We start from the raw sequence: 66,501 nt of genomic DNA on the forward strand, positions 1-66,501 counted from the left end.
GCTTTCGCTGAGTCTTCCGCTCCTAACTTGCTGAGGATTATGTGCAGCGCAAGATCACCCACTGCCTCCAAATTCATCTCTCAGATTCAGCTCTTACTCTCGCTTTCTCTTTCAGCCTTTCAGGTGCCTTCTACCGCGATGGCCCGGACGCGTTTATATACGCTGCCTAAACTCACCGTCGAATGTTCTACAGCGATATAGAGAAAAGAGGCACACATACATTTTACTTTTCAGACATCTCTTCATAATTTCTATCGGTTGATCTTCTTCAATTCAATTCATCCGATTCAAAAGTCAAAAATTAAAAAGGTATATGAAAAGTAAAATAAGTGCGTGGATATCACACCCTAGAAAAAATTGGGGCAATAGTATTAATAATATTATTACACTTAGATATGAAGGTTTTAGGTTCGAATCTAATGGATGGTAAATTTAATACCAAATTAGGTTGTTCATTATGTGACTTAACCGAACTTCATTTCTTCTTAGTGTAAAAATATCAATGTATTCAAGGAAAAAAAAAAGAAGTTCTGGGTTGACTTATAAATACATGAGTATTTGTAAGAGATTTATAAAAAATAGTAAAATACTTATGAATTTTCATTTCAGGAACTAAAATTCTAATTGAGTTAAGATTTAAGAAATATCGCCCCAATTATCCCAACATATGATGTCCTTCCAAAAAATTTTATGTGTTTCCCCTCAAAAAAAAAAAATTATGTGCTAGAGTATATGCTATTCTACGATTTTAACCTTTTAATGTTTGACTTTTTAAATTATTAATCTTGATTTCTATGTATTTTTAATGAATAAACTATTCAGAGCATTTGATACTTAAACCGTCATAAAGAAGTCTCATGTCCTAACTTCTAAGTAAAGCACCATCAAATTTTAAAAGTATCATGTTCTGAGTATTAATGGTAGCAAGTCACTTAGTTATACCGTTTAGTAATATTTTCATTCATTTATAAATCGAAAATTTTTAATTTTGAATTTTGTGAATGATTTGATACTAATTTACTCTTCCATTTTTTTTTTTGTAAATACCATTGTATGGAAAGAAACTACAACCATCTCTAATACCAAGGTAGTAAATTCCAGCTGTGTGGCTCACTAAAATACATTTTGGTACGCTCTTCTTCTTTTTTTCAATTCGAACACCCTGGTATTATACCAATTAATATTATGATTTAATGATATTTTTTTTCTTCTTATAAACGAAAAATCTCATATTTAACTCACATAGATGACGAGTTCAATACAAATGTATTTCTCCACCATGTAATTATATGGCGGTAAATACCACCAATTGGTCATGACAATCACTACTGTTACATTACTTCTTGGATGAATTTGATTTAACCTTATTCTGCATGCCAATTTTTTGAAACTCTTCAATTAGGTGAAGCTAGAATTTTGTGGCTCCAAAACCTAGAGCCAAGTTAAGACAATAGGTCCCAATATTTCAACAAATAAAAGAAAGTCTCAATTTCAATCGACAATATGATCTTATTATGTCATTATGTTGACCTTAAAAAATATCAAGCCTACGTGGTGTGCAGGCCGAGTAACTAATAAGCTAACTATGTCATTCAATTATGTGTGGGGCATGCTAACTCGTTAGCCGAACTCAGCCGGGGAGTAGAATGTGTTGATATCGCGTTAGACGCGCTGCTGACTTCTCAATATTGTGGCTGCAGCCGAGGAAGGAACACATTTCGACCTTTGGGTTCTAAAGCTTGAAGACAAGGCTGCTAGTTCTACGAAGTTCACAAATCGTCGGCGCCAGGTTCGGTCACAGTGATTATATTCGTGAAAATATAAGCACACCAAACTATATGGACACAAGTACTCAAAAGAGATATACGTCTTGATTGTAAATGTGGTTCGAGCGTCGGAATGTCGAACTCTAAAAAATACTTGTGAATATCCAATCATAAAACAAAACTCGGCTTTCAATGTGCCGAGCCTAGTAACTTGTAACACCTCACTTTGCCGAGAAGGCTAATGAGATGACCTCTACCAACAGGGATCCGAAAATCCTTGTCGACCGAGTCTTGGATAAATAACCAATCGGCCTCAAAGCAATGCTATTTATCTAAACTGAAGGTGCTCCTCGATCAACTAATTCTACGACTCCAGTGCTGTTTATCCAAACTAAAGATATGTTAGTGGGAAGAAAAAGGGAGATGAGAAAATCTCAGGGTTGTAGAGAAATTTTGCGCATGGCAATTTGAGTATTGAATTGGAGATGCCTTGAATGATGCACTTCATTCTCTATTTATAGTAGTGAATCCCCTCATGGCCGAACTAGAAATGGACTAGGACTATAACTCCTAAACCCAATCCGATCAGGTTTCGCCCAATCCTAATTCCTATAGGACTTTGAACTAAGCTTCTTAACAAACCAGATTCATCCTCTAATTCTCAGCATCCTTAGCCTTAAGAATCTTTGTTGCACTAGGATTCAACCAACTCACCCTTATCCAAACCAAACCTCTTTGTAATAGGATTCAGCCGACCTTAACTGGACGGCCCATAACACGATTCTAGATGAATGCCACCGGGCCGAGAATGATTCTAAGCTCGGCCCAAAATAATATTTTGGGCCCAAACACATCCGTACTAGAATTTAGTAGTATTCATCTTATTTATAAATTGAAAGTCTTATGTTCTGACTCTTATGTGCAAAGGTTTATCATTGAAACGTGATCTAGTTTCTTCTTTTGTGAAAACAGGATTTCGTTCCAATTATTTTTTTAATAGTAAATTCTTTCAAGTATTACCAGCTTTTGCTCTTGACAAGCAAACTGCAGCTGAAGCAACATTCCACCAGTTGCTTAAAGATAGTTGTCTTCTTGTTATTAACAGCTTTTGCTTCTCTCAGCCCATTTTTGCTTATTTCAGAACCAAAACTGAGAGGTTAGAGTTTGAGAGTGATTTGTTTAAGCTAAGGAACTCAACTGTTAGATTTCAAGCTTAGTGTATCTGTAAGCTACTTTATTATTGAGCTATCATTCGATTTTCAATTGTTTAGGGTCTGTTTGGTACTTTACTTGGATTCAATTTTTTAAACTCAAAAACAATTTTCAAGTTTTAACCTTTAAAAACTTGTTTGATAAGATTATTTTCAAAAACTGAACTCAAAACTTTTTAAACTTAAACTCACTCATTTCTTTTCTCTCACTCTTCCCCTCTCACTCCAAATCTCTCTTTTTTTTCTTCTTTCTCTCTCCTCTTTTTTTTTTTTTACCGTTTTCGTCTCTCCTCCAATCCGCTATCTTAATTCTCTCGGTTCTTTCTCTCACTCCTCTTCCTCTCTATCTCGTCTGATCATCTCTCTTCTTTCTTTTTCCTTCAATCATCTCTTACTTTCTTTCCTCCTCTCTTCTCTTTCTCCCTCTCATGTAACCCCATCTTTTTAGATCTCTTCGTCTAGTTTAATTCGTAAGATTTAAAAATTTTAAATTGCAAACCAATCAAGTTTTTGAGTTTTAAAGAAAATTGTTTTTAAGAAATGTTCTTAAGAAATGTTTTGAGAAATGTTTAAAATTTTCAAATAAGATACCAAACAGGCCCTTAGATTACTTATTGAACTTTGTAGCTCACTCTTTTTCCCTTCCCTTTCAAATCAGCTTGGGTGAGAAGTTGACATGTTATTTGAAGATTTTCCTTCTTTTTGGAAGACCTTAGATAGCTGTTTCGACAACACTGTGTACACTAATGTTTTGTACCTTTGTTATGAATTTTGGAAGATTTGTATTTCATTTTGAGGTCTATTGTAAGAAATGGTAATGAATTGTTTATGTTCAGTTTTGGAGACTCGGAAGTAGTTACCTTTTGCTTTACAAGTAACGTGAAGTGTCGCCTGCTCAAATTTAGCTTGGACCGAATACCGGACGTGACATATGCACCATTTAACCAGTCATAAGTCGTTAGAATATTTTCTTTTAATCTTTATTTTACACACAGCGATAACTAAACTGCAAAAAAAAAAAAGGGTTCGAATTTGGGTGCATAAGAGGTGGCACATCTGCTATAGTCAATGTCCCCCTTAAAAGCCAAAACGAGAGAGAGAGGGAGATATACAACAAGCGCTCAATTAAAAGAGATACGAAGGTTGATGCTAACAATCTGAGAAGCTACACTCTAGGAAAAGAAAAACAAAAAAAACTAGGGCAACATCATTGTATTTGTATGTGCTTCAAAAACTGAAACAACAAATTAACAAAATAGGCGTGTCGACCTTTCGAAACAAAAGCCAAACGTACTTTTAAGCATGTACAAAACATCTCCTGGTTTTCGAGTTCCTCGGAAGGACCCTTTTCTCTTTTCACGATTGCAAAACGAACGTCCATAACGCGAAAATCCGTTCTACTCCGAACACCTTGTAAACACGAACCTACAAGTCCGAATAGACAGCGAAACGCTGGTTCAAACCCTGAAATAAACGCGTAAAGATAAACGGTCCTTGAGTATGTAAATGACAAAAACATCTACTATTTGGTTCCTAATTTCGTATTAGTTGCTGTGATTAGTGGTCGAACCAACTCGTATATCAAGTAATGAGACATTTATTTAACAGATTAGCGAACCCAACGGAAGATAATGATGCTCATCAGTATGGAAGCAAAACATTTGAATTTGCTTGACCGTTCAGGGAAATCATATCTACTTCTACTCAAGTTTTGTTCACAAGATAGACAGGGCAAAGTCGTTTCATTCAAAATTCGGATTCGAATCTCCTCGGCCTCTCTGACATCTACCAGAAAACAAAAAATTAACTTGACGACGCTCATCGGAAATGAAAAGAATAGACGAGACTGGATGGCCATGCCGACGGGAGTAAATGTTTCGGTTGGAAACTGCTGCAGGAAAACATAAAGTTTGGGGACATTTGTGCTTTTAGGAACGCTACAAAATCGCAAATGTTGATCGCACTGAGAAGCTTGTGAGGTTCGAGAGAGAGTAATCCAAGCCACCATAGTACAAAGAATTGGTGACTACTTTACAGCCTACATGAATTACACGACACAAAAAGCGCTAACGTATGACATAAAAAGGTTGAATGCGCAGACGGGAAGGGAGGTGGATTGTCTGCCCTCCCATTTCCATACTCTTCCAATCCCCTCATGTTTTGTGTGGTCACGGTTAAACCACGTCAACATTTTATATTCCTATTACTTTAATGTTGACGTAGCTTAACCGTGACCACACAAACAGAAGGGGATGAGAAGAGTATGGAAATGGGAGGGCAGACAATCCACCTCCGACGGGAAGATCCCTCAGCAAACCAAAAAGGAACCAAATTGTTCAATCTTCGTGGGACGGAAAGTATGAACTCAAAAATGCCAGAAACAATATGATTTTCGACAATTCGCGCTAGGTGAACTTCAAATAGAAATCGATACATAAACAGGCAGTGACATCCAGAATGAACACTTTTCTATCTGTTTCTTATGCATATCGTCGAATTACTAAAGAAACCATAAATCCTCGATTCCCTACCTCGCTTGCAGGTTAGTCTACAAAGGTTCAGCTACCAATCAAATGTTTGCACCAACGGAGAATATTTGATGTTCAACACTGTCGGTACACTATCATCTATTATTTTCACTCAAACCAAAATCAAAACAAACAAGGAAAAACGAAAATATGTGTGATCTCCGAGATACTGGGTAAAACGAACACAACTGATTCGCATATTTGATATAACATGTTTTTTGGTAGTGTTAAAACATTTATCTGTGCAAAGAAGGCCTACTGACGCTCCAGTTCGAAGATGTGACTACGGGACAAAGGTTTCAGGGCCGAAGGGGTAAAGGAAGACATAGGAAAACTTTGGAAGAGACCCTAAGAAAAGACCTAAAAGTACTTGGATCTAACGGATAACATGACACAGAACCAAGCGCAATGACGTTCTAGGATTCATATAGCCGACTCCACTTAGAGGGAAAAGGCTTTGTCGTTGTTGTTGTTAAAACATTTATCTGTTTTGTTTCTTATTACCTACCACTTAAAATCTTTTCTAGAGAACCAGAGAGAGTTTTTTCATAGGTTCCTATACATGCCAAAATTAGCACCAACAATGGGAGAGGTAAACTTAGGTTCAACCAAATTAACAAGACACAGCATAGAATCGAATCAGATGGATGGGAGCTGAAAGCTCGGCCTAGTACCGTTTCAAGAACACGGCAATTATCTTTTTCCCTGAATTTACGAGGCCATCAAATTATCACAAGGGAAACCAAAAGGATTCAGAGTTCATAGAACCAGCTGAACTTCAACCTGTCACAGGAGGCAAGTCTTAAGATGAACCTCTAACTTTCCACGGGTGACTATTATGCGTTTTTCTTTACTGCACTAACCTATTCTCAACTTTTTCATCATGAAATAGCTTTTAACATGAACCTATTGGGCCAATTTTGTATCCTTATAATTCGGTTTGTTAAGTTTACTTGTTTACAGAGTTTGGACACTTGTTACATGTTTGAAACCTCTCACAAACGCAAATCCGTAAAAAGGAGAGACTAAACAATTTTGGAAGCCAAACAAATCTCTATCCAAAATTACATACTAGCCTTTATGTCCTGCCGTTTTAGGATGTAAATTATACCAAGTCATTTGTTTGAGAGGACACTATCATCTAAAATAGCAGATAGCTGACCATACTGACGCCTATATCGAACGGAAATTGATAAGGGGAACGACCTGAATGCCATTTAAAAGTTTACCATGTTATGTTAGCAGGAGAATATGCAACTCTAAGGAGATATTCATCAACCAAGAATTGCATTTGTTACTAAAATATCTGAACAACTCTTACAGAACATAATTACATACGATAGTTACAATTTGACAGGGTTGAAAAGGACACCCTAAGGTCAGATAATAGTCGGACAAGACCATTGCCTCGATATGACAGAAGAAAGTAAGCTATAAAGAATGAGTTTAACCTACAGATATAAAATTAACGCCAACTGCATGGTAGAAGCATACTGATGGGGAAAAGGGAAGATAAAATACTCCAATACAGTGTTCTTTTTCATAAAATTACAAACTGCTATAACTGAAAAACATGCCATCTGATATGAAGAACAATGCACTCAAACGGGAAGACAACAAACTACTGAGATGATTACCGCAAAAGAACAGCAGTTTCAAACAGAAAAATAAAATAAAAAGATGCAGATAAAGTATTAAAAATACACGGGAATAATACAAAAAGTACAAGAAAATTGTCAATATATATCAACAAGTGTAACATACACTACTAACACAACTGACTGGACCAAATATGCAAACATGTATTCTTAAAGAGAAAAAAACTAAGGAAAACATGTACTAAAAAAGATCTAGAAATGACAATGGCAGCGGCACCAAAATAGGAGGAAGAAAATACTTTCCCTTAGGAAACACATTTGAGTACTAGACCAGCAAAACTGTCCAAACTTACATGGAAACCATGAATATATATATATATATATATGGTCAGGATCAGGGAACACACATGTTGACACACTTTCTAGGGCCCACTAACTTTTTTCAACGATCCGAACCATCTATCTTTTAGGTCTTACTTCAAAGATCATGTCTACCAAAATCTGAAACCATATGACCGTTGGATTAAATGGTAGTCATTTTAGTGTTTCTTTGCTGGACTGTATTCGTTCATTTTCTTCACTACAAATGAATGTCTTAATGGTTTTGGATTTGTCTAATTTTTTGCAAGGATGATCTATGAATGATGATTTGAAAAATAGACAATTCGAATCATTGAAAAAAAATTATGGAGTGAGCCCTACGAAAGTTTGTCAAAAAAGTGTCCCCAAATCCTGACCCTATATGTATATATATATATTTTGGGTAAAGAGAAAACATGAATCTATTAAACACGAAAAATCTTGATATAAAAAGTCTATCCTTAACTGGATACAACAATTCAATCTTACAACCCACCACAAACAGAACTCCTGTGCTATGAAACATAGTTATTATCTGCTTTGCACGCTTGCGATCAAACAATCCAGTTTACAAGAAACCATTCTTTGCTCATGATTGCAACAGATAGCTAAATATTATAATTCCATTGATTATATTAGTCCAATGGAAAAGCTCCAAAGTCAATTTCAAGGTGCCAAAGCTGCATAACTCTCCCTAAACTTTGCTGACACCAATACCCAGAGAGAAGCCCAAAAAAGGAGCCACTCTCCAGCTCTTCAGCCCTCACATCCTCAAATATCTGTATATTCTATGAAAACAATCCTAGTAATAGACACCACTGAAAAACATCTTCCCCACCAAAATCGCCACAATATCTATATAAATAAAGAAAAATATCTAGACATACATGAACATTCTCGAGCCAACTACAATATTGAAAACGTTGCCGATGAAACCAGAACCATGATCAACAAACAAATCACTGAATACAAATATGCCTGCAGCAAGCCTATCCAACCAGAAATGTCACACCATAAAAAGTTCTGCAATTCTACTTCCTAGGAAAGCTGTGATAAAACCTAAGGATTTAATTACACAAAAATACCACCACATCAGTTACACCATATGAAAAGAAAAGAAAGCAAGCAAATAGATTTTCCAACTAAAAGCATTTTCAAAATGCATGTTTCTCTAGAAAAACACATTCATTCAAAAGCACAAGTCACTAACACCAGTGGCGGAGCTAGACAACTTTGGTAGCAGGGGCCATATAAGGGGCATAAAAAATACTATCTAGACAAGAGAAAATCATTATTCTCAAACCATATCACACAAGTAAGACAATTCAAGGTTAAAATCATATACCTAATGAAATATACAAGACAAGAAAAATCAAAACTACGTGATTGAAGAATGTAACACAAAAAATTGATGTGGTAAATTTTTTTTCTGGATGAAATATATTGTAGTTGAAGTTTGCATGTTGATATCTTATGTCAGATAAGCATATTGATAACAAATTACACATTAACATGTGTATATATAATTATATATATATATATATATTATTAAAAAAAATTATTTTCGGCAGAGGGGTGATAAAAACAAAGGTTATATTATAATACTATTTGGTGTTATTAAAAATTAAAAAATACCTATTTGGTGTAAAACATTTGGGAAGAGAACCTAGACAGTTATAGCTTAATTTGGAGGGGCCACGTTGCAGGATTTAGTTGAAAGGCTTCATATGATTATACCTTCTATTGAAACATTTACAAAAATTGTAGGGGCCATGGCCAATGTTGGTCTCTTGCATGCTCCGCCGCTGACTGACATAAACAAATAACTGAACGTGGATGCCTATACAGCCAGGAACTACACTATAGTTCGATATCCAGAAGAATGATTCGCTAAATCTATCCCGTGAAGTAAGAGAAAACAAATACTAGCACACAAGTTTCACCATATGCAAAGAAAAGAAACAAACACATGAATTGACCGACTAATACTTCCAAAAGATGTGTTTTTCTCTAGGAGCACACTGATTCAAAGAAAAGTCATACGCAAACAAGTCACTGGACATAGAGCAAGCCTATCCGGTAAAAAATAGACACATCACATATTGTTCAATCGCCCAAGGAAATATGTGCTAAACCTATGGCATTAATTAATATAAAACACATACTAGCACATAAAATTTAATCATATGCAAAGAAAAAAAACTAACCATAAGCCAGAGACAGAAAAATACCTATACGGGGATATAATTATCATTGTTGACTTCCAGACCCTCGCCCCGCTTGACTACCCATTTGCTGCTGCTGCTGTTGTTGCTGCTGTAATTGAAGGAGGAGGTTAGCCGCAAATTGGAGCGTCGACTGATACCGATGATTTTTGTCTGCCTCACCATCTGGGGCGCTCGGACCAGCCCCAGCCCCAAGTGAAGGCTGAAGCTGCTGCATTTGATTTGGGTATTCTGGGTTCACCTTTTCAGCCGCTACTGGCAGAAAGGTCTGAGACTGCGAATTAGCACCATAAGTCTGACCAGAAAAGGCCATAGAATTATTGTGTTGCTGAGAAACAGGTGGATTGTACAACACAGAAGTATCTGTTCCATGTGCTGAAAAGCCTTTCTGAGTACCAAGAGGAGCTTCGGCCAGATAGTGCTGGTTGAGATGAGAGGGTCCAAAAGTTTGTCCGCCTTGAGAAGGGATAGTAAAATTATTCAAAGGCCTAGATGAATTTGCAGACTGCGAGGGCTGACTGGTAGAAGAGTCTGGGATTTGGTTGATACCAGGGGCTAGTGGGGTAGAGTGGTTGGATGAGTTTGGAACAGATGGATAAGGTTGGTACTGCGAATGATTCTGTTCGTGTGGATTAAACTGATTACCTAATTGTTGTAATGCATGACCGGTATGATCAGAAATTTGTTGATCTTGTTTCCATCCAGGAGAAGATACTTCACTAGGTGCAAAAGCAGGAAATGAATGCCTAGCTGCTGAGGATACTGGTACCCTAGCACCTTCTGGACCAGACGGCTGTGCATTTCCAGGCAGTAAAGTTGCCAGAGTGGCAATAAGTTCAGGAGTTAAAGCAACTCCAGCTTGTGATACTGCAGTACTATTACTAGAAGCATAGTCTTGCAGTTGCCCTCTAGAGGACTCGCTAGTAGGTGGAAACAGTGGTTTTGCAGAAAGCTTTGAGTCCTCATACAAAACCCTGTTATAATCCATATGCAAAATATGATCCTCCTTCGGTGGGATTACACTATACTCAACTTGTGAAGAAGGAATCTGCTGTCTATCTATAAACTGTGAAGGTGGCATGGGCTGCATCTGTTCGTGCATAGAAGCAGTACTAGGAACTGGTGGAAACTTGAGAACCACACCATACAGACGTTCAGGGCCTGCAACTTTTAAAACATTCTTCAAGAAATCTGAAGGAGGCACCAAAAATAAGGTCATCCCATCATCAAACTTTGCAACACCAGCACGGTTTTTTGCACCTAGATAACGTAGGAATTCAGTGTAGGAAGCAAAATCATCTTCACTATCTGGCAAGAAGAAAACGATATCAAATCCAATGGCCTCAGCATAGTGTTTTGTGAGCATATCCAGTCCAGTTCTAGCCGAACAATTAACAACTTCAGGACTGCAAAACAGAAAACAATTACATTAAATACAAACAAGAGAATTCTCTCTACACGCACCAAAAACAACCCATGCTGATATAAGATAAGAGGGGCAACTAAGTTTAGTTTTGAAGATTATCCAGAAAAAGAACGAAAGAATCATAATTAATATTTTTTGAAGTCCAAAATCATTGAGTGTAAACAATTTGAAAATAAAGAGAGATACTAGCAAATCTGAACCCACTTTAGTGCTTTTAGTAATCATAATAAGGATTTAACAACGTTATTAACCAAGTTGTTTGGTTCCAATCAAAAAACAAAGAAAAAACATTGTTTGGTTTATACATTATCTACCTGCATACTGAAATACACATGGAATGTATGATTATGAGTTAACTCAAATATCATTTCTATAGGGTGAAGGATAGGGTAAGAAGTATTAGTTTGAAACTGTAAACTTGCAAAACCATAAAGAAGAAAAGTTTAAAGCATTGGGATAGATAGCACCGGAAGGCAAGATCATAATAAATAAATAAATAATAATGTCAATGTTTCGCATTAATAATAAGATGACTGTAGTATTTTCTATGCTAATAGTCTTATTAAGTTCAAAAGGGAAGTGCTTCAGGGGCTTCTGGAATAAAGTAGACAAACTGCTAATAGTAATGTCTTCATCTATCCATACTTAAAATATAATGAATAAATAAAAAAAGGGTGTCATAGAACATGCATTAGAAAGAAAAAAAAGCCTAGACACTAAACAATGTTAAGTATGAAGTAAGTCGTTTGATCAAGCTCACCTAGACCCTCTTTCAAGACACATCATTTGGCACATCAGTTGAAACAATAATTTAGTTTCCAAAATACTTTTTTTTTTTGAAAAGAAACGAAAGAATTTTATAAAACGAAAGAATTACAAAAGAGAAACAACAACCACAAGCAAAAGAAAACCACCCCGAGCTAAAAGAAAACAAGCAGGGGCCCCTAAAGAACACTAAAAGAACAGAGGAAAAGCTAGACCAAGTCAAATAACGGTAGTTTCCAAAATACTGAGAATGTAAAACTGGATGAATAAGAAACGGTTGCCAATATAATCATGAGAAAGCTGATATTGCATGGATAAATATGAACATTTGTGAAATACTAAGGTTTCATAGTCTTGGTAACTTGATAATATACTTTTATCCGAATACCATAGCGCAGTGGAATCCATGTATATGTTCTAAGTAGAACAAAGAAAGTATGCCATACGAGTCCCCAAAGAAAATGATAAAAAACAGAAGATGAAAGGAAAATTGTACTCACAGCTCATTTCGTATTCCTTTTCCTATAGGGACACAGCGAGCATGGCAAACAGGTGTTCCACCCTTGGCAATAGTTCCACGCCATATAAAATCATTTTCAGGAGGCCCTCCAACTGAGACCCTTACACCAGCTGGACTAAGGCGATTCTTCCCTTGGACATTCATAGATGGTCCGGAAGCACCTCCATCAATTACCGGACCAAGTCCGTAAGACGAGTCGAACCCTAATCCATGGTCATCAACGTTTCTAAACTGATATGGAGGGTCGTCCATGGACAAAGGACTATCTATTCTTGATCGTTTAGCATCCTTTTGAAATTGGTTAGCATCTAACACATCCCATGCACTAGATGCAGGTCTCGTGGGTGGCCTAATACCAGGCACAGGAGAAGACACGGCCCTAGGTGTGGGAGGAGACAGCTGCCTCCAGTTGGGACCCATCAGGTTCTTGGAATTTCCGTCTTGATAATTATGAAGCGATGCCAAATCATTAAGTTCTGGACCTGAAAGCAGAGGGTCAAACCTACCTTGAGGACCTAAAGGCCTCATTGGAGCATTTGGTCCAAGAATGCCATTTTGTGGTAGAGCTCCAGGATAATTATTAGACATCATTGGACGGTTATGACCAAACATGTCCATTGGTAAAGACTGAAAAGGATGTTCATTGAATAACATATCTGACCTAGGTCCTTGGCCTCCAGGATAAGGGCCAGGGTATTCTTTCCCAGGTGCCAGCCCACTGCTTGAGAACATAATTGTAATCCGAGGATCATTGAAAAGCCTGCCTTGCAAGCCCTCCTTGGCCCGCCGAGCTTCATCCACACTCCTGAATTCGACAAAGGAGTAGTGTCTTGAAGGAAAACTTTTAATTCTCTCAATCTCACCAAACAAAATCATGGCATTGTGGAGCATTTGTTCATCAATCTGCACAGAAGGAGGATAGCCCACCCACAGAACATTACTGGGTTGACTGTCACCTTTTCGTCCCCCGGAAGATTGAGAATACTGCAACATGACACAAAAGTTAAGAGAAAATAATCACAACAGAGAAGTTTACTCCCATTTGGAATTCACATAAGGATTTCCATTTTCTATCTAACCCACAAAAAGCATAAATCAGACCCTAGGGACCAAAGGTAAGTCTACAACTCTGAGTTATTTATTGGAGGTAAGATGCACCTTGTGTGACATAACCAGCTGACAAATAGTTATTATGAAGCAACAAATATACACACAATCAACATTGTAAGAATTTACCATTTCTGGTTGAAACACTATATGCAACTTATTCCTCACCTGTTGTCTTTTATGTGAATCAGCAGGCCCCATGTTTCTGGCCAGAAACTGTCCATCTCTGTAGTCAGGCTGTTCCTGTTCAAAAGACCAAAGGAAACCAGAAACTCTTTACATATGAAAAGAAAACAAAATTTAACTATTGTTCATTTTCACTAAGCGTTTTAATAAGTAACTGAAGCCGGACATTTTACAGTGAACATGCAAATGCATTAATCAAAAAACACTGATCAATAAATGATTGTTAATAGATGCTTCTCCTGATTGTTTGATTCAAATTCTTGTTGATAATATGACTGGAGTTTCCACGCCTAGGTTAATTGTTTCTTAGTTATTCTTTTTTTTTTTTTCCATTTAAACAAAAAAAATGATTATAGGTTTATGAAATTTAAGTAATTATGGCGAATTCCTTCCATCCATTTAATAAGTGTAATATATATTTGGCATTGTTACTCAGGTGGGAGTGTCATGTCCTTAAGACACCCACATAGAACTAGAAAGAATCTTTCAAAACAAAGTGTCAGCACCAGACAACACTGAATTTGCCACGCAGAGAGCATATAACTGCTCTCTAATGAATTTTCACTTGCAATATTTCTGCTAACCCACAAAGTCCTGGAACCGCAATAATATACCCATGGAAATACCATTGAAGTTATGAATAATAAACTTACCCTTCTCGAGTATTGTGATCGAAGATAATCAACGCGTATCTGGTCACCACCCAATCTCTTCCCGTTCATGTTTCTCATTGCTTGGGAAGCATCCTCCAATTTAAAATATTCAACGAATGCAGTATTACGGTCTCTAAGGAACTTGAAGTCCTCCATTTTTCCAAACTTACAAAACTCTTCTTCTAATTCTTCCTTTGAGACAGATGGGCTAATTCCACCTACCCATAGATTCTTGCAAGGTTTTGCCTGTAAATACAAGTGCATAAGAACCACAAACTTCAGGTCCCCAAGAATGTAAAAGGTGCACAAATTTATTTCAAGGCAAGGATAAACAAACAAAGAGTGAAACAAAGTGATCTCAGGTTTAAAAACACTTTGTACAACAGTTGCTAAGCAGAGGAAGAAAATCACAAAGATTACTATGCTAGACATAACAATGGCAAGATGAATGCATCAAAACTTGGAAGTAAGCCATATCCGGACAGACTGGCTAATGCATGCATAGTTAAGAACATATTCAGTAGAACCATGCATCAAAACATTCAGGGGGCTAATGCATGCATAGTTAAGGCCATAGGCTTGATTTCATACTAAGAAAAGCTAAAGACATACTAACACAAAATAAATGGGGAAAAAACAAATCAACATGATAAACATATTCCATCTCTATTCCTCCTTTTGATAAGGCAATAGAAGCAACTAGGTCACTTGCTTCTTTTCCTATTTGCAAAAAATAAAATGGCGTGTTTTACACTACAACGTATGCCCCTTGCCTTAACCTAAATATGATACCATATGATTGTCCTTCTATAACTTCATATTTGCAAATATCTACCGACCTTGGGTTTCACCCTTCCTCCATCCCCATAAGTGACAGGATGGAGATTTAAAGGTTACTGATAGGTGAGGGGTAAGAACTAAAGTGTGACCAAGACTAGAGCGCAATACAAGTACATAGGAGAGATATCTACATCTGTTTCACAATGTTGCTATCCCTACCATTGTTTAAATTTCTCCTTGTCAATTTTGTTATGGGACTACCATTTTGTTGCAAGACAAAAAACTTGAGAGAGATGCACAGTGCTTCATCTGATCCAATTAATACAAATTATACAATCATTTTGTAACTTTCTTTCCACAACACTTGTTCTCACAAGACTTTGTTCTCCTATTAACTCGTTTATTAAAACACATATAAGCTCAACTTATAAAAATCAATGGATTGCAAATGTACGATATATGGGTGGTAAAAGAAGACAGTGAAGCTTAGTTCCTAGTAAATTGCCATCAAACTAGAATTGTTAGATCCGGTCTGCTCCATCCTCAAAGGTTGATTAGCTATCTTTTGAGATTTTTGTGTACACAAACACCTAACACTTTGGTGTTAACTTGAAACAGAAACACGCCTTTGTGCGCTTACTGGCATTGGTAAACGTTTGAGTTGTTTGTCGAGGTATTAAGTTTTGGGTACAGTCAATGAGGGTAAAATAAGATTTCAAATCATTACATAGGAATTATAACTGATCTTCCGCAGGCTGTAATGTTTGTTTCACAGTTTGATTCACAGGAGATAGTGTTTGTTTCGCAGTTTGGGAGCTTGGAAATGGTTATAGAATCCTTTCTGTTGTGTTTGCACCTCAAACATTGAAACTAAAGCAAAACTAAGATTGGTGTGGGTGCACATATATTAATTTTGGTGCTCAAGTTGAATTTGAAACATGCCTATTTTGGTACTAAAAATTATTATGAAACTGAAACACAACTTTTGCACTCAATGACGTCGGTTCATAATGTTGTATTGCGCTTTAGGTTGAAATGAATCACCTATCTGGACAAAGGGATTTCAATTAATCACCTATCATGTTACTGGAGTCGTATTTGATCATTCGCAGAGACCAACAAACACTCAGGTTGTGCACTGTTTCGCGGTTTTGGAGCTTGGACATGTTTATGGGATTCCTTTCAATGGTTTTTGAACCTCAAAATCTTCATAACTGATCCTTTGAGATTGGTGTGTGCACAAATATTGAGTTTGGTGCTTCAGTATTGGTTAAAACCCCCCTTTGTGCACTAACTAACATCGATTCAAAATTTTGGGAAAAAAAGAAGAACATTTAAAGTAAAAAAGCGAATCTACTACTAAGTTCTTATGCAGAGACCTAACCGCAGATGTAAAATCTGATTCGCAGTTTTGAGGCTTAAATTGGTTATGTAACCAATTGGTCACACTAACACATATCTTGGTAATTGTTAAACTTTTACACCGAATCAGATTCCATGAAATAAAGGGAAAAATCTTAGCAATGGATGTATGATTAATTAAAAATATCCTTCATATCCTCAAAATTATCCACGCTGGAATGGAAATTATCGATGCTAAGCACTCTAGAATGGGATGCCTAAGAACATAGGGTGTCGCAAAACAAGGGCAACTTAAATCATAACTGTGAATATATTCTGAGAAATTAAGGAAGCTGAACATCATCAGCATCCATATACTTCTCAGTTTCCCCATTGAAGATTATGGTTTTTCATGCCTAAAATGTTATTGTTTAAGCCCAATTCAACAATTTGAGGCTTTTAGATTCGTAAGCGAAACTTTCCCAAATCCGAAGAGAGAGGGAAAGAAGGGCAATGAAACAGGCGCAAATTTCCTTAGCTTCTAATCAAATAAGCGCATCACTCATACTCTTCGTCTTTAAAATCGGGAGCATAGATGATGATGATGATGATAGGATGATGATGATAAGCACAATTTGATTGAAATCGAATAAACACGAATTTCTTGTTCGAAAATCAAAGCAATCAATAAAAATCATACAAAAACAACCAAATAAACCTAACGATGCACAAAGATCAATACGAACCGGTCGGGCAAACTCAATCTTAACAGGGTTTCCGCGCAGAAGGGCACCTTGCAATGCCTCCTTGGCCGCCGCAGCGTCCTCCACGCGCTTGAAGAACACGAAGGCGTAGCTCCGTGACGAGTAGGAGGTGACGCTATCCAAAGCACCGAATTGGGCAAACAGGTCCATGAGATCGGCGTCGGTGACGTCGCTCGCTAAATTTCCAACCCAGAGATTGTTCGACGGCGTCTCGGAATCGTCTGTGCCTTGCTTGTTCGGTTTGGCCGCAGGCGCCATTGCGATTGAATTGAGTTGAATGGAATTGAGGCTGAATTGAAACCCTAGCAGTGTACAGACTGAAGATTGGGCGAAACTACTTGATTTTCTGGATACGTTTAGGGTTAGGGTTTTGGGAATTAGGGATCGAATAATTAGAAAGGAGATATGCCAGATCTGCCGGGAAAGCCATTTATATACACAAGGCAGAGATAGGCTTTCTTCCCTCACCCGTTATACAATACTGAAATGACAAATATACCCCTAAGCTTTTGTGATGGACCGTCCGATTTCCGGCAAGCTTTCAAACCCGCGGCTTTCTTGCCACGGGTGCATGATATCTGGTGCACCCAACATATCCTCTCCGGTTTTTTCGATGATGATCCTAAGGATTCGTGAATCGTATCCGTTCATCGTATATTATGTAATTAATTTTTGTCAAGTACTATTTGTGTATAATTTTAAACAATAAATTTAAAATGATTTTTTATCGTAAGATATACGATAAATGAACACGATTCACGGATTTTCAAAATCCTCGTAAAGAGAATCTGCCGAGGATCCGGATTCCTGGTGCACTGTGTTACATAAATCTAACTTAGCAGCCTTCTTTCCTTTTCACACGGGTGGGCTCCGTGAACAACGGTAGCCCGAGCATCTTCTTTCAGGATTTTCATTTAGCCCACAAGATATGTGTATTTGCAAGAAGTGGATTATATTGAGCCCTTTGGCATTCCATTGGAGATAGCACAGGTTCCGTTCACTTGGATATGATTTTAATACTGTCTGTTTGGAAATACTTATAAAATAATTTGAAAAGCATTTTAACAAACAAAATCACTTGTGATTATATTTAGCAACAAAACGTACAAGCCCTTTTTTGTTACACGCCAAGAAGCATTTTGATTTTCAATAAACTTTTATAAAGCTCTTACAATTGGAAGTGCTTCTTACAAAGTTAGTCGTCTTTTTATTATGGATGGCTGATTTACTTAGGCCAAAATCTCCATTCTAAAATTTCACCATGAATATCGTCGTCGCCGCCACTACTACCTTACCATAGCCATTACTACCACCACTCCTCCCCACCACCACCACTCCATGCCCACCACCACCATTACCTTTACTGACACCACCTTACCATGGACAATTACTACCACTGCAACATTACCGCAGCCAACCCCACTGCCACCACCCATCATTGTTGCGACCACCTCACTGCCATCACCGTCCACCAACACCTATATTTTCACCACATTTCCATGCCCATCATTATCACCCCCACATTGCCGCCACCAACTTCAGTTCCATCATCACCACCACCATCGTCGTTGCCGCCACCTCACTGCTACCACCACCTACACAATCACCACTCACTGTAACCGCCACTATCACCACTACCAGGGCCGTCTCTGAGATTTCAGGGGCCCTGTGCGAAATTTATAAAAGGGGCCTCTTATAAGACATCTTAAAAAAATTGAACAATGTATTGATGCTAAAAAGCAATTTGGAAATAAACAAAACTTAAAAAAGTCTAGAACTGAAGCTTCACTTAAAGATGGCTCTTCGTGCATTCTTTGCTGCAAAATCATCAATTAAATCTTCATAATCAATTTTGTCTAAAAAATCACTCTCAATCGATATCAAAGCAAGTCCATTTAACCTTTCTTGCAACATGGTTGACCGCAAGTATGATTTTAATAACTTTAACTTCGAGAAACTCCTTTATGCAGATGCAACGGTAACAGGTACAGTCAACAAAATTCTGTATGCAATGCTTGCAGTCGGGAAACAACGCATCATTTTTAAGTAATTCAATATGTCAATGGATGTCTTTATTTCTTTCGGCAAACACTCTCGTAAAAGCTTCAACTATACTAATAATGCATCCCCATCAACATCAAAAAGCTCATCTTTCTTGAGAAAATTTTGAAGCCGATCACAATAATCTTTCAATTTATCATTGTCTATCGAATTCAACCGTTCTGAAGTGAACAAAAACCCAAATATATCATCATACGTTTGATATTCTTCAAACCTACTCTTCAGTGAACCAATAGCTTGATCTATTATATACAAGAAGTAATGAACCCTAAAAGATTCCTCTGTTGATTGTTCAGTTGATTGGGATGATTCACTTTCATTCTCATCAAAATGTCTTTTTCTACGAATTTGACGCTTTTCTGGAAACATGGGATTTCAAAATAAATGATCAATCTTTGTACTTGTTCTATAGCAACATCAATAAACATGTCTTTAGATTGCAAATCTTTGCTAACCTCATTAACAGCATCCAATATTTCATACCAAATAGTCATGCCCAATAAAAACTCAAAATTCCCAATGTCGTATGTTGCCAAATATTTAGTTGCACTTCTTGTTACTAAGTCATTATCACTTTCTGCTAATTGGAGTAAAGCTTTTTTTATTTATAGAGGTTGGGATTGAATTGCTTTAACACTCGCAACACGGCTTTTCTATCGTGTGGCCGACGATGATTTGAGAGTCGGTCCTTTTATATTTTCTTTCAAAATCAGCCATCGTTTTGTAGAATTTGCAAACAAGCTGTAAATACGTTGTACTGTTCCAAATAAGTCTTTCGTTTTACCACAAGAGTTTGCCATATCACAAAGCGTTAAGTTAAGACTATGGCAACCACATGGAGTGTACATTGCCCTAGGATTTATATCCAAAAGCCTCTTTTGTACACCTTAGTGTCTTTCTCTCATATTTGATCCATTATCATAACTTTGCCCTCTTACATCTTCAATATCAAGATCAAGAACTTTTAATACATTCTGCAACCCTTCAAACAGTTATTCTCCTGATGTTATTCACAATCAAATATTGCAAAAAATATTCTTCTACTTTTACTGGAGTACTGTTCATATCCACACATCTTATGATCAAGGTCATCTGTTCTTGGTGACTAAAATCAGAAGTACAATCAAGTATCACAATAAAATATTTAGCTTATTTGACTTTTTGAATGATTGCAGCTTTGATTTCACAAGATATCAACAATATCAACTCATTCTGGATGGTATGACTAAGATAATGATAACGAATCTCATTATTTTAGAAGCATTGAAGATGATTTTTTTATCAATGGATCAGATTCAGCCATCATTTGAACTAGGCCCATAAATTTTCCATTACTTCCTTGATAAAGAGTATCATTATTTCCACGAAAAACCAGTGTGTGTTTAGCTAAATATTTCACAATGGAAATCAACCTTCGTAGTAACTCCCTCCAATGCTCTTTTTCTTTCTTGATTTGGTCGTGCACAACTTTGTCAATTGTTTCGTTTTTCTGCAATCTAAGACGCAAATCAATCCAAGTGGTCATATTCGAGATGTGATCAAAATTGTTTTCATGCTCTTTAAGCCTCACATTAAGATGTGTCCAATCTTTGTAGCCCTCATTTGCTAATTGACATTTGTGAGGTCCTTTCTTGAACAATTTACAACAAAAGCAGAACACTTTATCAACATCATTTGAATAGACTAGCCAATCTCTAACATGTTTCTCTCAATTGGATAAGTATTGAGTGTAAAAGGCTGCATTAAAATGCGTATTAAACTGATCTTTAGGACCTTTCTCAATTGATAGATCTCTTGCAGGACCTTTTTCTGCCAACAAATCAATCCATTTAGGATCAAAACTATCTCAAATTTGAGGATCATAAATGTTTGAGGGAATGGACTCACTCGGTTGATCAGTGACAATAGGAGCATCCTCATGATTATCATTCTCATCAAGGTCATCAACAATTTCATCATTGCCCAAATCATCAACTAATTTCTCATTGTCATCCTGTTGTTCCGTAATTAAATCATCCACTGAACTTTGTGGTTCTTTTTCTTTCAAAAAGAACCTATCAATAGCTCCTTTTTTTTAGACTGAATCAATTGTTCAACTTTTCTCTTTGATGCTTTAAGTAGCCAAATGGATATTTTCTAGTAGGTGCTATCTTTTATATCTCAAACAAGATCACAAAAAAATTATAATAAGTATGAACAATGAAACCTGATAATCCGTAATACGTGTGCGTCTAATGATTTTTTGTGACTGCTCTTCTCTTGATTTTGCCCTGAAAAGTACAAAAATAAAAATAAAAATCATTATAGATGAGAAATATACTTAAATTAGTAAATATCTTACTTTAATCGAAGTCTACATCACTCTGATAATTTGAAAGTTTCTCTTTAATTTCATAAATTTATAAATTAGGGTTTAATAATTTGTGGGAAATCTAACAGTGGAACGAAGAGAGAAGAGTCCGGGACATTGGCAGTCATAGCGTTTGAGATTTTGACTTTGGTGCTCTGGTACTCTGGTGTGAAAAGAAGAAAAGTGGAGCGCAGTTACGCAGCGTTAGGATTTGGCGTGAGAGAGTGTATCTGAATTTTGCCTCGGTCAGTGGGTTTTCCACTTTAATTGATTAACTTTGCCGATTTGCCTTTTATTAATTATTATTTTATATATTTTCGTATAGGTTGTAGCCGTAGGTAGTAGTCTAAGTCTGATGGGCCATGGGTGATGGCTTAGTAGTCTAAGTCTGATGGGTGATGGCTTTTAGCTTTAGGTAGTAGTCTGACATGGCTTTTAAATAGTAGTCTTGGCCCATTGGATTTTTATACGTATATATTTTGATTTGATTAGTATTTATATATATTATTTTTATATAATATTATTATATTCAATAAAAAATATTTTTGGGGGACCCCCAAAATTTTGGGACCCTATGCCATAGAACCGATCACACTCCCCCAAAGCCAGCTCTGACCACTACCACCACCACGACCTTGCTATGGCACCACCTGCACCCCACCACTATAACCACCACCTCAACCCAAGTGATTTAATGTGTGTTGAGTTAAAAATTCTCACTTATGTCGAACCTCAAACTTATTTCCCTAATCCAAATGCAGTGATGAAGATTTACTCGAGGGGCCTCAAGTACTAATCTATGTTACCAATCTTTCCCACTCAAAGCAAAGCTTGATTCCTTCACCCAAAATGAAAGAAAAGGAGAAAAACAAAGCTTGATTCGAACCACCTCACCGGATTTGTAACAATAAAAACATCAAACTCACAACACAGACATGCCGAAAAGGCATCGATTTCTACAGCCTAACATTTTTGCTCTCTCTGTTGTTGGGCTTGCCCCAAAATCTGTATGTTCATACAAATCTAACCTAGTTAGCAGACCATTGGATTGGATTTATACAGTTAGAAAAACTTCTGTGAAAAGGCTATCGAGGTCGCAGTGGCAGCTATTTCTGATGCTTTACTGTTGCTGCTCCTTTGTCGTGATGCAAGATTCCACGTTTTTGAAGATATTGTTGCACAGAAGCGGGTACATTTGTTCTCAACGACCCAGAAACTGACATGAACCTGTTGAACAGTAGCTTTGCCAATCCATCTATTTCCGATTCATATTGTTCACAAACAAAAAATAGCGTGAAAGCCAACACCAGCGCTGCAAAATATGTCCAACAAGATCAACACAAAGTTTAAACAAATAAGCGATTAACTGACTCCGGCATGGTGAAACTGGCATTCTCTTACCTACACCTAACGACACAGTCGAGGCATGAGACAAAATCAACTTGAGGAAAAAGAAGGAAGCTGCAAACTGTAGAGATGGCCACAAGAGAATAATTGCTGTCAATGAAAACTCACCCATTCATATAAAAGTTGCATTTGGAAATGTTAGAATTTATGTATCAGAAAGAGATATTTGTAAATAGAATAATTGAGGTTTAAACGGTTATTTTAGAAAAGAAAGAAAAGATGCTGAAGTTCATACTCTGCATGGATCAAATTGACGCAAACATTTCCAACAAGTATAATAAGCAAGGGATACAATAGTATTGGTAAGTAGCGTTCAAATACCGCCGGTCAATTCCAATGTAAATCATTCAAATGGTCATATTAATTCTTGAGAATCTGGCCAAGACGAATAAATGAATTTAGGTCCAAATTTTCCTAACATACACAAATTTTGACAGCTAAAACTGGCAATACCTGTGCTCACGAAAAGGTTTCGCGGTTAAAAGTTACATAAAACGTGAAATTGGACATTTTCCAGGAGTCATGCACTTCAATAAAGGGAATAAATTATTAGTGCACACCTTGAAGAAAATATACCACCCATCTCCCTGGGCCAGTAGTCTCAAATAACAAACCCCTCTGTTCCACAGATATGCTATCATTGCAATCTTCTCTTTCACTACCATTTCAGGGATCTCAAAACAAGATAAAGATAGTGTCTTAAAGGTAAAACCCAACCTGTTCGAAAGACATTATGGTCAGTATATGTAAATTAACTAAAGCACAAAAGAATTCTCCAAGCACTTACAAGTTTAATCAAGCAAAAGCTTTGTAAACACAAATACTTACATCTTGGGTGGTAGAATCCCATATCCATAGAGGCCAAATGAAACTAACAGCAGAAGCTTGGACAAAGACGAGGCAAAAGTTCTTCCGGAAAGGAAAAACCAGTAATACAACATACTCAAAGCAAGGAAATATGTAAAAGTCTTCTTCTCATCACGCCACAGCAGAATGTCTGCAACTGCAGTGACAGTCAATGTCATTCTACAATCCAAATAAAAAGCTTTCATGAAAGTTCTAGTATGCATATTTTTCATTTATCAAAGCAAGAAACTTTCGATGAAAAGAAAAAGTACAAAAACAGAGGACAAAGTGTCGTCTGGCCTGAGTGAATGCATATGAACGACGATCACGTTTAATCCAAAGATGTTTTCTGAAATGCAAATACTGTCTAAGTTGGTGTGTTCCATTTATTTTAAACTCTGTTCATCAGTTGAAGTAAAGCTGTGGACCAAATTGCGTATTACCATGGGACCATGCAAGAACAAATTAACATATGTAGATGAACCCCAAAACCAGGCACAAAGTTCTGATTCAATCCCAGCCCTACCCAGTTATAAATTTTGTTACTAGGAGTCAAACACACTCGGATAAATACTGGGAAATCTGATTTGCAGGTTTGAGGATAAGTGAAAGCAAAACTTCATCCCAGATAAAAGAAAAAGGAGCGCAGAGTAAAAACAATATAATTAAAAATGAAAAAACGACTTCAGGCTTACAATGTGTAGCTGATATCAAAATTGAGCAGAAAATAAAATGGTACTACGGAAAACAACCTTCTCCACTGCCTAGCAGCTTCTCCACTTTTGATTCCTCATTAAAGTTTCTGAAAGTTGGGATAGATGAGTTCCTGGCTATATTAGAGAATGACTCGACGGTTAATTTCACACCTTCCTGTACACAGACAAAGAAGAATGTTAAACATGGAATTGTTATGCTCTATAGTAAGCCATAGGAGAATATGACAATATACACCACTTTAAATGCAACAAAAACTGTAGGAATTTGTTTTCCAAAACGAAAGGATCAGGGAGCAGTCTTCATTAATTTTCTGCTATGTACTATATATATATACTAGAGCAATCAAATACTGCTCAGGATCCAGCATATAAGATGTGGCACGACAATGAACATGTCAGGGCCTAACTAGCCAGACAGTTTGTAAAGGTCATAAGCTTCAATCGGATATCTATAGAAGGATGTAAAACCGCCAAGAATATTCCAATGCTGCAACTTTGCAAAATATATTTGAACATGGAGAAAAACACATCACAATATTCTCTTTTATAGGGCAAGGCAAGAGTAAAGTTGCAACTAAATGACATGAAGGACTAACAATAATAAATGAATGAAAAACTTACTTCCAGCGAGACAACTGGTGAATACCCAATCTGGTTTTGAGCCGCAGTGCAGTTGAACGTTCTACTACGTGAAGCTAATTGAATGTAATGCGCTGACATCAAATCGTTGTATTTTATCCTTCCATAATTTTCGGATACCCGTTTGATGAACAAAAGAATATACCAAGCCATCTTAGCAGGAACTTTCAGTAACGGTCTGCAATGAGAAAAAAATGGTAAAAAATGACTTCTGAGGCACAACATGAAAAGATTCCAAAGAAACCTCAACAGATCCTAAAGAAACATAAAATAATAAAAACCCAGAGTTGTTTTTAACACTTTGGACTACATAGTACATGCGTAAAAGCACGTAAAAGATGCCAATACAGAAGATCACATATCAGAATAAAAAAAAGGTGAAGATAAAATGAAAAATATACTGCTCAATTTAGGGTTTGAAAATAAGCTTATGTTTCAAGGGTGATGATATACATACACCCCTTTTTAACTTCCACACACACCTTAAATTTCAGCCATCAGATCAAATGAATTGAAGAAGATTAAAGGACAGAAACTAACAGGAGGTGTGTGGGAAGTAAAAAGAGGTGCGTGGATAGCACCAACCTTCTTCAATATTTTCATTTATATAACTGTTCCATACAATAAGTAAGATGAAGCGTTTACTGAAATTTCTGAAATGGGTGTGCCCATGTAGACAGGTGATATTAAGCATTTTCTTCTTTTATATGTCAATTATAACCTTAAATCAAGCACAATAATGCATGAGAAATAAAAATTGCGCTACACAATTAAATGAATCAATTAACAAATCAGCAATTTCCATATCTGTGAAAGCTAGGGTGGTTAAAATTCGTTTTTCCTTCAATAGCAATAAGGTGGAAAACAATTCATTTTCTTAACTCTACTAAGAAATTACACTCTTTTCTCTCCCACTCCCAAGGTGGGGCCACACTTCTCTGTTCCTACAGCCTATTGCCGAAATTTAGCAACAAATACACAGACAAAATTGGCCATGATGACAACTTAGTATGACTTGAACCATGGATAAATTTTTGTAAAGGTGGTAATCTTATCTTATACATAAGAATGTCCGGGGAGCAGCAAATATACTGATACCAGAGTCAAAGTTCAAACTATAATACAAGTATACCCAAGTACCAAGCATGACAGGGTCAAGAGCCTTTGTGCCTTTCACTGATCTTGTAAGATATGCAATTTGCTCATTTATAGTAAGTTCAGTTTATCTCTTGGATTCCTAGAATAAAACCTAACGTTTTCTAATTTGCCTATTGGAGTGATTCCAATAAACCTTTGGGGGCAATGCTAAAGGCCAGAGTTAGTATGGATCTCTCATCTCTTTATTTCTCTTACTATTTTCCTATATTAATAATGCATGCAAATATATGCATCTATCCCCTGCTTATGCAACAACACAACAAACAAAGAATGTAAAGTCTCTCACAGAAAAATATAGGAATGTTTGCTTTACCTTTGACATCCCAGGCATTCCAAGATTAGTAATACAAATACCCAAAAATTTGCAGGCTCGAGATTTGTGATGAAAAAGGCCTACATATTGATCACAAGTACCTTCTTAACCATGGACCTAGAAGAAACGGAAAAATAAAGTGCTGTGCACTCAAGAGACTTAAAATTGTAAGTACCTTTCCAGCAGCAGAGACCATCCGAAATTCTAAAGCTTCTTCTGCACAGATATGAGCATGAGTAACATTCTCAACGTATGTGAAATCTGACATGTTTTCACCACTCCCTATAATAAACTGAAATGAGAATCTCTGTTACTTCAAAAAATACTGAAAATAACTTGTGTACGAGGAATTATAAGATATTAAACCACATAATGACCAAGATACCAGAGATAGGGCGAGGGAGGCGATATCATAATTGGTGGTATGCAAACATCAATTATGTGTGATTATTAAATAAGGCTCCAAGTTAACAAAGTGTATGTGAAACAGTACATAGGATGAAATGAACGGATAGTTAAAAAAACCTTTCCCCAGCCAGATTTTGCCAAGTTCACAAAAAATGGCACAAGATGTGTGTCTCCAGGTCCAAATACATTGCTAGGACGAAGCACACATGTTAAAAGACCATCAATGTCATTAGAATGCAGGATAAGTGATTCTGCTTGAGCCTTGAGGTCACTCAACATATCATCAAACTGTATAAAGCATAATAAAACTAAGTTAGAAAGAAATTTTAGCAGATCGAAAAATAGGCAGTGCTCCACTATAAACATGAAGAAAGTCCCTTGCCAGTGACATACTTTCCAAGGGTATGCCAAAGATTCATCTCCATTTAATATATCTTTCGATCCATCAAAAACTACATCAGCAGAACTATTGTATATTAACCGCCTAACTTTGCAGTCTCGACAAGCACTGATAACATTTTTTGCACCTGCACAAGAATTTGAGATGACAGTAACCATCTTTTCCTCCAAAATACGCATTGCAAAAAATCTGATTTGTTTCTTCATTAATAGGGATTTACCTTGAACAACAATCATATAGCACTGGCAGAAATCATGTGTGGGTAAATCATCCCCATCCAAATAGAACACTACAGATGAACCTTCAATGGCTGCAAGAGATGCAGGTCATAATATGGCAATTAATTTCTGAACTCAGAGCTTTGATATAATAGGAAAATACCACAAGTGCCTGAACATGGAAACCGGGAAGCAGTGCAACAGATATCTAAGGAGAATCATTACGCAACTAGCTAAGACAAATGTTATAAACTAAACCTGCTCTTATTACACCCATCGAATTTCATAACACCTATTTTACCCTAATTTCACAAATTGGAGCAAAAACATCAAATGTGAAACACTTTCAATCTCTAGCAACCAAACACTAGATGAGTAACCTTGGAGTTGAATTCCAATCACACGTTTTGATCAATAAGACATTCGTAATTAAGTTTACGCCTCTTCCTCCCATTCCTTCAGTTCGGTTTCTGAATCCTCTAGAGGTTTTTTTTTATAATTATTTTCAATGTTTTCAAGAATATTGCACCAGTAAATACTTATAATCTGGGAGAAATCCTAAAATTTTCCACCTCTGATCAACTTTTCTTGTTAAAATTGTGCAATTTCTCAGCAATCCTTTTAACGAAAACGAAGTAACAAATCAAAACCTAGCATTTCATGCTTAGAACCACTCCACTCAATCAACAAAATGCATCACTTCAGTCTCAAGCCAGCCTACCTTTTGATTTCATCAAATATTTTCTCTCTCGCATTTTCTCATACAGCAACCAAACAAGAACACACGAAACGGAAAATAAACGAACAAAACAAATTTCGAAAAAAGATTTATTTTTATTTTACCAGCGATGATTTGAGACGTGTCGCGGACATCGACGCCGTGTAAGGAAGCGCGGCCGGAGGAGAGAGCTTGCGAGAGGAGGGAGTCGCGCTCGGAGGGATCGAGCTGGAGGGACTGAGTCGAATCGGCAACGCGAACGATCCACTTTCCGATATTCAAGAGCCGGACGACGAGCGATCGCCCGAGGAAGCCTCGGCCGCCTAAGACGACGCAGGTTCTGGGCTTTGGGTTGAGCTCCGCCAGCCGATCGTCCATCGCCATTTTCTCCGACAGAGGGCGAGGGGGTGATGTGTTTGGCGCGTAAATTAGTGTGCTTATGCGAGAAAATGAGAATGGTCAGTGGTGGGTGAGTCACTGGTTAGAGAGAGAGTGAGAGAGAGTTGTTTGTTCCTTACGCTTTTGAGGTGGAGTGGGGCCCAAATAGTGCGGCTTTAGCGCTTTCGGGTGTACTGAAACTCGATTGCGATTTTCGACCATAAAAAGATTCGAGTGCGATAGATAGTCCCAGTGGTTGGCCGGCTCGTTTTTTAATTAGTATTTTGTTGAGGTTTTTTTTTTCTTAATTAAGTTACTTAACCATTGTTTAATGGGTTCAATTTTTATACTCCGTATCGTTAAATGATATGACTACTAATATCGTTAGATTGAAGTTAGACCGTCATCTATCCATATCATTTATAGATACAGAGTATGGAAGGAAAGTCCTGATTTCACAAAGATAATTGAAATTATTTTGGTTCTTTTTCTGATAATTATTATAATTCTTTTTGTCTATGCGTTTATGCAAGCGCTAACTATAAAAAGTATGTAACATACAAAATTTAGCATCAAATATCTGAAAAATCAATAATCATATCAATTGTGGAAGTTAGTTGAACGCATACATCATTCTTTTTTATTTTTTCTTGATTTATGATTTTTCTTATTCCAAATAAGTAATTATTTTAGGTAGAGAACATTTCAGGTTTGACTCGTATGAATGCAAGGACAAATAGTTCGAAAGAGGGTCCACTACAATAGCTTGCTACTGGGATCCTCATGTTCCACCCATGTCTTGCACAACTACTCCGACTAGCGCACCCCAACCATAAAAAAATTGCTAGGACAAGTGGGCTAGTCGTGCCGTGTCTACATGCTTGTCGTGAAAACAACCACACATGATGGTAATTCATGTTAATAGGTCGTTTTTGTGTTGTGCTATTTTTTATGTTAAAAACTAGTCGATCAAAATAGCATCTCTGACGAGCTTGCAATTGCCCTTGGGCCCAACAATGATGCTCCACCAGTGGAAAAAAGTGGGAGGCAGTTGGGCAAAAGGCAGCGGCCCTTGCATTGCCCCTTCAACAGTTGCAAGGGCTCGCGCACCCGTGAAACATAGCAGACAAGGGGGCCTTGTGAAGTCCAGCAGACCCTCTAATTTTGCAGCGTGACTACATGGCTCTTGGTGAGCCTCTGAATTCGTCCAATTCAACAACTAAAACGAATCCAATTCTAAAAAGGTAATTATTATTAGCATTCCAAAAATTTCATTCTACACTCTAAACTTTCTATATTTGGAAAGAAAAATACACTTGTGATGAGTGCATAATGAGATTTTTAGAGTGCCAATAACACTTCCCTTCTAAAAATACAATAAAATCATAAAAATTATTTAAAATTTTCAAAAAACTTACAAAGTTCACACTTAAAAAATTATTGCAAAGTTCAAACACACTTACAAATTAAACAAAAATATATAGCAATAATAAGGACATGTGGGGATAAGACGAAAAAAACATTAAAAAAATATGTTTGTGAATAGTAATCGTCATTGCCCTTCCTCCTTCCAAATGAAGAATTTGCACAAAAACAATTAATGTTTAGAGTGAATAGTCATTGCTCTTACACTTCAATTGCCATTGCTGATGAAGATGCTCTATGCTCATCCATTTTCATTTGATTTCATAAAGTTCTCTAAACCTTAAACCCTTTTAGTTATTCTAGGATCCATTTAATTTTGGATAAGATTTTCCCTTTCAATTCAATACTACTTTTTCGTATTGTTTTTGTTAGATTGATGTTGGAGTGTAGTTCGGAGGTGGCTCTGGAGGGATTTCAGATTTTTTTTCAGTACCTTGGATAGTAAATCTAACAAATTTAAGTTGTTGAGACGAATTTTGAATGACTTACAAATTATTGGACTATCAATTAGGTATTGATTATCCGGCAAGATCAGTATATATCATTTTTATTATAACACTTCACAAGTTGTTGTGCGTTGACACTAATACATATACATAAGAGCTTAATAGAAATTGAGATAAGCGAATGCGATCAAATAAGAACTGAATTTTCATAGTCTTACTTCACTTTCTCTCTCCCACTTCCTACTTTTCTCCTTTTTATTTTAATTTCCATTCAATTAAAACTTTAATTCCAATTTTTTAAATTGTCATATATTTAAACACACACATAGTGTGAGACTTTTATCCAATATATATGAGTTAAGATTCAGTGACACATTTTGACACACCCAATATATATGAGTTAAGATCCAGTGACACATTTTGACACACGTTTTGTGACTTCCATTTCATAACTTTTAAAAAAAAACCCGAACCATCTTATATTTCAATTCATCATTCATCTTTGTAAAAAATTAGACAAATCACAAACCATTAAGACAATCATTTGTAGTATAAAAAAAAAATTGGCGAATACAGTTATACCGAGAAAACACTACATTTAATGGACGGTCATATGAATTTGAAATTGATTGATCTTTGGTAAAGATGATTTTTGAGGAAAAACATGCATTTTGATACACAGATGTTGAAATACATTACAAAGTGAGCCTCATAAAAACATGCGTCAAAGTGTGTCAAAAAAGTGTCCTTAGAATTCAAGTCCTAACATACATACATGAGTGATGCTATAAGAGATCAAATTTTTAAATCATATTTTATATATCACGTAATGCGACGATTGATGATCAGAGTCCTTTAAATCATTAAAAAATAGTCCAACCATCAACCCCACATGGTTTACAAAAGATGAACTTGGTCTCCCAAGCATTTTCCTAATATATACTAGCATTTGCCTACATACTTTGTGCGTAAAAACACATTTTTTTAGAAAATGAGAAGGAGAGGGGGAGAGAGAGAGAGAGAGAACGTGAGGGGAGTTGGAGGTTTTTGTTTTTGGTTTTTCTATTTTTTTTTAATATTAAAGATATTTTAACATCACCTGTAAATGACGCTTTAATAAAAAAAAGTAAAATTTGAACATGTGAAATTACATTATTGCCCATCATTTTTTTGTGTGATAGAAGACTAAGTTATCTTTTCACCCTCTTTTGGTTCACAAAGAGGGTTTTATTAATTAGTAGATATATATATTTGGTGAGACGTAGTGGGAAGGGAGGTTTGGTTTTGGTGAACCAATTCCCCCGACTGCACATCCCATGCAGTTTCCAAAGAGACCGAGAACTCTTGATGTATGGACAAATGCATATATCTTAGCTGTACTTAATTTCACAAAATGCTTGGGTTATCTCAATCTTAATATACAAACAAAACTTGTTCCCAAAAAAACAATCATGACAAGCATCAAAACGCATCCTTTGCTTGGCGTATGACACCCAAGGCTTCCGCATCATTCGCCGTGTCTGGAATATTCAACGACTGTCGAATCTCTCGACTTGATGTGCGAAGAAAAGGATTGCATTCCTTTTCCAGTTTTAATCTGGTTGGAACCTGTTATGTACACCACAAAAGAGTTTGAGGTCACTTGGACAGTAATTTAATGAAAATTGCCAGTGAACGTAGGATAAACAAAGAAAATTTTCATGCTCGCTATGAATTCTAGACATATTTACTGCATGTGGTGCAATAGCCATAGACGATGAACAGAATGGCATGCACATGCTCGCTGCCTGATTAGGAACTGACATGCGTATTGGTGAGTTACATTGTTGTTTTATTCCTGAATAGCTAAGGCTTTTCTAACCCGATTCAAAGTCACAATTCACAAATTTCTCTCAAAAGATTATACTCGTTCAAAGAAAAGAAGACCTTAAGTTTCGGGCCTTAAGCAACTGGTAACCAAAAAAAGGGAAAAAGGAAGTCCTTGAGTTTACCGTAGGCATGCCCTTGTTGCGAAGATGGATGACATGAGCTGCATAGGACTGAAGTGCCTCATTCTCAGGTTCTATAGACAAGGCAAACTTTGAGTTACTCTGTCCAAAAAAAAAAGGGTTCTCTTCCTGTCAGGGCCTTCTTGTTCGCAGCGTTAAAAAATTATGTAGGCCACAAAAAGAAACTGAAAGGGTAGTATGACTAACCAAGGTATATTCATGACCACAGTATATATCTGTGTCATCTGGCAAAGACGTGATCTTTGTAAGGGAAGAATGCATCTGTCACAAAGAAAAATCAACTGTTTGAGTACTGTAACCACGAAACAAGGACATAACAAAAAATGTATGCCAAACTCACCTGCTCAGGTGTTCCTTCAAACAACTTTCCACATGATAAGCTGAAGAGAGTATCGCCTGTAAAAATTGCCCCCGATTGAGGAAAGTAGAAGCCAATGTGACCTGCTTCCAATGAATACCGCAAGAAAATATTAGGAAAAAAAAAAAAAGGGAGGGTGGATCATCTGTAATGTAATGACATTTGGAACTGCACCTAAGAAGCTACTTTGAAATGGATGGACTACAATTTTTGGTCACAAATTTTACTTAGATACTAAAGGTTGAAAAAGGCCTAGAAAGGGGCCAGTGGGGGTACTAACCACGATCCTAGACTCTAGATTTGAGATTATGCTTAGAAATTATTTTACAACTATTAGCATGAAACTTTAATATAAAGCGCCAACAGGATGCTGCTCATATACAGAAGAAACATACAAATCTGACGTGTAATGAAACAATAAAATCTAAAGCAAAAAAAGCATATTTCATGGTATGCAGTCATTGTGCTTGAGGAAGATAAACTGGCAGGTAAACTGCATTACAAATGAAAGAAACTTGACAGTTTCTTTGAGGAAGAATATCATAAAGTAGGAAGGGTGTAACATGCACTTAACGAGTCAGTCATTCAGAAAATTAATTAAACACCAACAATAATCAGAAAATTAATTAACACACAAAATAACAAATCAAGAAACTATATTATTCAGCGATGAGTGTCCAAATGCAGCACATATAGTCATACTCGAGTAGAATTTTTGGATGAAAAAGGGATGTTGATTAGGAAACCTCAAGGGATTTTTAGAATGTAATTAATGAATTATGACCTCTAGTATGACCAGGAGTCTCCATAACCTGCACCTCGTGCCCTGCAAACATCCACTTGTCTCCATCATTCAACGCAATATCAATGCCAGGAATTCTATCCCTGTCTATTCCTGAACCAATCACCTACAAGCAACAAAGGGATGAATAAACATGCAGAAAAAAAAAATTCTGAGCCTAAACCACTTTGTAGAAGAAAAAACTATTCCATAAAGCTAAATGCAACAACAATCAAACAGAACTAAAAAACAAAACGGCAGTTCTAAATTGTTGCCGGACCAAAAGATCGAAGTTAATGTTACCGTACCTTTGCACCGTACCTTGCTTTTAACTCGGCATTACCACCAGTGTGATCGTGATGATGGTGTGTGTTCAGTATGTATGTCAGATTTCTGTTTTTCCGACTCAAAGCATCTATAACAGGTACAGCTTCAGAAGGATCAACAACACCAACTGTTCCAGTATCCTCATCATGTAAAAGATATGCATAGTTATCTCTAAGACATGGTACCTGAAAATTACAAGATGTGCAACTTTAACAACAAATGTATCGATAATGTTTTTCAAATCACTCTATATTGCTTAATGATCCTTAAAATGCTCAGGTGATTAAGGAAAACATTTATCAACACACACACACCCCAATCCATTACAAGTCCCAACAGCAAATATCAGGTTACATCAAAATTAAACAAACAAGTTTTTTGAATATCTGCGGACAAACCATAATTTCCATTTTCCAAAGCCACCACTCTTTCTGCTATCTTTGTAACATTTGCAGATGTTCCCATAGATATTATATTTTCACCAACACTTCCATAATCAACCACCAATATTTCGATCAGTTATCGGAGATGTATCCTTAAAACTGGTTGTGGCCCCAGAAATACAGATATGAAGATATGAATGTAGGGAATCCCCGAGTCATAGACGGTTTAAATGCAAAAGGATAGAGAGATCTACTCACCAATTCAATATGTAACGAGGGGGACATATTAACAACACTGCAAAATTTAGCAACTTTAAGCGATCGACTAGCTCCTCCACGCAGAGTTTTTAACGGTGTAGACAATAGGTGCATGAATCCATACAGAAGGCCCTTTCCAAGGCAAAGCTGTCTCATGCCCGGCCATATGCAGAACCCATTCCTCCCCTAACATACGAAAGAAAGGTTTTCAAGTTCAAATAAAACAAAAATTACATCTACAGACACAGCAACAACAAGCCACTTCCTGCCCTTCTCACAATAACAAAAAAAGCAATTTTGAAGCTTTGCATCCCATATATATATACCGATCTAACCGAAATCTCAAAAGAAATGGAAAAACAGCAAAAAACCCATTTGCCTAGATGAAGCATAAAATTGTAAAATGGTACCAAATTTGGCATTGACATCAGCCAAAGTCCTTAAGTTTCTCATCCTTACTCTAAAACCAAACATTCATATCAGTTTACTAAAAGCGGCAGCCTCTAACCCTTAAAACCCAATTTGCAAATAATCCCAAAAAGATTTAGCAAAAAAGCATCAAACAAAAACGCATTTGCCTATAAATTTGCAACAATCGCAACCTATACAATTAAATTGCATAAATACAGTGATACACAAGAAAACATGAGTATTAATATCGAAAATTTGGACAAGAAGGAGCGGAATTTAGCAGAGAAATGAGAAATCGAATCAGAAAAATTGGGGAAAAGGAAATGAAAGTAGTAAAAAGCAGAAGGAGAGAGAGAGAGAGAGGGACGAACCCTAGTGCAAGGGAGGGAGGCCATGGCGCAAGAGGCCTTGGATACCATCTGCATCTCTCTCTCAAACTCACTCTCCCTTACTCTTCTTGTTCAGGAGAGAGAGGGAGGAGAGAGAAATGTGTAATTGCTTGGGTTTGTGGGTGTGGGTTGGCACTTGGTGGTTGAGCACTCAATTGTCAATTCTCTCTCTTATTTTTTTCTTTTTCCGTTATTTTTGCTGTGAATTAGTTTTAGTTTTTTTTTTTGCTTTGTTTTATTTGTTTTATTGTTACTGGATCTCTTCATTCTAATTCTTCAAATTAGTGAATTTGTGTTATTGAAATTTGATCCAACAGTTACAAATAGGAGCTCATTTTAAAAATTATAATAACTTCAGCCATTGGATTAAATTTCAGTGACATGAATCCACTGATTTGGTGAATTAAAAGGAAGATATATTCCTTTCCGTTCATCCCCACCACTCTTACCAAAGGTACTACCACCCATAGGGCTAATTTAGTGTTGTGCTTTGGAAAATAAATTATTTTTATTATATTATGAGAATAAGCAATGACGAAATAAAATCGAGCTTGTTTGAAAGTGTTTTTAAAATAAATAAAAATGATTTTAGAGAAAATATTTTTGGGTTTTAAAAGTACTCGAAGTACTTCTACAAGAAACACCAGTTATGTGATTCTTGCAGGAAGCAATTCAAGTGTTTTTTTGGGATTCATTTACATTTTAACTAAGTATTTGTTTCAAAAATATTTTCAACAAAAAACATTCAGCTATTTTAAAAATCATTCTAAACAAGTTCGAAGTAAAGTATTTGTAAACTATAATTGTAAAAGTACTTTTAAAAAACAAGAAAGTTATAATATTTGGTAAATTTTTATGTAAACAAGTTTGATTCATTGATTGTGTAAAATAATAAAAATAAACATAAAATTTTTGGCTTTTCTTCATCTTACCTTTTTTTTACCTTTCTTTCTTTTTCTTTCTGTCAGGAAATTTCTTGACATTTCTTCCTTTTTTGTCATTTTCTTCCTTTTTCTTTTTGTCATAAAGTTTCTGAGTTTATGGGCCTCTTTTTTTCTTTCCAATTTGGGCTTATTGGAGTTGGCCTGGCCCAATAAATTACTTTCTTCCAGAAGCATCCAAATGCGGGTTATGTTATGTTAGTGGAGCTTTACCCAAAATAGCTGACCTAAGCAACTGCAAGTCGAACTTCGGCCGGCGATGGTTTCCAGCAGAAAAATGAGAGAGCCAAAGATGAAGCTTCTTCTTCGAGCTCTGCAGCTTCTGCTTCCACTTCTAATCCTCCACTTCCGTTCCGCCACCTCTGAAATCTTCTTCGAAGAGCGATTCGAAGGTAAAATCTTTTTCTTAGAATCCAAACAGTGTGTAGAAAGTGGAAACTTGCTGCGTTTCAGATCCAAGTCTTTAAAGTTTGATTGCTTAGATTAGTAGCCAAAGCAATGATCTGGAGAGCTTCTAGTTGTCTTCTGAAATGCTTGAGTTGTTACACCTTGTTTGTCATGTGAGAAAATGGAAGGAGATTAAAGATCATAAATTATATGTTTATTGGGCTTGTTAAGAAACTGTCAACTTTGTGTACCTCAATCAGTTAAGTATGGTAAAAAAACACCTGAAAAATGCTCGGGTTTTCGGGTTATTATTTCTTGCCTTTTTTTTGTTTTGGCTCTGAATTGTTTCCGCGGTTTTTTTCCTCTCTTGCTTTTGGATTTGATGAAATGTTTCTGTTAACCGGAAAAAAAATTAGTGGAGTATGAGATATTGTGTCTGTATAAGTGTTATTGGAAAACTATTTGATTAGTTGAGCAATAGGGTTTATAATTTGTTTAGATTTTTGAACTTTCTGATGTTTGTAATCGTTGTTGCGGAAAAAAGATGGGTGGAAAAGCCGCTGGGTCTTATCAGACTGGAAAAGGGCAGAAGGAAAAGCAGGAACGTTCAAGTACACTGCAGGGAAATGGCCGGGGGATCCTGATGATAAAGGTATCCCTGCAACTTTTTTGCTTATTAGCTCTATTTCAGAATACATTTCATTGATTTTTCATTAAACCGGAATCGAGGAAATGCAACTTTGCTTGATTGATCATCTGTTTCAAATTTGATATGATCTTTAAAATTTTCGGTTATTAGTTCGAAAGAAAATCTGAACTGGTACTAGATTCGGCACTCTATAATTTATGGGTGGTGCTGTCCACGCACCCCTTCTTACCTTCCACACACCCCAAGTTAATTTCTGTGACTCTGTCCTTTGATCTTGTTCAATTCATTCGATTCGACGGCTGGAAATTGAGAGAGGTGTGTGGAAGGTAAAAGGGTGTGTGTGGATAGCAACCCTAATTTATTAATATGACAGTTATAATAGTTATTGGAGAATGTGAGTCATAAATGATCTCAGTACTCAATTGTTAATTCCTGTCTTTTATTTAGTTTGATGTTAAGTGCATTTCTTATACATGAGAACAATTGTCCCAACTGGGAGCTGACAGCTCCGAATGTGACTGTCTGCTTCTTTGAAGCTCACGGATATACCTAAGGATAAAGTTTGCGTAGGCCCTTGGATTAGTCTGTATTCAAAATTTGTTGTCATATCTTATCATCTATTCATACCATTTATCCCATACTATTGTAGAAGAAATACATGAGCAAGGGAATAAGGACCTCTTAGAAAGAAGTGTCAATGTAGTCATGTTAAGACGAGAAAAGAGGAGATGTAGGTGACAATAAAGAAATGATGAATTGTAATGTGTTTGAACTTTGATTATATTTCCTTAGGTCTTTTCAGGGTGATCTTGTCATAACTAAAGAACCATCAGATATGTAAATCTACTCGTATCATGTTTTCTGGTGGACAGCTCTGCAAGCTCTAACTAAAATTGGACAATCCTAGAATGGGTATGCTGAAGGTGAATAGACAAACTAGTTTGTGTTGAAAAAGAATAAATTTGTGATTATGAATGATGAAAAACCTAACATAACAGAGGTAATCGTTATTGCTATATGGTTCGTAGGAATCGGTGAAAACACCTTGCTTTCATAATCTAATTGTTGGTTTTCAATTTTCCATTAGAAGCTGCATTGGAGTCTCAATTAATTCATCCATTATGTATTTTTGAAATTTATGCAGGCATTCAAACATATAATGATGCCAAGCATTTTGCCATATCTGCTAAAGTACCTGAGTTCAGCAACAAAAATAGAACTCTAGTTGTCCAGTATTCGATTAAATTTGAGCAAGACATAGAATGTGGTGGTGGTTACATCAAGCTTCTCTCTAGCTATGTCAATCAGAAGAAGTTCGGTGGTGATACCCCGTACAGGTGTGTGAATAATTTACCTTGTGTAAATCAACATTAACTCATGCTTTGTGATATTGAAATCTCCAATACTTGCTTATATTGGTGAAGCCTCTATTTACAAAGATAATTGTAGAAGTTTGTTTCTATGTGATTGTTGTATTTGACATATTCTTATAAAATACTTTTCCAATCATTTACTCATTGATGTTTGGGTGGTAATGATAAAATCATTTTGTATGTATGACTATTTTTGCTACTTTTAGTCCCCTTTTTTTATGCAGTCGTTGAATTAGTAAGATAAAGCACGTCGCTTTTATGGCTAGCTGACATGGTTACTTATATGTTCTTTTGGTTGCCATTGAGTATAGATTCCAAACACATCAGAACACATGTTCCTCCGCAGAAATGCACTCAAAGCACATGACACACAGGTGTACCTTTGTTAAGTTAAGTGTGCTTAAGGGTTTAAGCATACCAGTGTTTGCAAGGCTTTCTTGTCGTTATCGTAAATGAGCCAACTCATGTCGGACTTAGACTTGTATATTTCTGTATGCTCTAATCAATTATGCACAAAGAGAGAGAAGTATCCTCCTTGGTTGCTTTAAACATTAGGGAGGACTGATTCTTCTTTATATTTCTTAGGAAGTGACTAATTAGACTGCAAGTCAGAACCCTCCCAATAATGGGATTTGTACACAAGGGGTATAAGTGATTATTTATTTATTTTTTATTTTTTTGTGTGTGATATCATATACTGCAAGAAAAGATCCATAACCATACCCATTTGACCTTTGAGGATGCTTATGACAAGCTTATCAACAATACAGTGCAGTCCATATACTTATCGGAAATAACAAGATGCACTTGGGCATTGACTTGGTTAGGAAGGACCGAAAAACTAATCATCAAAGCATATACATGCACGTGTATACTCTGTTATTTGGTAGTATTGAGTTCATCTTGGAATCTTGTTGTCTTTCTCTATATCAAGCTCAAATGCTTCATACTACTTGTTTGAACAACATTCTGTTTAATTTGGTTAATTGCTATTAATACTTAACTGAATGCATAAAGACCATGGTTCTGACTTCACGTTATTTTTTCTGCAGTTTCATGTTTGGACCAGATTTATGTGGCACACAGACAAAAAAACTCCATGTTATACTTTCCTACCAGGGGCAGAATTATCCCATAAAAAAGGATCTCCAATGTGAAACAGACAAGTTAACTCATTTCTATACATTTATTCTTAGGCCTGATGCAACTTACAGCGTCCTTGTTGATAATCGAGAGAGAGATTCTGGAAGCATGTATACAGATTGGGATATCCTTCCTCCAAAAAAAATAAAGGATGTGAACGCAAAAAAGGTACGATATTATAAAGTTTTGGACACTGGACACTAGTTGATGTCATGCACAACCAATCAATTTAGTGTTTTTAAGTTTGAGAAGTTGCTTTCATCAAAAGCTATATTTCTAGATCTGTACACAAGTACTACATTATCTTGTGGGTTTCTCATATATGTCATTATTTCTTTGCGCACCAATCTCCATATCATACCTCAACCAAAAAGTTCCCTGCCTTACCACAAATTATCTACTGACTAGTATTGTCCTCACAGCCAGCCGACTGGGATGACAGAGAGTATATTAATGACCCTAATGAAGTCAAACCGGAGGTATCCTATCCTGGGACTCTCTAGTCATGATTGAATAGGTTACAATCCATTTACGTGATTCTTACTGAAATAGTCTGTTTCAATGTTGTAGGGCTATGATTCAATTCCATCTGAAATTCCTGATCCAAAAGCCAAAGAGGTTTGTAGATGTCATGTGTTATAAATGTTTATAGAGACTGTGCTATCTAGTTAGTGGTGTTTAACATATAAATGATGTTCTGGAAAGAAGTCTTCTTTCTGTTATATGTATTATGTGGAGCTATTTAATTTTCTTGATTGATAGGATTTGAGAAGGAAATCTACCTGAATGCGGTATTGACAACTAACCAACATCTATTAATTTATTTGCTTCTATCTTCATTGAATAAATTTGTTTGTTCATCATGAATTACTAAATACGTAATAAGTCTTCTGGAAAACACTGATGGTTTCTCAGCCTGAAGACTGGGATGAGGAAGAGAATGGAATTTGGAGGCGATCAAAGATCCCAAATCCAGCATACAAAGGACCATGGAAGCGCAAGGTGCTTTTGAGCTAGATGTAGATAGCAAAAGATTCCAAAACTCATTTGTTGATTTAAGTTTCTAATTTGTTATCCTGCAGAAAATCAAGAACCCCAACTATAAGGGAAAGTGGAAGACTCCATGGATTGATAACCCGGGTATGTTAATGTGTTTTAGAATATTAAGTGGCAGAGATGGTTTATAGTTTATTATATTTGAGACTAAAATACGCCAAGGAATTTGAATTATCTGGTTAGAATCTCAGAAAGAAGTGAGAATGGCAGAAAAAATGTATTCATTTGGAGAGTTTGTGTTGACTACGTTTGTACCAGGACTTGATTGATGTGATATGATCCACCTATTTGATTATTCAACTTATGGTGGACCGTGATTTACAATGTCTGGCTCAGCCTACAACAGAATGCATAGGCCTATAACGCTATAACATATATTAGATGCAATCCTCATTTAGTGTCTATCTGTTTTTAACTTTATACAAATGATTATGAAAGCCGTTTCACATGGTTTGCATTTTCTTTACACTGGTAAGGTTTGTCCATGTGTTGGTCTGCGATGTTGCATATTTGTTTAGGAGTTATTGATAAGTATATAAGTGGTTTGATGTGTCTAGACAGGTTATCCACTTTTCACTTTTCAGTTTGGGTTTAAAGAGTACTTCCTCTTTTCCTGTGTTTCTGCAGAGTTTGAGGACGATCCTGACCTGTATGTGCTGAAGCCAATTAAATATGTGGGCATTGAAGTTTGGCAGGTATGTGTAAACTGTGTTATGAACTTATAAGTCATGAGTCATGACTTGTTCTACGAGGGGTTGACAAATTAGTTTGAGGTTACTTGTGAATCATTTACACTCTTAAAGGCAAGGAAACTGACTGTTGCTTATTTTATGTGGACAATATTAGAAAAACTGCTAATAGAAAAAGAAACTGCAACATTTCTTGAGCAGTTGACTTTTAGTTGCAATGGATTCGTTTACGCTTTCCTTCATGTGATGGTTTTCTCTTCCCCATCCAAAAATGAACTGCCTTTTCTGAACTTGTTCTGAATTTCTGAGCTTTGGAATACTTGGCTTTTCTGGAATGTGGACCCTTCTAACAATCAACAATCATTGCAGGTGAAGGCTGGTTCAGTTTTCGACAACATTTTAATTTGTGATGATCCACAGTATGCCAAAGAAGTTGTAGAAGAGGTTTTTTCCAATAGAGACGTGAGTTCTTGCTCTTAAATGTCTCTGTTTGTCATTTATCTCAGTTAAAGTCTTTGAGTTGCATAACAATGACCACAATTTTAGGTTGAGAAAGAAGCTTTTGAGGAAGCAGAGAAGCAGAGGAAAGCTCGAGAAGAAGAGGTGATTTACAAGAGGCCATGTTGCTTTTTTAACTTTTCTGAGGTCGTACTGTAGTGTTCAAACAATAACCCTATCAATGACATCTATCCTCTATGCTTGTTCATGTAGGAGGCTAAAAGAGCGAGAGAGGAAGGTGAAAAAAGGAAGAGGGAGAGGGATCGCGAATATGGCAGGGATAGGAGGCGCCGTAGAAGGGTATTGTATTTCCTGATTTGGTCTCATCAATAACATTTTTAAATCTATGTTGTCTCAATATCACCATATTTCTGATGACCTAATGCTGTTGATCTATTTTACGCTAGTGAGGTACTAGTTTGATAGATGAAAAGAATCTTTTCATAAGTACATCTATTTAAGAAAGTCATTTAAATTGTGAATCCCCAAGGCATTCAAATCTTTAAGGGTAGAGAAAAAGAATGTAGTACAAAATATTTGAAAAGGAAGTATATGGCTTAAATGCTGGTAGAGAAAAGCGGTCTGGGGGAAGCTTTAAGAAGCATACCCAGACTAAGGTCGCATGGATTAGTTAGTGTAAACAATCATAAAACGGATAAAACTATTTTAGTTAGATTTTTGTTTTGATTTATTAACCATGGGGAGGAAAGGAAGACAATTTAAAGCTAATAATTGTATTCAAGTTTGGCTAAGCAATTTATGGAATCAGATATCCCTAAGATATTAGACACCTCCGAGGTCCGAGGACAATATTACCTCAAGGGCTATAATCTATTCCTAGTGTGTAACAGTGCATGATTTTCCCCACTTCCCATATCGTAAATGATTTTCCACTGAAAGTCTAATTTGAGAACCTTTTTTGTTTTGCAGCATGATCCCCATGATTATCTGGATGATTACCATGTAAGAACTAACCTTTTCTCTTTTGTTCCTCCCTTCGTTTGCCACATCCTCGTATCTCCTCCGACTTACTGCTTTCGTATTATTTCCCTTTCCATATAAGTGGTAACCAGTTTAGCTAAATTATTTACCAAAATTGTCTGTAAAACAGAAACATATCAGCACGAGAACCTTGCTCGTTTTTTATTTACATGAGTTGGAGTAGGAGCTATACTAGTGCACCTTGGTCGCATTTAAACAGTACAGGTCCTACTCCAACTCGTAAACAATGGGTGTTTGGGCACCTTACCACCGATTCAATTGAACAAATCGAAGATTCCAGTCTTGATATCCTAAAAATGTAGACCTATGACCCAAATTTTAGTTTTAAATAAGTTTAGAAAGTTTTGCTCTTATTTTTTCGTCCCAATATCTGTTTTCGTTGACCTTGCAGGATGAACTGTGAGGAGGCAGGCACCAGCAGCAGATGTTCGCTATGTGTATTTCGGGTGTGGGAAGCATTTCCAATTGTTAGAGAAGCATGTTTTATCTCGTCCGTTGGACATGCCTTGTGTGTTGTACAATTGTTTAAACATCAAAATTAAACCCTCATTAACTGCCAATTTTGGGTTCAAAAGAACCATTAGCAGCATTTAGTGGTGGATTGAAAACTATTGTATCCACTGTGCTCTGCATGCTTATGGCTCAAATATAGACTTGTTGACTTATAGTTGTGCCTTTTTAGAGCATGTTTACTTGGAATCGATGTGAGATGTGAGGGAGAAAGAGAGTTGTTCCGACACGATTACGCACACAAGAAATAAGAAAAATGTGAGGCCACCTTTGAAATATGGGAATGGGATCAAATAAGTGTAGGCGCTGGGTGGTGGTGATCCGAGGCATTTTTTTACAAATTGGTTGGAAAAATCGGCTGGGCTTTAGGAGGTGCTAGCTAGGCAGTTGGGCAGTGTTTTATTTTATTTTATTTTTTTGAAATATAAAAAAAATAAAAAATTCATATCTAAGTTTTGGAGGGATATGGTGAATAAGAGTTTGATGCATTGCCTTGTAACTTTGCGAATATCTTACATTGCTATATTTTTTTAATTTCCTCCTATTTTGCATTTTATGTGGTTTTGACGGCTGGACTGGAGAATGAATCATGTGCCAGTATTTAACGGCAAAGTGGAATAAATTTCATTGAATCTAACAATAAAGGATTAATTGGCTAATTTCAAAAGAAGAGGATTAATCGGCTAATTTCAAATAGTTCAGATAGTTAATTCACTAAAAAAAATAGTTCACAGCTCAATTTTAAGTGCAGTAATACTAGTTCACAAGGTCAAACAGCAGTATACTCCAAAGAGAAAGGCTACAACTTCCCCTAAAAAGAGAAGTAAAAAAAATTAGAAACGCCATTCGATTGGTTTTGGGAGTCCAAACAGAATCCCTACTGTGTAGAAACAATTTCAATCTTCATGAAATCTGGAAAGATGCATTGTATCTGTAAGAAACAAAAAATTTCCCCCCTCCTAATCTTTTTCAATCTCGTATAATTTAAGGTAACAACTGCATCAAACAACGGAAGAAAAAAAAATGGCGTCGCACTTCGAATCGAATTCCCTCCTGCAAGTAACAACCCTTCCATCTATACCTCAAACCCATGTGAATTTATGTACACAGATTCACGCACACAGCTCCTAGGACCACTTGGTGGTTAAAGGGCACGGCTCCCAGGGCCTTCGGCGCTGCGTTTATGCAACGAGACACCAAATCCCGCCCGGCCACACTAACTTTAAATGACTCACCTTCTAACTTTTGTATCTGGTGTTCGGATTCGAGGTGATGACTGTGATCCGCCCCCAAGCGCAGCAGCAGCAGATTCAACATGTGTGAGAAGATACTCATAGATCTTCTTCCTCAGCCTGTCAATGGTCTCCGCTGAAACATCGGTTGTTTCAAACCCTTCTTGACTAGAACCGATGTTATCCAACCAATCATTCACACTCTTGAGCTGAGTTAGCATTCCTGCTATTTGACCATTGTCTGAAAGAGCTGAAATGTCCACGTCAGCATCTAGGAACCTCTCCACAAATCCCAGAAACCAAGCTTGTGACTGCAGTCGCAACATTTCGGCCAAGTCAACAACCTCGTCAAGGCCATTTCCTTTATTCCATTCAGGCAGAGGTGGTGCCGGCGGCTTTTGATTGATGGCTGATCCATCCCCTAGTCGGCGAGGTGTCCCTGGTGTCCCAAGCTTGGAACCCACTGCCTGGCGAACTTTGCCTTGGGATTTTGTCGAAGCATTCTTCGTAGAATTTTCTAGAACTAGCACGGGTTGATTTGCAGAGACTATCTTTTGGTTTTGAGAGGAAGCTGAAGCTTTAACAGAGGTTAAACTGGACTCTTTACTGAATACAGCGAAGGATGACAGATTGGTGGCTAATGCAGATTGTACCCAAGATGCTGCCTGTTTCCGTCTGTCTGAAGCTACCTTCAGTGCTTCTTCTGATGGGGTTTCTTCACTGTCTGGGGATGAACCATCTGGCATGATTTTAGATAGAGAATCAGCAACTACACGAGCATTATTCAAGCTAGCATGGAGAGCTAGAAACTGCTCTACTGCAGGCTGAGGGTTGTCTTCCTTGGCAGAGGTAGTTAGCTCTGAATATATGCTGCAGGACCCCAAAAAAAGGACAAAAAAAATGTCAGAAAATGATGTATAGAACTTAGGCTAAAAGCAATGGAAGAGGTCGCATCATATAAATTCTGGAAACATTGTGCCTCCACAAAAAAAAACCCAAAAAGAAAAGATCACAGATAAGCAGAGATAAGCAGATTAATCATTGTCACAATTAGAAGTACAAATGAAAGATGAGAGAGCCATGGAAAAAAGTCACATAATTGAGTTCAAAAAGTCTAAAAAATAATGTAGGATTGCATTTCCTGTAGTTTGATGTTCCAAAATTCCCTGTTAAAAAGCTTTTGATTCCTAAGCATCTGTGCCATTCATTCCAAAGTACAAATCAAACAAGAACAGAAAATGCAGAAAATATAAGTGAGCAAGTGTCCCATACGAGTTAAAGAACTCCATGGATGGCCTCTAACGAGCAAGCAAGCACCTCATGAGAGTATACTACGAAAGTAAACAGTATACCAACAAAAACGCAATTGAAGCAATCTAGCTGACTCATGGATACCCTAAGGATATATCTTTTGCATTATACTGTCAATAAATTAAAAAAAAAAAAAAAAAAAAAAAAAACTATACTACTCATAAAGTTCTAATGACTGTTCCATATCTTTTGGGTTTGAATGTCCAACCATTTCTATTGTCCAATAACAATATCATAGACAACTTCACTTCCTTAACTCAACTCATTTGTGGTACTCAGATATATTACAGAAAAGAATGGACAAACACAATAAGATGTTGTTATAACTTATACCTCAAGCATCGTAATAAATTCTCTGCAGCAGAAGCCTCCTGCATCGCCTCTATTGCTGCTAATTGTGCAGCATCCCTGTGCCTCATAACTTCCTGTGATAACAGATTCAAAAGTATATAATAAGAAAAACGAATGCCAAGCTGTACAACAACAAAAAAGTCTATCTTCAGATATAGATGTCACTAAAACTCATTCCTCAGGTCGTAAAAGTTATATCCTTCTCAGAATTAAAAGGAAATTCCCATTGACTAACTTGGCTCCTAATTAAGAGATCGGGTCAGAAAGACAACACGGACAAAGCAAAACAAAAACTAAGAAATTAACACAAACTAATAACCCAATATGCACGAAGAATTTGGGACCTCATATATCTGGGCACTTCATTCTTTTATAATATTCTCTCGTTCACTTCAGCAGTCTCTATGTAATGAAGTTTCAGAAGGAAAACACCATAGTACATTGAATAGGCAGGAAAATAAAGATTTAACCGGAGACAATTACCAAGATCTAAGATGTTACAGAAGATATACCTTTCCAAGCCTTGCAACTGACGATGGGAGTGAAGCCCATGGAACTCCATCAGTCAATTTTCTGTTATTTAGGGAAACCTTGACCAAGTTTCCAGGAAAGCCATTATTAGCTACATCTGATGATTTCTTTCCAACAGATATTCGAAGTTTATTTGACCTGTCTTGATCACTCAAAGTTCCATTTGCAGTAACTTTCTTTGTAGACGTTTGAACCTTACTCTCTTCTTTCAATGACTTTGCAGATATCTGCATCTTATTGTCCTCTTTAGGTGGCAACCTCTCAGTTGAGATACTTTTTCTAGGAGCCTGGCAAAACGTTTACTCGAATATTAAATACAAGAGGACAAATAACACCCAACATTGAGCTATCTTCCACATCTTTTGGAACTACTAAAAGATCAAATCAAAACCAGTGAGAAAAAGAAAAAAAAGAGTTTTCAAATGCAATAACACCCAACATTGAGCTGTCTTCCACATCTTTTGGAACTAATACAAGATCAAATCAAAACCAGTGAGAAAAAGAAAAAAAAAGAGTTTTCAAATGCAATTCATAATTGCTGGCACATTTAATTTTGAGGTGTTTATATCCAGAATCAAAATTTTCTCTCAGAAGGTCCACCCAATTGAGAAAAAGGGTTTTTTTGGTATCAATTTGAAAATGATTTAAAGCTTTAAAAATGATGAATGTAACTAAAGTACTTAGTATTCATTAGTTACAAAAACAAAGAATTGAATCCAAGGACACCATACGTGGCGTCCAAAGAAATCAAAGAAAAGCAACCAATAGTACACTTACACAAGTAAACATTCAGTAAAACCTAACTTGACATAAATTTCAAATTAAGAGTCATGAATTATTGAACTTACAGACATCCGAATGTCTAGCTTGGCATCATGTGAAGTAGCCCTCACTTTTGAACTCTCTTGAGTGTTCACCTCCATATTTCCTTCCCAGCTCTTCCTCAGGGACTTGGCCCCCATCTCAAACCCCTGTCCAAAATTCTTTATTGGGTTTCCCAAAACTGATTTCTTCCCAGGACTCGCCCCACGAACAGAACTTGCCTTTTCCACCACTCCCACCTTAGGTGTTCCCTTAACTTTTGCATGCTGCTTGACCCCATTTGCAAATTTCTCAAAAGAAGTCGGCAATGAATAACAACTTGAGGGAGACGATGGGATAGACCGTGAATTCAATGACTTCATTCTCGGCAAAGGTTCCCTCTTCATATCTAAAGTTAATGCAGGTTTTGATGGCTGAGACTTTGATCGGCCAAAAGACCCTAGTTTCTTTTCCAACTGATCCACCTTCGCACTTCCATTCGGCCTCACTAGCCCATGTTTATCCCTTTCTCCGGCATGACTATTTCCTAATACCTTAGACTCAGACTTTACTTTCTCTACAGTTTTCGAACTAGAAGACGAATTATTGTCAAGAAAACCAAGAGAATGAGTGGCAACAATGTCTTCAGGGCTCCCCACACAAGGGTGTCTCCCTGGCACCGGCCTAACCCCATGGAGAATGGGGACCGGGGTGGCGGCTTGAAGCCGATCCACATGAATAAATTGACCCAGTTGAATCTTATCACTGAGAATTAAATCATCATGTTCATCAGGGAGAGATACATAGGTGGCATGTGAGGAATCTGATACCTTAAGGTAGAAACCTTGGTTTGGGAAAAGCTCACCGCCTGCAAGCGAGGGAACAATGCTCACCACTTGCAACAGAGACGACCTGTGCTCGCCGGCGACTTTGACATCCGTGTTCATATGCTGTAGCAGCTTGAGGAGCACGCCAGGAACAAGATTTGCCATTCTTGACACCCCCAATTGGCATCAGAGGTAAAAATTATAGACCCAGATGAGAAAGCTTCAAGCTTTCACGCTTAAACACACGAACCCTGCACAAGAAATGGTTTTTCCCCAAAACCCAGATGGAAAACTCAAAGATTTCCAAAACCCAGAAGACAATCACCAGAAGGGGACGAAAAAATGAGGGGTTTTCTCAATACCCAAATGGAGAAAAAGGGTTTTTTCCAATTTTTTTTCTAAGTGCCAAGAATTTGATCTGTGGATTTTGATGGGCTACAGGGATAGGAAAACGTGAGGAAGCTTTACAAGGAAATGAAATTTGTTACCAAAGAAAGGGTTAATCACAGAAAACGCAATGCATTGCACAACACAAGATTATTGAGGCAACGGTAGGTGAGAGCTTTTGGCAGTAATAATGGTGAACATCTTTTTCAGGAAAGGAGAAAACAAGAAAATTAGAGGCCACCCACAGATCAAGTTTTATATTCAAATTAGATAAAATCGTCAGCAGAAAGAATTTAATAAGAAGGTTTCAACAAATGGCATCAATGACAGAGAACAAACCCAGAAGACCAAACAAAACATTTGATTAAATTAAATAAATGAGTGCAATGTATCCCAAATAGTGACCTTTGCATATCAGTTTCTTGAAATTTCCATGAAACCAAAGGGGGGAAAAGGTACAAGCTCTGGGGAGTTGCTTGGATTTTATTATTTTTGCTTTTTGGGGAAGGAAAAAACAAAAATATATTGGGCTGAGTTCATGGAGAAAATTCCAGATCAGGGTATACAGATTTGGAAAGCAAGATTTTAAAACAAGGCCAAGAAGGAATGATGATGAAAGTACAGGTGGGAATGGGAATGGGAATGGGGAATGGAAAATTGGGAATGGGATGTTGTTGGAAATTTCTCTGCAGGAAACAGAAGAAAGAAAAGGGAATTGGGGAATAATTGATTGCCAGGCTTAATACATGATTGAGTTGCAAGGAGCTGTCAGTGTCTGACACAACAACAACACACTTAAAACCTTAGAGTAATCCTAAAACCGACCAACTTCCACTTGGAAAATTTTTATGTACACTCGCACAGAATGATACACTACGTGTTATAATATAAATAAAGGAACACATTTGATATTTAACGCTCCATGAAACTGGCACACTGACATCGGATATTCGTAAATTTTTAACATGATATTGTATTATTAAATAAAGAGTAAGAACGTCGCGTGATAGTGAACTAGATCCACATAAGCTACTGACATACTGACATCGGATACTCATAAATTTTTAACATGACATTATATTATTAAATAAAAAGTAAAAACATCGCGTGATAGTGAACTAGATTCACATAAGCTACTGGCACATTGACATCAGATACTCGTAAATTTTTAACATGACATTATATTACTAAATAAATAGTAAAAACATCGCGTGACAGTGAACTAGATTCACATAAGCTGCTTTCAACTTTGAAAGGGCTGCCTTAACCTTTGCCTTTTCTTTTTGGCTGAAGGCTGCCTTTGCTTTTCGATTGATTGAGTTTCCAGAATGAAGGATTCCACGGATGGATGAAAGGGTGTTTGTTGTAGGAGCTGGGTCAGTCTGGGTGGAGAATCTTGGCAGAAAACGATATGTTTATTTTTTTCTTCTTACAAAAATATTTTAAATGGTTTATATTTTATTTGGAATTTTTTAATATAACTTGTGGACGTTTTGTCTTGAGAGTGCAGATGGGTGCATGTGGAAGGTAATGGAGTGTTGTACTCAAGGTAAGGGGTGTCGGTCGGCTACCTGAAAAAGTGACATCCCCCAACCCCAACTTAATTGCAGAGCCTGCAAGTGTTTTTTTTTTTTTTCTCTTTTTACACTAAAGAGGAAAAGTTCAATTAAATCACATAATAGACAATCTAATTTGTTATCGAATTCATCATCCACGAAATTTGAACTTAAAATATCTTATCTTTAAGTGAAAAAAAATATATCATTAGACCGTACTGAGTGGCCGCAAAGGCTGCAAGTTTGCAAACCTTTTTTTTTTGTTTTATTTTATTTTATTTATTATTTATTATTGTTGGTTGGCACACTATCTCAAACTTTGACCCATAAACTCGAGCCCTACCTTATCCCACTAATTGTTTTTTTAATACAACAATATAAATCTACACTAAAAGCTAGTTAATTAGTTGAGCAGAAACAAAAGCAATGACAGCCTAAAGGCAAAGTAATATTCACTCTAAATAGTACCTGTTCTTATATAATTTTACTCGGCTAATTAAAAGACGTGCTAAACTTTTGGTATGGGATGAAGAAGGGTGGGTATTTATTTCTTAGCGCTTCTTTCAGATCTCTAGAAACATACAGATTTTAGGATCTTCTATATCATAGAGGTTGAACCAGGTACTATTTTTTGTATTTTTATAAATAATTTTCAACAATGGGCTGAGGTTGGCCCTGCTCCTTACCGTCTGGGCTGCTACAAGCTATGCGCTGAAGGCTGGCACTATTGCCTTCTTGCTTGGGCTGCTGCAGCACAATGGGTTGCTTAGGATGGACTGCAACTATGCTGTGTGCGCCAGGGCCTGCATGCTCTGGGCTGCTACAGTGGAAGCGACGGTGGCTTGTGGTGGTGGCAGTCATGCCTGCTCCGAGGTCCGTCGCGTGGGTCTGGCCCATGTCCAATTTTATTCGAACAAATATAGAACAAGAATGGATGGTTTTATGTCTATTAACAGTTCTTCCTCTTGAGTTGAGACCGATCATTCAGATAGATAGGGGTAAACTAATGAGCTCAGATATTAATGAACTCTATAGAAGAGTTATTTATCGGAACAATGCTCTATCCCGAGGAATCCTAAATTTGATGCTAATAATATAATAGTGTACTAATCCACATATGTCTCTCTCCCATCAATCGAATCCGTACTAGTTGAAGAAATGGAAATTCCCCCATTTGGTTGATGATAAATGTGAAACGAAAAAAAAAAAACAAGAGGAATCGTTGTTGAATGAAATTATGTTATTTGGACTTCTCTTAAAAAAAAAAATAGAAAGATGAATTGATATAGTTTTTTATTGGATATGGATTTGTCGGGATTGACGGGGCTCGAACCTGCAGCTTCCACCTTGACAGGGCGTTGCTCTGACCAATTGAACTACAATCCCAAGTAAATACCATAATAAAATAAAGTATACATATTTTTATAATTTCATTCTAACCCTTTCAATTTCGATTAGAATTGACGTGTTGTAACAGAGCTACAAGTGTGATATATCGATACCTATATGTATCATACTTTAGTGAGAGCAGTCGGTATTACTAGTAATCCTTTCGTCATTGCCAAATCAATTGGCTGCTATTTAATATCGGCAATAGGTCTGAAAAAGTATCTAAAAATATCAAATTAGATATTTGTATCCACTCGAAATAAGGAACCATGACATATATGTTTGAAATATATTCCATTTTGAGAGCGTTGAAAAAGCACTATCTCGTTGAAAGGTTCTGTACATCTGTCATTTCTCAAGGCATTTCTTTAGACAAAACCCATTTTTTTCCTCTTTTCGGATGGTACATATTTCTCAGAACATGGAGTGTGAATCAAACTTATGTTTGAATTGAAATTGAGGCACTGACATACACCTAGTTTGACCCCCCTCCCCCACTTTTTTTCTCCGCTAACCAATTTTTTTTTAATTATTATAAATCTCGTTTTTTTTTCTTTTTCTTTTTGTAAATCCTTAATCTTCCATTTTTATTATCCCACAAGGATAGGTACAATCAATTTAAATGGAAGAATTTGTTAGGCTGAATCATTGCATAGAAATATCAGCATTAAGTATCGCATACTGTTTGTTGTGCTTCAGAATTTCCAACCAAGTTTTCCTTTTTCCATGGACAAATCAAATAATTTAAAAATTCAAAGATTAAGAGCGCTAGCGAAATTCAAAGAGGGAGAATTTTCGAAAGGGTTGCGAAAGCTTCTTCGAGAATTAAATCAGTTCTTAATGAGAAACACCAATTTGTTGTAGCAAAATATGCCGTCTTCAGTCTAGACGAATTTGTACTTGCAAAATTAAACACCTTTGATCAATGACCAAAACCATGCGCCAACGAAGTTTATGACTTAATTGCTTAGCCAAAGCTTACCAAAATTTGGGGGAAAACGAGGTATTTACAGTGTTCTAAAAAACGGTTGAGGGGGCCGCCTAGGTGGCGGTGCTCCGCCGCGATTAACTCAAAATCATTTCTTAAATCGGCAAGGTATGTGCGGATGCTGGGCTGTTTGGCGGCTAGAAGAGATAGAGAAAGAGCAAGCGCCTTGGAAGCAGGAAGGAGCTCGGAGAAGAAGCGAGAAAGGCTGCTGTGGAAATTTACAGAGCAACAAAAGAAGAAGAAATGGAAAAACAAAGTAATCAGAGAAGGAGAAGAAGAGGAAAAATAAAAAAATTCAAAACATTAATGGCTTTCCTCTTTCCAAGGAAGAAAAAGAAAAGAAAACCCCAAAAAAAAATGCGTCTGCTTTCCAAGGCATAAAAACAACTCCACCTTTTGGAATCCAATTTGATGTGAGAAAGTGGGGTGGATGGGAGGTGTCAAACTTCACACATGGACTTTGATGAACAAGCTTTTGATTTTTAAATGTTTATGAACTACCCAACCCACTAGGTGGGGTTTTTTAATATTTATTGTTTAAAAACGAAGTACTAATTATTTAAAATGTCTTGAATTATATTTTATCTCTCTGAATTTAATTAATTTAACTTACTAATCATTTAAAATGTCTTAAGTTATATGGTATATATGCTTAATGTGTTTTTAAATTTTGAACTTGTTAGATATTCTTTTTGTATTTTATCATTTGTTTGTACCATACTTGACCAACACCGAAACTACTAAGCACCGGTCAACATTATACCGTCAAGGACCCACAAGAGTCTCCCTCCAACAAGGAGGCTAATCACAAGGCGACACGTGTCGACATCAGAAGCCAATCATAGCGCGACACGTGTCAACATCAGAAGCCAATCACAACACAACACGTGTCAATGTCAGAATGAAACTAGAAACTCTCTTCTATAAATAGATATCATTCTCTCACAATATTTCCTAATGTCATTTGTACTAAATCATTCACTAGTACTCACTAAAGGAGAGCTTGAACCTATGTACTTGTGTAAACCCTTCACAATTAATGAGAACTCCTCTACTCCGTGGACGTAGCCAATCTGGGTGAACCACGTACATCTCGTGTTTGCTTCTCTGTCCCTATCCATTTACATACTTATCCACACTAGTGACCGGAGCAGTCTAGTGAAGGTCACAAACTTAACACTTTCTGTTGTACCAAAGTCCTCACTGATTTTGTGCATCAACATCATTCTTTTATTATCTTATCCATGAATTTCATACAAGTATAATTTTTATGTGTCAATATGCACTTATTTACAAGATATACAAGAAATTTACCTAAATCCGCCTAGGCGCCTGCCTAGATCCCGCCTAGCCGCCAAGGCGCTAACTAGCCACCCGACTAGCGCCTAGCATCTTTTAGAACCTTGGGTATTTATAGAGCTAAGATGGTCACATGTGTAGGGTTTGTCATGCCATGTGTCGACATTTAGTTGGTCAATGTGTGTCATCCGTTGAATAGAAAATTGAATTATTCCGTATTATTGAATAAATAATATCTAGGAATTATCTCATGGAGTCCTTGATTGAGTTTGATTGTGATTTTTTGCTTGATAGAGTTGATTTTCAATAAGGAAAGCATAAAGCTAAGAATTTACCTTTGACTTTTCTTTTTGATATAGGTAAGAGAGCTTGAAGAAGTCATAATAAGTAGCTCAGTTTTTCTTGAGGGTTGAATTGCGCGTGAAACGAATGTGGGTGATGAAGGACCATCTGAACAGTCACATAACATTGCAAAAGACAGACCAAGAAGAGACATTAAAAGACCCATCAAGTTTCAAGATTAATTATTCAATAGTTTGGGAACTGGTGGTTATTAAGTTATGCCTAAAGACTTGTTTTATGCCTTTATTGTAATGTTATGTCTTATTTTCTTCCCTATAAGTTTGCTGGAAGCAAGAGATGTATTCGGTTTTTTGGAGATAAGACAATATAACTCTATGAGTTTATCAATCAAAGAACTCTATTTACCTCCAATTGCTTTATTGCTAGCTGCTTCTATTTCCTATTCTTTGCAGGATAACCTGACTTGCATCAAGTGGTACCAGAGCAACTCCTTGGGACCGCTGCTGTCAGCCTTTATGTAGACCGATGGTGCGAGGTGGTCATTGCGGTGAATGTGGTCCGGGACGCGAAGCTCGTGATATCGAGAATGAGGATTTGAGAAGACAAGTGCAGCAATTAGTAGGGCGATTAGAGCGCTTTGAAACCCGAAGCTATCGAGATGATGAACTTCTCTCAGAGGATGATATCAATCTCTTCGGGCAGCCCAACGACAAGTTCAACGATATCAATATGAAGGTTGATATCCCTGAATTTGAAGGGAGGATTAAGCCCGATGAATTCATAGATTGGTAGAACACCATGGAGAAAATCTTTGATTACAAAGACATCCCTAATTACAGAAAGGTAAAGGTTGTGGCCATTAAGTTGACCAAGTATGCATCAACTTGGTGGGAGCAATTGAAGGTACGAAGAGAAAGGATCGGAAAGTCTCGAATTAGCACATGGGAAAAAAATGAAGAAGGAGTTGAGGAAGAAATTCCTACCTGAGAACTACATCCAAGAGTGGTACTCCAAGTTGTATAATTTCCAGCAAGGTGGAAAATCAGTAGATGACTATACCGAAGAGCTTGATTTATTGATGGTTCGATGTGGTGTGGATGAGCCTGAAAAGCAGATAATAGCTCATTATTTGGGAGAGCTGCGTAGAGAAATCCATGATGTCGTTGCCCTGCAACCTTATTGGTCTTATGATGATGTCTACCAACTAGCCAAAAAGGTAGAGAAGCAACTGAAGCAGAGGGGTAATCGAACAACTGGAGTTGGTGTGTTTAATGCTAATCAGAAGGAACAATCTTTCGAATCAACAAAGGCAAAGGAAAAGTTAAATCCCAAGGCCTTTGATAAAGTAAGTGGCAGCAAAGACAATGCTAGTAGTAGTACCGTAAAGCAGATTGCAGCAACCCAACGATTGCCCAAATGTTTCAAGTGCTTTGGTTTTGAACACAAGCAAGTAGACTGTCCAAACCAAAGTTTTGTCAACCTTGTTGAGGGGCAATTGTTTTTGGGTGATTCCAAAATGGAGGAGACACCTTATGTCTATGATGAATATCAAGAAGATGATGAGAACATCACCTGGAGTGACCATGGAGAAGCTTTGGTTGTACAACAGAGCATGACTACTGCATGTGTCGACAACAATGACTGGTTACGTTATAACATATTTCGCACTACGTGTACCACCAATGGGAAGATTTGTAATGTGATAATTGATGGTGGGAGTTGCGAGAATGTTGCATCTCAAGAGATGGTCGACAAGCTTCAACTAAAGACAGAAAATAGTCTAGTTCCTTACAAGCTCGCTTGGTTTCAAAATGGAAATAAGGTGTATGTTGATAAGCGATGTCTAGTCTCATTTTCTATTGGGAAAGTATATCAAGATGAAGTTTGGTGCGATGTCGTACCAATGGATGCTTGCCATATTTTGTTAAGAAGGCATTGGCAATATGACCGAAAAGCTCTTCATGACGGTTTCAAAAACATGTACACCTTTGTGAAAGATGGAGTGAAGGTAGTTTTGGGGCCTTCAAAAGAACCGCATATAGTAAAAAAGAAGATGGGAATAATTTGCCTCACCATGGCAGAATTCATGGAAGAAATTGAAGAAAGTGCTTCCGTATATGTTTTAGTGATCAAAGAGGAGAATGTTGGGATCTCTCTTCCACCTGAAATCGTGTCTTTGTTGCAAGATTTCTCTGATGTGATACCAGATGAGCTACCCGCTGAATTACCACCTATGAGAGACATACAACACCAAATCGATCTCATTCTGAGATCTAATTTATAGAATAAAGCTGCTTATTAGATGAGCCTCAATGAACATCAAGAGCTACAAAGGCAAGTCATGGAGTTACTTGAGAAGGGATTGATTCAAGAGAGCTTGAGTCCTTACGCCGTCCCTGCCCTTTTGACCTAAAAAACTGATGGAACATGGAGAATGTGTACGGACAGTAAGGCAATAAACAAAATCACAATAAAATATCGGTTTCCCATTTCGCACCTTAATGATATGTTGGATTTGTTGGGTGGCTTTCAGGTGTTTTTCGAAAATTGACTTGAGAAGTGGATATCACCAGATAAGAATCAAACCGGGAGACGAATGAAATACAGCCTTCAAGACAAGAGACGGGTTGTATGAATGGCTTGTCATGCCCTTTGGCCTATCCAATGCCCCGAGCACATTCATGCGCTTTATGAACTAGATATTTCAACCTTTTATAAGTAAGTTTCTGGTTGTTTACTTTGATGATATACTGGTGTATAGTTTGAACAAGAAACAACATGTTGAGCATCTTTAACAAGTTTTTCAAGTTTTGCGAGATCATAAACTGTATGCTAATCTTAAGAATTGCCACTTTTTTAGTGAAAGTGTATTGTTCTTGGGATATATTTTTTCAAGTGATGGAATTAAAGCTGATCCCAGAAAAGTTGCCTCCATCGTTAATTGGTCAACCCCGATAAATATTCAAGAGGTACGAAGCTTTCATGGATTAACCTCTTTTTATAGGAGATTCATCAGGAACTTTAGCTCTCTTATTGCTCCTATAACTGATTGTTTAAAGAAGAATGCTTGTTTTGAGAAAAAAAAATAACTAAGGAAGCAACTGCCATTTTTGAATTAATAAAAGAAAAAATGACAACAACCCCTGTATTAGTTCTTCCAGATTTTGAGAAGGTATTTTCTCTAGAATGCGATGTGTCGCATAAGGGCATTGGTGCTGTCTTAAGTCAAGAAAGAAGACTCGTTGCCTTCTTTAGTGAGAAATTATATGATGCAAAGAAGCGGTACTCAACATATGATGTGGATTTCTACGCTATAATTCAATCTCTGCGACATTGGCGTCATTATTTAATCCAAAGAGAGTTTATTTTATTTTCTGTTCATGAGGCTTTGAAGTATATCAATGGTCAACATAAACTTAACGCTCGACATGCGAAATGGGTAGCTTACTTGCAAGAGTTCACTTTTATTATTCAACACAAATCAGGGAGTCAAAACAAAGTTGTTGATGCATTGAGCAGGAGATCTTCTTTGTTAACTTCTATGCAAGCATATGTGATTGGGTTTGAAATGCTTAAGAAGCAATATATGGAGGATCCTGATTTTGGGAAGATTTGGTATGATTGCCAAAGTGGGAAAGCTTCTGAGTTTGTGTTGCAAGATGGGTATTTATTCCATGGCAACCGGTTGTGCATACCTCGATGTTCATTGCGTGATGTTATAATTTCAGAATTGCATGAAGGGGGTATCGCTGGCCATTTTGGGTGTGATAAAACCTTAAGACTTGTTGAGGAGAAGTTTTATTGGCCAAAATTATACAAAGATGTGGCCAAGCATGTGAGTAGATGTCTGGTGTGTCATGTAGCCAAGAAAATACAGGTTTGTATACTCCTTTACTTGTTTCGGCAACACCTTGGGAGGATGTATCAATAGACTTCGTATTGGGGCTTCCAAAAACTAGACATGGGGCTGATTCCATACTTGTTGTGGTAGATAGATTTTCTAAAATGACTCATTTCCTGCCATGTAACAAGACTTTCGATGCCACATGTGTTGCTGACTTATATTTCAGAGAGGTTGTTAAGCTCCATGGCATACCGAAGTCCATCACATCAAATCACGATCCTAAGTTCATTAGTCATTTTTGGAGAACCTTATGGTGAAAAGTGGGAACTTACCTTTAATTTAGTAGCTCCCATCATCCTCAAACCGACGGTTAAACTGAAGTTGTGAATCGATTGCTCGGGAGCCTTTTGAGAAGCTTAGTTGGAAAAGAAAAACATAATTGGGATTTCACTTTATCACAAGCTGAGTTTGCTTTCAACAGGTCCAAGAACCGATCAACTAGAAAATGTCCCTTTGAAATAGTTTATGGACTTATTCCAAATGGACCTTTAGATTTGATTCCTCTGCCAGTAACTAACCGTTTTAGTGGAGATGCCAATGATATGGTAGTACACATTAGAGACCTACACTCTCAAGTCACAAGAATTCTGGAAGAGAGCAATGAGAAGTATAAAGCTGCAGCAGATAAACATCAAAGACCCATGGAGTTCAAAGAATGTGACTTGGTGTGGATTAATCTTCGCAAAGAAAGGTTTCCACGTGGACAGTTTGGCAAACTTCATGATAGAGCTGATGGTCCTTTTCGAGTAATGAAGCGAATTGGTGAAAATGCACATAAGTTAGAGCTACCTCGTAACATAGAAGTGTCTACAACTTTTAATGTGGCTGATTTGCAGCCGTATTATGAAGACATTCTGGAGCAAAAGTCTGACTCGATGGCGAGCCATTTTCAGCTATGAGGGAATGATGAGGGACCATCTGAACGGTCACATAACATTGCAAAAGACAGACCAAGAAGAGACATTAAAAGACCTATCAAGTTTCTAGATTAATTATTCAATAGTTTGGGAATTGGTGGTTATTAAGTTATGCCTAGAGACTTGTTTTATGCCTTTATTGTAATGTTATGTCTTATTTTCTTCCCTATAAGTTTGCTGGAAGCAGGAGATGTATTCGATTTTTTGAAGATAAGAAAATATAACTTTATGAGTTTATCAATCAAAGAACTCTATTTGCTTCCAATTGCTTTATTGCTAGCTGCTTCTATTTCCTATTCTCTACAGGATAACCTAACATGCATCAGTGGGTCTCACCAATTTAATGAGTGCATTCTTGTCTCTTACACATAAACATCCACGTGTCAACTCTAAATTTCTGTATTATTTTTTACTCCACATTTTCTTTATTTTGGTCAAGCATCCCCTATGGTTATGACTAAACCAAACTTGTCGCTAAATGGATTGGCTTGGTTCTCTTCCATTACCAAATGAAGGCCTAAAGTTAAGCAATTAAAACTACGATATTCCATCGTTTTAGTTAGAGGTGGTAAATCAACTCATTTGGTTGTTAATGAGTACCTGTTAAAACCTGTTTAAATTGATATCACCATAATATAGAGGTGGGATTGGTAGTGGTGCTGATAGTGTAAGGTGAAATTAAGCTAAATAACAAAACTCCACCATATTACATTAAGGAGTGAGGAAATGAGTTAAGCCTCACAACGGGCTAGCAATAATATTGTTCAAATTTGCCTTTGGTGAGAATCGAACCTAAGATCTCTCACTTACAAGTGAAAATGAATACCGCTAGACGTAATACTAAGTGACAACTATGAGTAACTCCACCATATATATTAAAGGGAAATTGTCAAAAATGACCTATTTTCTTAATCTTTGGACTAAAATAGGACAAACCGGCCATGCACAAGTCATGCACACCATGCACGCAAAGAAAATGACGAAAATAACCACATAGAAATTGTAGAAACTCACAACTCATTGCATCATTTTTCTGATTTCAAAGAGAGAGTTGTGAGTTCTGGATTTTTGAGTTGAGCTCAGATCTGTGAGCATATTGTGTGCATGTCATATACATGTAGTGTAATACAGTGAGCATATCCTGAAAATTCCTCATACAAACACCAATTTCTGCCAATTTTTAAACACCATCACAATATTCTAACAAGGTAAGGAATCCCATGATATAGAAGATGGAGAAATTGATTAAATCATTTGCTGCTTTTGTATTCATGGACGAACCAAGGAAGCACAAAATAGAAGAATATTTTGACATGAAAAACAAACATTCAATTAACTTATATATATATATATATATATATTTAGGAAACTATATTTTGGGAACTTTAACAAAAAGCTTCCGGTATTGTTCACTTTAACGATACTAAGATCTCTCACTTACAAGTGAAAATGAATACCGCTAGACGTAATACTAAGTGACAACTATGAGTAACTCCACCATATATATTAAAGGGAAATTGTCAAAAATGACCTATTTTCTTAATCTTTGGACTAAAATAGGACAAACCGGCCATGCACAAGTCATGCACACCATGCACGCAAAGAAAATGACGAAAATAACCACATAGAAATTGTAGAAACTCACAACTCATTGCATCATTTTTCTGATTTCAAAGAGAGAGTTGTGAGTTCTGGATTTTTGAGTTGAGCTCAGATCTGTGAGCATATTGTGTGCATGTCATATACATGTAGTGTAATACAGTGAACATATCCTGAAAATTCCTCATACAAACACCAATTTCTGCCAATTTTTAAACACCATCACAATATTCTAACAAGGTAAGGAATCCCATGATATAGAAGAGGGAGAAATTGATTAAATCATTTGCTGCTTTTGTATTCATGGACGAACCAAGGAAGCACAAAATAGAAGAATATTTTGACATGAAAAACAAACATTCAATTAACTTATATATATATATATATATATATATATATATTTAGGAAACTATATTTTGGGAACTTTAACAAAAAGCTTCCGGTATTGTTCACTTTAACGATACTAAGATCTCTCACTTACAAGTGAAAATGAATACCGCTAGACGTAATACTAAGTGACAACTATGAGTAACTCCACCATATATATTAAAGGGAAATTGTCAAAAATGACCTATTTTCTTAATCTTTGGACTAAAATAGGACAAACCGGCCATGCACAAGTCATGCACACCATGCACGCAAAGAAAATGACGAAAATAACCACATAGAAATTGTAGAAACTCACAACTCATTGCATCATTTTTCTGATTTCAAGGAGAGAGTTGTGAGTTCTGGATTTTTGAGTTGAGCTCAGATCTGTGAGCATATTGTGTGCATGTCATATACATGTAGTGTAATACAGTGAACATATCCTGAAAATTCCTCATACAAACACCAATTTCTGCCAATTTTTAAACACCATCACAATATTCTAACAAGGTAAGGAATCCCATGATATAGAAGAGGGAGAAATTGATTAAATCATTTGCTGCTTTTGTATTCATGGACGAACCAAGGAAGCACAAAATAGAAGAATATTTTGACATGAAAAACAAACATTCAATTAACTTATATATATATATATATATATATATATTTAGGAAACTATATTTTGGGAACTTTAACAAAAAGCTTCCGGTATTGTTCACTTTAACGATACTAAGATCTCTCACTTACAAGTGAAAATGAATACCGCTAGACGTAATACTAAGTGACAACTATGAGTAACTCCACCATATATATTAAAGGGAAATTGTCAAAAATGACCTATTTTCTTAATCTTTGGACTAAAATAGGACAAACCGGCCATGCACAAGTCATGCACACCATGCACGCAAAGAAAATGACGAAAATAACCACATAGAAATTGTAGAAACTCACAACTCATTGCATCATTTTTCTGATTTCAAAGAGAGAGTTGTGAGTTCTGGATTTTTGAGTTGAGCTCAGATCTGTGAGCATATTGTGTGCATGTCATATACATGTAGTGTAATACAGTGAGCATATCCTGAAAATTCCTCATACAAACACCAATTTCTGCCAATTTTTAAACACCATCACAATATTCTAACAAGGTAAGGAATCCCATGATATAGAAGAGGGAGAAATTGATTAAATCATTTGCTGCTTTTGTATTCATGGACGAACCAAGGAAGCACAAAATAGAAGAATATTTTGACATGAAAAACAAACATTCAATTAACTTATATATATATATATATATATATATTTAGGAAACTATATTTTGGGAACTTTAACAAAAAGCTTCCGGTATTGTTCACTTTAACGAAAAACCATAATTTGACACTAAAAAGTCAATTCTAGTACTATTCAATTTATCTTTTATTTTGCCTTTATTGTTAAAACTCAAAGTTTTCAAATCATTTTCATTAGTTTTTTTTTTTTTTTTTTTTTTAAATGTGGCCGTCGGCACATAGAATTACTCCACCCCCGACCCATGGTGTTTGAATTAAGAGGGAGGAAAGCAAGAGGAATGAGAAGCTGTCCTAGTTATCTGTGGCAGAATTTTAATTATCTAAGACGAAGCTATAAGATCTAATACAAGTCACAATAATTAGTGATTAATTTCAAACTTACATGTGCTTAGTTAAGTTTGGATATTTTATTAACGCTCCACATATTGTTAAATACGCTCTACAAAAATTTTGTTTATTGAATAACTTACATACCTCTTATTAAAATAATTATTTTGACCTAATAATATTTTAAAAGAGAAAATATGCAATCATTAAGGAAAACTGATATAATCACGAGGCGATCAAACAACATTAATCTTAGATATATAGTAACAATTATTGAATTGTTTATGTAACTCATAGATATTATCACATATATTCCCTGCACCTAGTGACACTTTAGGGTGAAAGAACTACGCTGTCATCTATTTAGGCAATCATCCCAATAGACTCTCACGCCAACCGATCGAAAGATGAAGGAACTCATGCAATCATCTATTTCCAATTACTTTGCTTCCCATGTGATTGTAAAGGATCTGAAAAATTCAAGGTGTTATGCAAATGCAACTACGCTGCAAAAAAAAAAAAAAAAAAAAAAACAAAAAAGAAGGAAAATGATCCTTAATTGACAGAAACCCCAAAATCTATAGAAAACGAAACCCTAAATCCATAATTGACAGAGAGTATGAGATTTGAATGTAGTATTGGAAAGTAAGTGGGGTGTGTTAATATAAATTTTAATTTAAAAAGTGAATATGAGGTGTATTAAACACGTGGAGTATGGTCAACAAAATATGAGGTGTGTACAAAACAACCCATTACGTATTAGCACGTTTAAATACACATAAATATTCCGAAACACTAAAGACATACATATGAGGACAAATATGAAATCAGGCGACAAAAACACAATTCCTTAATCAAACAATAAACACATAATTAACTTGGTTCAGGAATATTATCCAGCACATGGGAATAATATCAACACAATTAGTTCAAGTAAAATAACACATTTAAACATTCTATTAGAATAAAATATTTCTGAATCAAGTTTTTGGAGTAAAAAAACAAAAATAAACATTCTATCAGAGTAAAATAACACAAGTTGGCGATTATGAAACACATTATGTACAGGTGACCAAAAAAAAAATATAAAGTTCTGAAATACAAATATTAGAATTTAACACAAAAATTAATACAAGTTGGGGAATAATATTATTACCAGGACATACATGCATGTGATCAATCTTTGACCATCATTTGCCACTTGATCGTTCAGTTGACGATGAACCCTAGTTTTTGTTCGATTTGATGTCCATTTTTTTACCATTCATTACATGTTGATTAGTATTAACAATATGCATGCATTATTATATTTAATTTAACCAAATTCGCTCTAGCAATGTGCTCAATCCTCTACTCTTAAGTTCGAATTTCGTTTCCCATAATTTAAATCAATTTAGTGTGCATTATCATATTGTTTGTAAAATATACATATATAATCGGATTAGGGCAACTTCAAGATTAATCTTCCTACAATATTCTACCCTACGATAACTAGTTTATAACTTTATAGGCTCCTCTATAAATAGCCCTCCAAATATGTGGCGTTTGCAACATTCAAAAAATAGTGAAAATGGCCTTAAAAGCCCTCTCTCTCATCCTTTTCTCTCTTCTCTCTTCTGCAACTTCATCATCTTCTCCGTTTGAGTTCTTAGACCATCTGAGGGGGGGTCACAAGGGTGACCACATCGAAGGCATCCATGACCTCAAGCTATACCTCGAAAAATTCGGCTACTTAAGCTATGCCCATGCCAAGAACAACCCTCATGCTAATGACGATGATTTTGACAACCTAGTCGAGTTAGCCGTCAAGACATACCAGCTCAATTACCACCTCAACACCACCGGAACATTGGATGGCGAAACGGTGTCAAAGATGATGATGCCTCGTTGTGGTGTGGCGGATATCATCAATGGTACCAGCTCAATGCGATCAGGGAAGAAAAAGCACCATCACCATGACCCTGACCACGACCACCACAACCACGGTTCCAGTGTGCATGCAGTCTCTCACTATTCTTTCTTCAAGGGAAGGCTAAGATGGCCAACTTCTAAGCATCATCTCACATATGGATTTCTTCCAAACACCCCGACAGAAGCCATGGGACCGGTTTCATATGCGTTTCGAACATGGGCGTCAAACACGCACTTCAGATTTAGTCGTTCCAGGAACTACAGAAGGGCGGACATCAAGATTAGTTTCGAATACGGCGATCATGGAGATGGGAGCCCATTTGATGGGGAAGGTGGGGTTTTGGCCCATGCTTATGCTCCAACAAATGGAAGATTCCACTACGACGCCGACGAGCCATGGTCTGTGGGTGCTTTGGAAGGTTATTACGACTTGGAGACGGTGGCTTTGCATGAGATCGGACACCTTCTTGGACTAGGGCATAGCTCAGTTGAGGGAGCCATCATGTACCCTTACATATCTTCTGGAGCCACCAAGCTGACTTTGCATGACGACGACATTCAAGGGATTAAAGTTCTATACAAGTCTTGATAATGCATGTCTAAAGTAACATGAAATCAATAAAAAAACTTTCCATCTTTTGAGTTTTTCCTTTCCTTTATTTTTGTGTACCAACAAATGAAATCCATAGCCAATTTTGTTTGGGAAGTGTTATTGACACTCCAAAAATCTTATTCTACACTCCTCACAAGTGTATTTTTCTTTCTAAATATAGAAAGTTTGGAGTGTAAAATGAGGAATTTGGAGTGTCAATAACAATTTCCTTTTGTTTTGGTGATCAGGTTTTTTTTTTCTTTCTAATATTCTCATATGCATTTCTTAATTAAAACGATTTTGCGTAACGTTAACGAACAGACCCTTATAAATATTCAAATAAAATGTCTCAAATAATAAGGCTTAATTGTTTAGATTGGATCTATGAGAGATGTTGTGAAATAATAGTTTATGAGACCTTAATCGGTATGATTATCTCCCCTCTTGGCAAATATGCGAAGTGTTGACAAAAACTTCTTCCAACACAATTTCACCGCTATCCGAAGAGAATAGAGTTTTATTATTTAAGTGCGGACCCATTTAAGGTTAAAAATAATTTCTTACGTACAACTCTTGTATTAAATTACAAAACAATAAAAAAAATAAAAAATAAAAAACCCTTTGGTTAAAATTATGAAGAATCGTTTATTTAGGGGAATGGTGGTTTGTTTGTTTCGTAGCTGCACAAGTACTTGGAACAAATCTCAAGTTGCCTACGTATTCCTTTTGAGGGGAATCAAGCCA

The 66,501-nt window shown here is 36.6% G+C and overlaps 7 protein-coding genes and 1 pseudogene across 7 annotated transcripts in view; 3 read left to right on the forward strand and 5 right to left on the reverse strand.

Moving 5' to 3' along the window:
• The window catches only part of LOC103432750 (F-box protein SKIP16), a 6,444-nt gene extending 6,342 nt beyond the window's left edge, over positions 1–102 (reverse strand). The window contains 1 exon segment of the mRNA NM_001293874.1: positions 1–102. This exon segment is cut by the window's left edge and continues 127 nt beyond it. Coding sequence (NP_001280803.1) covers positions 1–77 — 77 coding nt within the window. The 5' untranslated portion in view covers positions 78–102.
• Positions 103–4,084: 3,982 nt separating this feature from the next.
• On the reverse strand, positions 4,085–17,694 carry LOC103432751 (flowering time control protein FPA). Its single transcript, XM_008370953.4, has 6 exons — positions 17,213–17,694; positions 14,346–14,591; positions 13,675–13,749; positions 12,380–13,383; positions 9,695–11,094; positions 4,085–4,441 (listed from the first exon to the last, which is right to left on the reverse strand). Exons 1-5 carry the CDS (start codon positions 17,486–17,488, stop codon positions 9,714–9,716), a joined length of 2,982 nt encoding a protein of 993 aa, XP_008369175.3. The 5' UTR covers positions 17,489–17,694; the 3' UTR covers positions 4,085–4,441; positions 9,695–9,713.
• A 4,822-nt stretch (positions 17,695–22,516) lies between these two features.
• On the reverse strand, positions 22,517–29,087 carry LOC103419184 (3beta-hydroxysteroid-dehydrogenase/decarboxylase). The gene is made up of 12 exons (XM_008357302.4): positions 28,590–29,087; positions 27,749–27,838; positions 27,522–27,655; positions 27,246–27,416; positions 26,896–27,012; positions 26,721–26,800; positions 25,232–25,427; positions 24,647–24,764; positions 23,877–24,051; positions 23,609–23,765; positions 23,043–23,109; positions 22,517–22,953 (listed from the first exon to the last, which is right to left on the reverse strand). The coding sequence occupies exons 1-12, from the start codon at positions 28,846–28,848 to the stop codon at positions 22,748–22,750; spliced, it is 1,770 nt and encodes a 589-aa protein (XP_008355524.3). The 5' UTR covers positions 28,849–29,087; the 3' UTR covers positions 22,517–22,747.
• A 2,976-nt stretch (positions 29,088–32,063) lies between these two features.
• LOC103432752 (hydroxyacylglutathione hydrolase 2, mitochondrial) lies at positions 32,064–35,830 on the reverse strand. Its single transcript, XM_008370954.4, has 8 exons — positions 35,612–35,830; positions 34,830–35,015; positions 34,170–34,373; positions 33,865–33,988; positions 33,063–33,163; positions 32,909–32,983; positions 32,705–32,803; positions 32,064–32,321 (listed from the first exon to the last, which is right to left on the reverse strand). The coding sequence occupies exons 1-8, from the start codon at positions 35,663–35,665 to the stop codon at positions 32,175–32,177; spliced, it is 990 nt and encodes a 329-aa protein (XP_008369176.2). The 5' UTR covers positions 35,666–35,830; the 3' UTR covers positions 32,064–32,174.
• Positions 35,831–36,760: 930 nt separating this feature from the next.
• LOC103432753 (calreticulin-3) lies at positions 36,761–44,032 on the forward strand. The gene is made up of 14 exons (XM_008370955.4): positions 36,761–36,962; positions 37,502–37,609; positions 38,751–38,943; positions 40,032–40,290; positions 40,545–40,601; positions 40,693–40,740; positions 41,038–41,124; positions 41,205–41,262; positions 41,806–41,873; positions 42,237–42,329; positions 42,414–42,470; positions 42,579–42,665; positions 43,296–43,328; positions 43,759–44,032. The coding sequence occupies exons 1-14, from the start codon at positions 36,830–36,832 to the stop codon at positions 43,768–43,770; spliced, it is 1,293 nt and encodes a 430-aa protein (XP_008369177.3). The 5' UTR covers positions 36,761–36,829; the 3' UTR covers positions 43,771–44,032.
• Positions 44,033–44,710: 678 nt separating this feature from the next.
• On the reverse strand, positions 44,711–50,122 carry LOC103432754 (uncharacterized). Its single transcript, XM_008370956.4, has 4 exons — positions 48,151–50,122; positions 47,284–47,589; positions 46,754–46,845; positions 44,711–45,979 (listed from the first exon to the last, which is right to left on the reverse strand). The coding sequence occupies exons 1-4, from the start codon at positions 49,093–49,095 to the stop codon at positions 45,109–45,111; spliced, it is 2,214 nt and encodes a 737-aa protein (XP_008369178.3). The 5' UTR covers positions 49,096–50,122; the 3' UTR covers positions 44,711–45,108.
• Positions 50,123–55,804: 5,682 nt separating this feature from the next.
• Positions 55,805–57,647, forward strand: LOC139194946 (uncharacterized; annotated as a pseudogene).
• A 7,177-nt stretch (positions 57,648–64,824) lies between these two features.
• Positions 64,825–65,804, forward strand: LOC103419196 (metalloendoproteinase 2-MMP-like). The gene has a single exon (XM_070820316.1). The coding sequence runs from the start codon at positions 64,825–64,827 to the stop codon at positions 65,752–65,754; it is 930 nt and encodes a 309-aa protein (XP_070676417.1). The 3' UTR covers positions 65,755–65,804.
• The last annotated feature ends 697 nt before the right edge of the window (positions 65,805–66,501 follow it).

This window comes from Malus domestica, chromosome 04 (assembly GCF_042453785.1).
Source record: "Malus domestica chromosome 04, GDT2T_hap1".
Taxonomy (NCBI): Eukaryota; Viridiplantae; Streptophyta; class Magnoliopsida; order Rosales; family Rosaceae; genus Malus; species Malus domestica.

Bases quoted from the DNA above. Each gene is read 5' to 3' on its own strand.
- LOC103432751 (XM_008370953.4), bottom strand. From the start codon at position 17,488: ATGGCGCCTGCGGCCAAACCGAACAAGCAAGGCACAGACGATTCCGAG. The intron at 13,750-14,345 runs GTAAGTTTATTA...TCTTTTGAACAG, and splicing joins GATCACAATACTCGAGAAGG to GAACAGCCTGACTACAGAGA. The intron at 11,095-12,379 runs GTGAGTACAATT...TCTGTTTTGCAG, and splicing joins AAAGGAATACGAAATGAGCT to TCCTGAAGTTGTTAATTGTT.
- LOC103419184 (XM_008357302.4), bottom strand. From the start codon at position 28,848: ATGGCGATGGACGATCGGCTGGCGGAGCTCAACCCAAAGCCCAGAACC. The intron at 24,765-25,231 runs GTAAGTTTTTCA...GTCTGTGTACAG, and splicing joins CACCAGTTGTCTCGCTGGAA to GAAGGTGTGAAATTAACCGT. The intron at 22,954-23,042 runs GTAAGAGAATGC...CATATTTTGCAG, and splicing joins GACTGTGTCGTTAGGTGTAG to CGCTGGTGTTGGCTTTCACG.
- LOC103432752 (XM_008370954.4), bottom strand. From the start codon at position 35,665: ATGCAGATGGTATCCAAGGCCTCTTGCGCCATGGCCTCCCTCCCTTGC. The intron at 35,016-35,611 runs GTTCGTCCCTCT...TTCGTATGTTAG, and splicing joins CCTCCCTCCCTTGCACTAGG to GGGAGGAATGGGTTCTGCAT. The intron at 32,804-32,908 runs GTTAGTCATACT...TTTTTTGGACAG, and splicing joins GTGGTCATGAATATACCTTG to AGTAACTCAAAGTTTGCCTT.
- LOC103432753 (XM_008370955.4), top strand. From the start codon at position 36,830: ATGGTTTCCAGCAGAAAAATGAGAGAGCCAAAGATGAAGCTTCTTCTT. The intron at 41,263-41,805 runs GTATGTTAATGT...GTGTTTCTGCAG, and splicing joins TCCATGGATTGATAACCCGG to AGTTTGAGGACGATCCTGAC. The intron at 42,666-43,295 runs GTATTGTATTTC...TTTGTTTTGCAG, and splicing joins ATAGGAGGCGCCGTAGAAGG to CATGATCCCCATGATTATCT.
- LOC103432754 (XM_008370956.4), bottom strand. From the start codon at position 49,095: ATGGCAAATCTTGTTCCTGGCGTGCTCCTCAAGCTGCTACAGCATATG. The intron at 47,590-48,150 runs GTAAGTTCAATA...ACGTTTTGCCAG, and splicing joins AGCTAGACATTCGGATGTCT to GCTCCTAGAAAAAGTATCTC. The intron at 46,846-47,283 runs GTATATCTTCTG...CTGTTATCACAG, and splicing joins CAGTTGCAAGGCTTGGAAAG to GAAGTTATGAGGCACAGGGA.
- LOC103419196 (XM_070820316.1), top strand. From the start codon at position 64,825: ATGGCCTTAAAAGCCCTCTCTCTCATCCTTTTCTCTCTTCTCTCTTCT.